Source organism: Gekko japonicus, unplaced genomic scaffold, assembly GCF_001447785.1.
Source record: "Gekko japonicus isolate JY-2015 unplaced genomic scaffold, Gekko_japonicus_V1.1 scaffold852, whole genome shotgun sequence".
Taxonomy (NCBI): domain Eukaryota; kingdom Metazoa; phylum Chordata; class Lepidosauria; order Squamata; family Gekkonidae; genus Gekko; species Gekko japonicus.
The window spans coordinates 322,503-394,591 of record NW_015159739.1 but is presented as its reverse complement, the minus strand read 5'-3'; positions in this window follow the sequence as shown (position 1 = coordinate 394,591).

Genomic DNA, 72,089 nt, shown 5'->3' with positions numbered 1-72,089 from the left:
GCTATGGGCTTAGTTTCCTAACAGTTCTGGGGAAAGCGGAATGGTGATTTCCCAGTGTTTCACCTCACTAAGAGAAATCTGCAGCCCTGTCCACCAAGTTAAGTAGAACACATGAACCATGTTTTTTCTTTATTCATGCACCCAGTAATTCTTACGTTACATTTAATGTATATATACTTGAACGCACGATTGAAACCCCACATTTATTCAAGTACTGCTCCACGTTTTCACTTGTAAAGTGAATGTGCATTAGCTCTCTTTCTTACAAACAGATATACACACATATATACAGGTTGCCTGTGCATTCCATGTAATATGTGAACAGGGCTTGCATGGAATGCAAAAGCAGCTGCCCATATGTAATTCCTGCATGACAGTGACTTAAGAGGATGAAAGTCGGGTCTTAATTCGGCTTGGGACTGGCAGGGAGAGGCGATCTAGTTAACTGTCTATGCAACCAGAAGAAAGATGTCTGCTGTTTACTTGTGAACAGAGTTTGACCTTTGTGATAATAGGTACTGAATTATGTGGGCAAATTTCCATACCGCCCCTCCCAACTCCAATGTCACTGCTGGATTTATTTTCAAGATCTGTTGAACATAAGCAGGAGATAGATTTTCAAGGTTTATAATTTGCTGTAATAAGATTGAAATTAATGAATTTGGCTAGCAGTCTGAGTGTTTCGATGTGTTAATGTCCTTGATGAGAGTCCAGCGCAGGGCTGAGCTATGCATTGCAGGAGCAGAGCTGCAGTCTGACCAACTGAAGTATATTTTTAAGTTTACGGTGAAGCCACACCCAAATTTGGGCCATGGAATACTGGTGACAAAGGTGTAAACTTTTTTCTCTGCCATTTTTTATGGCAGAAATCTGTCTTCTGAATTGCAATTGGCTGGGTTTGAGGGGAAGAGGGGGCATCCTGTCCTTATATATAAAAGCATTTTGGCATGGCAACATTCTATGCCCGCCAAAATCAGTTGGCTCTGTGATATGTCAATCACAAGGTGTCTCTATCCACTGGCTGCATTGCCTGAGTTCTCTCCCACCCACTGCAGCCTAGGCCACTCTTCTCTGATTGGGCCAGCGTTTCAGGGTCATTTGCATATAGAAGCTGATTGGACTTCATTCCGCACCTCAAACTCCCCACCCCCCACGTTTGCATATGTGACCTGGTGTATTCTGAGGTAAAATATGTCCTCACCCGCAACACATCACTCCCCCTTCAGAAGAAACAAACCCAATAACACAACCATGCTACACCACAAAAAAGACAGATCACACCACAAGCAGAATACCACAAGGCAAAAAATGATAGGAAAAGGTGCCAGCAGTCACCGCATTACTGCCACCGATATGTACCTGAGAGTGCTTCAGAGGATGGTGTGTAGGTCCCAGGTTCATGTTATAAAAGCTGCCTGGAGGATTATGGACCATTCACAGATTTTCTACCTTAACATACCTCACAGGGTTGTTGTGCAGATCATACAAGGGAGAGGAGAATGATGTCAGCTGCTTTGGTTCCCACTGTAGGGAATCCCACTGCAGGGAAAGATTGCCCTTTCCCTAGGCAGAAGCTGCGGGGTGTGTGTGTGATGTAAACCTGAAGACAGACAGGCAGATAAAGGTAGGCTGATGATTTCCTGGAAAGGACATAGGGTTGCCAGCTCCAGGTTGGAAACTTCCAAGATATTTTAGGGATGAAGCCTGCTGAGGGTGGGGTCTAAGGAGGAGGAAAAGGGGGACCTCAGACAGATACAATGCCATAGACCCCACCCTCCAAACAAGCTGTTGCCAATCTCCAGGTGACAGCAGGAGAGCTGGGGATGTGTTGCATTCTGGTAGGGGATGCTGTGAGTGTAGAAAATGAATGCAGACAGAGTAGTGTTTTGGACAATCTTTAGGAATTGTCCATTTACCCTTGGGCACCCATCCAGAGCCTCTGGCATTTTCTCACTCTGCTGGCATCAAAACCAATTTAAGGCAAAATAGAGATATGGAGACTTTCCCATCCTCCTTTGCATCAATCTGTCTTTGTTGGCAACCCTAGGTCTGCCAGCACTCTCAGGGTGAGTGGGAGGACTGGAGATCACTTAGAAATACAACTGCTATCCAGGAGGGAGGGGGGAGGAGATGGAAAGCTGAAGACAGAAGGGGAGATAAAAGTAGGTTGATGGTTTGCAGGGAGATAGGGTTGCCAACTCCAGGCTGGCAAATTCCTGGATATTTTAGGGGTGGAGCCTGAAGAAGGTGGGGTTTGAGAAGGTGGGACCTCAGACAGGTACAGTGCCATAGACTCCGTCCTCCAAACCATTCATTTCAACTTGGGGAACCATTGTTGCCAGTCTCTAGGTGAGAGCTGTAGACCACTCAGAATCACAACTGCTCTCCAGGAGGGAGGGGGGAGGAGATGGAAAACTGAAGTCAGAGGAGCAGATAAAGGTAGGTTGATGGTTGACTGGGAAGGAGATAGGCTTGCCAATTCCAGGCTGGGAAATTCCTGGATATTTGACGGGTGGAGTCTGGAGAGGGTGGTGTTTGATGAGGGGTGGGACCTCAGACAGGTACAATGCCATAGACTCCACCCTCCAAACCAGCCATTTCCTCTTGGGGAACCACTGTTGCCAATCTCCAGGGGAGGGCTGGAGATCACTCAGAATTACAACTGCTCTTCAGATGGCAGAAATCAGTTCCCTTGAAGAAAACGGTAAGCTCTGTGTCATTATACCCTGCTGAGGTCACCACAGGAAATTGATGCTGAGTGCCAAAGACCAGGGCACCCACCCAGAGCCTCTTTCTTGAGCTCGTTGTATGTATTTCCACAACAGGCCTTATTCCTAGCACGTAAAGAAACAAAAGCCTTCTGTATTGTACCTGTCCCCCCACTTTTTGCCCTCAAGTTGCAGCTGACCTCTGGTGACCCCATACCTGTCCCACCCCAAGTCAAGAGATATTCAGAGGTAGTTTGCCTGGCTCTGTGCAGCAACCCTGGACTTCCTTATTATTCCTTGCTTAGCAGCTGAGATCTGAGGAGATTAAGGTAGCCTGAACTATCCAGGTCAGGTCTTTTCTCCTATTGGACCAATACCAGCTCAGTGAACCAATTCTAAAATAAAAGCAGAGCATGGGAGAAGGTTAACCTCCCCTCCCTGTGCCATCACCCTGACACATATTACTTTACCTGTTGCTTTTAAACCAATCTTCTCTATGTAGGACTCAACTCTCTCAGCCCCACCTACCACATAAGGGGACAATTGTGGAGAGTGAAAGGGAAGGTAATTGTAAGCCGCAGTAAGACTCCTTTGGGTAGAGAAAAGCAGGATATGAAAAACAACTCTTCCTCTTCTGATGCAACCTTATGATCTGGTTGGCACATTTGTTTTCATTTTGCATGGGACTTGAGTGCCATGCAGCTTTGCTAGTCATACTGGATGATGAAGTTGGCTCTGAAGGCTTAAAGAAGAAGGTGTGGCATCTACTATTGACCTAAGTAAGAGATGTCAGTAGAGATGTTTTCAAGAGCATTAAAAAACACAACTCTGACTGGTCACAAAAAGGGGCCAAACTAAGAGAGACTTCCACATATGCAACTCCCAAGTGTGTTTAAAAACGAAACAAAACAAAAAACAGCAGGCATGTGAGATACCAATTCAGACTGGTACCATCTTGTGGGAGGTAATGGGATTAATTCTCCCCCCCAGTACCATTTATGTCCTGAGATCCACCCCCCCCCATATGCTGTTGAAGTAAATTGTTGCTTCACGGATTGTTTCAAATCAGCAAAATGGCATTGAAGAATAAGCCTTATTTCCTTTCTTTTCCTGCTGCCAAATGGCTGATAACAATGAGTGTCCTGAATGCTTGCTTTAAAACAAAAAAAAAAAAAGCACATTTGGGAGCTCTATACATAGAACTCTTAGTGGTCTAGGACCTGGGTTGGCATTTGGACAGTAAGATTTGTACAGTAATATTGCTCCGTCTTTGCAGTCCATTGGCAGAATCCTGTTTGGTTTCAGAGCTGTTGAACATAGAGCTCTATTAAGGTACCTTGGGAGGGGCACCTTGTAGGTGGTGCAGATAAGAAACTTATTAGGGTTGCCAGCTAGTGATTCCAGTACCTGAATGAGGCCAGAGACAAGCCAGGATGGATGGCCAAACCGAAAAGCAGGTGTGAGAAGAACCCTGTAACCACTACTTTGCCATTCTACTGTTGTGGGCTATGTGGGGCCAGCTATTGAAGAAACGGTGACCCTCCAGCCTCACATTCAGCAGAGTCTGAAACAATGTTCCCCCTAAGCCATGGACTCCTGTGAGCAAAAATTCTACTTTGTGAGCTACGGGCATTAAAGTTCTGAGCAAGTAATTTGGCTACTGCATAAATTAGTTTGCTCTGGAGCCATCCTTCCTGAGCTAAGACAAAAATCTGTGAGCCGGAGGCTAAAAAACTGTGAGCTTGCTCACACTAACTCAGCTTAGGGGGAACACTGGCCTGAAATAGTATGTCAAGGCTGATCTCAGCACTCTGGTAGTGGTATGTGGGCAATGCAGTTTAGTTACTCATGAGAACAAGTGAAAATGATGACTCTGACTTTGAACTAAAAAAAGTGAATTTACTCACAAAATTGTAGATACCAGAACAAGAGCTGTAATAGGGCAGGGTTTTTCTTCGCTCTTTCCTTACAGTGCTACCCATTTCTTGCTTCCTTATCCACCCTGTCATCTTGCAGTCTTTGGGGGTAATGATGGTACTGCCGATATACCTTCACGGCTACTCTTTTATCTGTCTCTGAGCTTAATGTTCTCTTCTGATTCTATCATTCTGTCGAAAGGCCTCTCACTGAAGAGAAGAGACTCACTGTGCTTTAAAAACAAATTTCTGCCGTAAATGTTCATGGGCCAGAGCCCAACTGCTGCAGATGCATGAAATGGTATAAGTGTGTAAATACAGAAAAGAGTACGGAAAATAAGAGGAGAGGGGGGATATTTTTACAGAGTGAAGCCAAACAGCCAAGCAAGGCCGGAGATTGCTATGCAAACGAAACAGGAACAGAGTTACTTCAGATTACCTGCGGTACGGAGCTCAACATGTAAAATCTGTAGTGAGTTGTTTACGTACAGTTTGGGCCTCATATCAGTCTGAAGCTTCCTGTATGGCTCACCCAGTTCTCTTTTGGAGTGACGAACAGAAGCAGAGTTGGTCTCCATGGGGTTTATACGTTGGAGGCCGCAGCCAGGGTCAGCTTGAACAGGGCTGACTCCAGTCTGTTCAAAAACGCTTGGAATAAATCAGAGGGGACCTTTTACACCCACGCCCTTCGGTTATGAGGAGACTGTTTCAGAAGGGAAGCGCTGGACGCCAGCAGGCTGAGCCTGCACTGAGAGGATGAAAGATTACAGCGATCAACTGTGTGAGGAGAGGAGATTTTTCTCCATCTGTCCACCCTCAAGGCCCTATTTCCTCATAAACTATTCCCTGAGACACGGAGAAAATTGAAGCTGTTCAGAAATGAAAAAGATATTTAGCCCCAAAATGAATGAATATCTGACACACTGGCTGACTTCCATGGAACATATGGGAAGCAGCCAGCTGAACTGATGGATTTTCTGCAGCTTGCTTTATTATTTTTTTAAAAATGATGACTAGACCTCCACTTCCCTCCACCAAAATGTTTCTTCTCACAAACTTTTTTTTTAAAAAAGAAAGTGTTGGAGCAATAAAATGCCGAATAGAAATCAGCTATACTGTTGCCCCCATGTTCCCCTCAGCGTAGTATCAATGTATCATGAAGAATTAGGAGCCATATTAAACATTTTAACCAGACAGTTCCCAAGATGTGGTGTTGCTCTGTTCACATAAACAGTTGCTGAGTAGTAGCCAAGAAAGGAGGGCATGAAGGGAGCAGATTACTCTTGTTACTGTGGTGTAAGCCACTAGAGATGCTCTGAGCAGTGGCACAAAGGAACACATCCTTCTCCTTCGAAAAATAATGAACTTGTGAATGAATTGCTGAACCTGAGATAATTCACAGGTTCAGAACAGTGGAACCCCCCTCCCCCCGCTGAATAGGGACATAGGAACATAGAATAGGGACATATGCTAATTTTCTACCCCAAAGCATTTCCCCTTCTATCTAATCAAGCTAATTACAATATGCATTGTACCTTTGACTCTTTTACAAGCATCCTTTACCACACACCCTCCTACCTTCTGACTGAGATATAAGGACACAGACATCTGCATTCCAACTTGTATCTGATGAGGGGAGCTTTGACTCTTGGAAGCTTATACCCTGAAAAACTTGTTCTCTAAGGTGCTACTGGACTTGAATCTTACTGTGTCTGGACTAACATCATATAGAAGGCTTCACGCTTAAGTAGGGATTTGAACCCTAGGTTCTAATGTGTCTCTCTAACTAGAAAGCAGGGGAGATCTCCGGGGTATCCTCCTCACATGACTTCACTGAACAGAAAGGAAAATGTGGGGAATGTACTCATTTCAGCGAAGCACGTGTGAACATTGTGGAAGATTTGTTACAGCAGTGATACTCACTCAGGAGTCACACAGGGCCCTTCTGAGCACTTTCCCCAATGTGACACCTGCCCATGTTTCAGGAGAGTGGGACGGCTGCAATGGCAACCAACGGGCGACGGGGGAAGGCAGGTACTATGGACCCCTTGCTATGCAAACCATAGAGTTTTGGGGTGAGTGCTCAAGCATTGCCCCCATTGCAAAGCTGCTTCCTGGTTGTGCCAGAAGTTGCATCATTGTGAAGGGATGACAATCACCCCACCCCAGGGCATGCCTGTCCATTTTTTAAATAAAATGGTTCTCTCCCGTTATCCATGAAACAGCGTTTCTTGCAGCCAATCATAGCCCTAGAACCAATCAGGTGAATTTCCTTGGCCAATCACACAATCTTTCTTGGAGGGGAGGGAAGTTTTAAATTACAGCCGTACATGACATTGGCCATTTGACACCGCTTGTGTGCTGTGCTCATCGCTGCTCTTTGCATCTTGGGTGAGACATCATGCTTGGCTGGATGGTTCCTGCCTGGACTGTGCTGGACACTTTTCTCGACAGGCTACTTTGATTCATTTTGATTATTAATTTATAGTAATAAATATAGTAATTTATAGTATAATAATGAATACTAGCTAACCTTTCCATAGTCCTTTCCCTTGGGGGAAGGTTACAGGGGGATGACATTTGGTCAGAGGGGGTTCGAGAGAGATATTATTATTTTTGTTGTTGTTTCGTGTTCTGTGAGGATTAATCTCTGGTTTGTTTTGATCATCTGACTTTCCCTTTTTTTGTGCTTCTGAGGAGTTTGCTCCTTGTTTTCCATTGCAGGCTTTCCCCTTTGATTTGTTGGCTTTTCTGGTTGCCTTCATTTAGGGGGTTACCTGTTTCCCACCCTTTGTAGATTGATTAGTGGTTTGGGGGTAATGTCAGCTGGTAGGATGTGTCTGGTGAATTCACAGAGCGGGAAGTGTGCTGGGAAAGCTAGGGGGAAGAGTAGGAAGGGAAGGGTTTTTGTCCCTCAAGGTCTGCAGAGGGCATGGGAAGAGCAGGGCCCTTTTAACAGTGACTGCTCCTGTTGTTGCCACCTGCATTCCTCCCTTGAGAGGTAAGTGGTGCTGGCACAGGTGCTGCTGCTGCCGCAGTATCTGCTCCTTCCGCTTCCAGATCTGTAGTGACTCAGCCAAAGGAGGAACAGAAGTAGGAGAGCCAGCATGGTGTAGTGAAGAGCCAGGTTTGATTCCTCTGTCCTCCATGTGAAGCCTGCTGGGTGACTGTGGGCCAGTTACAGTTCTCTCAGTACTCTCTCAGCCCCACCTGCCTCTCAAGGTGCCTGATGTGGGGGAGAGGAAAGGAAGGCGATTGTAAGCGCTTTGAGACTCCATAGGGTAGAGAAAGGTAAAGGTAAAGGTTCCCTTGCTCGAAAGCCAGTTGAATCCGACTCTAGGGTTGCGGTGCTCATCTCCGTTTCAAAGCCGAAGAGGAGGTAAGAGTCTCAAAGGATTCTGGAGCTTCCCCCAGGAATGCATGGGCTGTTTGAGGGGCTGGAGGAAGAACCAGGCCTTGGTGCTCATCCTCCCTTGCTTGTAGAGCCCAGCAGTCCTTCAAGAGCCCAGAGCAGTCAGTGGAAGAGAGCGGGCCACAGAGGAAGCTGCCATCTCTCTACCCTTCTCCTTTCGCCCTCTCTTTCTGCCCACCCTTTCTCCTCCCTGTAGACCTCTGGAGGAGGAAACTTAAATGCCCGCACCCACCAGTCAGTCTGGGTGTGCAACATGCTTTGTCCTCTGGAACTGTTTCCAGAGGGCAGAGAATCCACGTTTGCCATGTGCCAGATCTGTAGAGCAAGAATCGGTCATGCCAGAAACCTCACTCATCTACAGCGGGGCTCATAAGCCATCTGAGGAAGCCCTACCATGCAGTGCTTCTTAAGGGGAGAAAGCTGCTGGGGAAGTGGCTCATCCAGTACAGAGTGGACTTTGTCCGATACACTCTCAGGCTCTCTTCCTGTCCAGGAAAGGGATGCCAGGCATCCCTGATAGAGATACTTGGTGTTAGCCCAAGGTGGGCAGAAAAAGCCAGCAGAAAAAAGGTTACTTGCCTGACTGGAGAGTTGATTGCTCTAGATAGCAGGGTATTTTTCATTGCTGGGAACCTTAGGTTCCATAATGCTGCTCTGCCATGTCATACCCTGGTACATGATTCTTCTAGAGGGCTGACAGGGAGTATGTGAAGGCACAGTTTGTCCTTTGCTTGTGGGAGGGCTGTGAACTTCACATCTGACATCTGGACCAGCTCTCAGTCTTAGGACACATACCTCTCACCGACTGCGCACTGGTGGCAAACCAAGGATGTTGGGGGGGAGCAGCAGGCAGGGTGAGGGAGGCAACTGGGCTGGCTACCATCAGGCTTTGCTATGCTTCATACCCAGATTCTTAACAAGAAGGACACAGCAGTCAACCTATCTAGTGACATCCAGAACCAGTTAGGTGAGTGGTTAGGCAGGGGAGTCACTGATGACTGATGGAGGTACAAACATTAGGACAACAGCAAAGGCTTTGGGCATAAAACACATTTACAGCCAGTGGTGCAGGTACTCCAGAGAAATGACTCCCTTTGCTGAGGGAAAGATGGGTGATGCACAGGTTGTTTCAGAGGTGGATGTCTTGGTGCAAACCAGCATCAAGCTCCAGCTACAGCCTCTGACCCAGAAAAGGGTCTACAGGCTGGTGACTATATGTCACTTCCATATTAAGGGCAGCAGGATCTTGCAAAACAATGTTCTCAAGGCCTGGAGAGATGACATCTCCCAGTATAGTAAGGACCTGTGGGCCAACAGGGACATCGAAGAACAAGCACAAGTGGAACAGAACCCCCCCCCCCCCGGGCCTGGCCTTCTGCTGCCCATCGTGCCCCTTTTACCACTGGTGGGCAGGCCTTGTGGTATGTGACTCTTGGAGAGGTGGTTGGCAGCTAGGGTTGTCAACTTCCTGGTGGGGCTGCAGATCCCCCAGAATTACTCCTGATCTCCAGAATACAGAGACTAATTCCTCTGGAGAACATGGTAGCTTCAGAGAGTGGAATTTATGGCGTTATACCTTGCTGAGGATCCTCTCCCTCCCATCCCCAAAACCCACATTCAAGAATTTCCCAAACTGCAGCTGGATGCAGTGGGAACATGAGGTGCACAAGGGAAGATTGGGTGGAGGTAGGGTTGCCAGACTCCCCAGTGGAGGTGAGGGTCCCCCGCTACCAGGTCCTGCCCATACCCACTGATCAGTTGGCTGGCAGGAGGGGGACTTACCAGGAGAAAGGAGATGGTCTAGACCTCAGCCTCACACAGGAAGTGACACAATCATGTCAGTGACTTCTGGGTGACTCTCTGGTATTTGGGCAAAAACTCTATGGTAGAAGCCAGTTTTACAACAGAGTTTTTGCCCAAATACCAGAGCGCCGCCTGGACATCACTGGCATGATGACATAACTTCCTATGCAACACCAGTGACAAAGTCTAGGTGTTTCTCTTTCTCCTCATAAGTCCCCCCATCCCCCACTGGTTGGCAGGAGGGACCTGGCAATCCTAGGTGGAGATGAATGTGAGGGAATACCATGCAGGGCCCTACAAGCTCCTGGAGACTGATTCACTGATGTACTGGGCTGGGAAAGAGACTGTATGGCCTAAACTATCTCTGGTGAGTCAGTCACTCCTCTCCTATTCTCCTACCAATGTGTGGTGAGTAGGATTTCCCCCTATTTGGGCGATATTGTCAGCTCGTACCATTTGTGTCTGTTCACCTGGAGGGCTGAGCAGCTGGCCTTCCTGAAGGTGAGCTTGCTACTAGGCAGAAGAATTACTTTTACTCACAGTTACTACGTTTAGTTTTGTTTTAGTTTTGTTTGTTTTTTTAAAAAAAAACCTGCTCCAGAAAATGGGTGGCCATTTTTACAGCTTCTTCCACTATTCAGAGATTATGGTTGAGGGCACCTTATTCAATTGGGTATAAAATTAGACCCCTTTGTCCAACACACTTGAAATGTGAGGAGTCTTTAGAAGAGAGGATGGACTACATTCCTTGATATTGTTGGTGAAAAAAATGTGCTTGGGAAAATCTGCTGTTTTCTGTGCATGGAAAACAATGGGCAGACATTCGATTCAATCTAAATGAAAATAGAACCCAATGAGTCTTCATAATGTAGCAACAATGTTCCTGAGAATTTTTAGAATAGATAACACCTTACTTTTCTTAGATTACAACACAGAATTGAAATGATATTTTTTCCAGTACTCACCTCTAGTTGTCTCTCCCCCCCCCCCAATAACTCTCTTTCCATCTCCCTTGCTTCTTCTTCCAACATTCTCTGAACACCAGAATGAGGCCATCCATCCTCACTTATCCCATGCATCTTGCTAGCATACAAATTGCTGGTTGATGGAAAAGGGATTGGAATACCTGGAATCCCATTCAAGGTCAGCTCTGTAGTGGATTATTTTGTCTTCATGGGAATTTTCACAGCTGTAAGAACATTTTAGAAAGTCGTCAGTGATTGGGGCTTTTCCCTAATGTGATGTAACTGTGATCTCCTTTCCCCCAGAGGAAATTTCCTTGTGTTTCCCCCCCCCACACCCCCGCTGGTACAAGCTAGTATGCCTTCTACCCAATGTATTACATTACAGCAACTTGGGAGAAATTCAATCCATAACATTATATTTTGCTTGCCAGAGAATTAGGTACAGCTGCTGCACACAGAGGGTACCCCACCATTAGGCTTTTTGCATTCTGTCAACACACAGGGAGAATTGATCACGGAAGAACAGGGTAAAACATGGCTCTATTGTTAGCGAGGCATCATATTGTCTGCCGTTGTTTCTCTCTGCCATTTGAAATGCATAAGCTCTGGTTCTTTATTGCATAAAAGTTTCATTTTAAGCAGATGCTTCGTTTCTACTCCTTTCAAGTGTTTTCAATAGGTTTCTGTATTCTATTCAAACTGGAATAATTACCCATCTCCTGACTTTATATACAGCAGTAGGTACATGAAACATTTTCTGGTAGAATTCCATTTTAAAGTCTGTTTTCCTGATCCTCAAAATCTGTCTAACTATTCAGTGTTCAGATGGATATGTTTACATGATTATTCCTATAATATTGTCAATTGCTTACTTCAGTTGAAAACATTGGATGTTTTGTGTGACTTTGCTTGTGGTGCCACCCTGCATCATAGGTTTTGTAGTCTTGAATAAATAGAGCTGGAGAGCTGGCTCACTCCCTGCATAAGCAGTGTAATGTCAGGCCTCACTGTTCTTCCACTATTAGGAAAACCACATTTTAAGTGTGGCTCATGTGGAAGCTCAACAAATGCATGATAGGTTTCAAAATGGCTGTCAGAATTTGAAACCTATATGTGGAGTTGATTGAACTGAAATTTTTTAGCCAATTTCAAGTTTTTAAAATAATAAACTGCAACTCTATTCACAATTGCTAAAATAGATTAAAATTAATACTTCACCCAAAAGTTAGTACTGAACATCTCTGAACCACAATATCATACAAATGAGGGACTTAAAGGGGGAGATTTTCCCCACCCTTTCACAGTACTAACCTTTGGGTGAAATATGAATTTTAATCTATTTTGGATTAGGGTCTTCAAGGAGATATACTTAGTTAATTAGACACCTTAATATTAAATACTCTTTAAAATGTACCCTTTCCAGAATTTCCTGCCAACCTAGCAGTTCGAAAGCAAGAAATTGCAAGTAGATAAATAGGTACCACTTCGGTGGGAAGGTAACAGCGTTCCGTGCGCCTTGTTGTTTAGTCATGCCGGCCACATGGCCACGGAAACGTCTTCGGACAGCGCTGGCTTTTCGGCTTTGAAACGGAGATGAGCACCGCAACCCTAGAGTTGGACTCGACTGGCTTTCGAGCAAGGGAACCTTTACCTTTTCCAGAATTACAGAGACTAAAATGCTGCTGGCAAAAGTTTGCAAACTTTAAATATAACAAACATATTAGCTTTTTGTGGAACTGAGAGGAAAGCCAAATAGCTCCTCCACTTCTCCTGTGCAAACAAAATTATTCATACTCAATCTGATTTTGGACCTTCCAGTTTAAACACAGAACCACAGTTTGTAATCTTATTGTCTCAGTTTGGATTAGTTTCATTTGGCCTCATCAGCTGATGTGGAACTTGGGAGCAGACAGGCTATGGATGCATTGTGGATTCATGCCCATCTTGGCTGGAGAAAGCCATTTCAGAGGCTCTGGGTTTGTTGTTGGCTGGAGGTACCCAGCAAAATGCCAGATGGTCTTTAATCGACAGTCATTTAGCCACATTGCTCAGAAAACGAAACCTGTGTTTCTCAGCTAGCGATTACCCTGTTTTAGAAGGTACTTGAGAAACTAATCAGTCTCCTGGTTTGGGGATGTTTGAATTCTATATGATTTTTTGGTATTTTGGGGGTATTTTGTGTGTGTGCGTGTATCTGCACGTGGAAGTCACATTGACCTCTGGTGATTGACCCCTACTGAGGGACTGGAGGTTATTCAGAGAGGTGGCTGAATAAAGCCTGCCCCCACCTCTGGTATTCCAAGGAAGTCACCCATCCAAGTACTTGCAAGAGTCAACCTGCTTTGCTTCCAAGATCTGACAAGTTAGGGCTTGCCTGGGCTATCCAGGTCAGGGCAATTCTATATGATTTTTGATCACTTGCTAATCCAGTTTTATGTGTGTATGCCATCAGGACTACCTGTATGGCTTTGACTAAGAATCTCTGCTAAGATATTGATAAGGAAACAAGTCTACCCAATTGCCCCTGTTGAATCGTTCTGTGATCTTTAGTGTTGTTATTGGTGGAGTCAGTCAGGTAGGCAGAAATCCTTTATTAGGTCAGAGAAAATGGCAAGGAGTCATGGAATACTTATTCTTTCCTATCCCCCCCCCCTTTTGCAATCAAGTCACAGCTGATTTATGGTGACCTCTTGGGGTTTTCAAGGAGAGGGACTTCAGAGGTGCTTTGCTGTTGCCTGCCTCTGTGTAGCAACAGATCCACAACCCCACAACAGATCCAAGAGAGACAGAGGGATGCTCTAGTGCTTCGGCCTCTTCCAAATTAAACTATGTTTAATTTTCACACAGATGCACTCTCCTGCTCCTTCCCTTCAGCTAGGAAGACTCACCTCTTTCAAGCCCTAATCAGGACTTTGCCAGAGCCTTTTTAAAAAAACAACAACAACAACACCTAAGGCCCATTAAGGAGATATCTACAATCCTTAAGATGTGTTACCATTCCTTTTGTCATGTAAGATAGACTGATCCACAGTAACCAGCATCCAAGCCTTGAACAAGACCAAAACATGCTGATTTACTCTCCCAGCACAAGAAGAAGCAGAGCCAGGGGCCAAACGATGAGTGAGAGAGATCCACACAAGATTAGCAAGGACGGCAGCAGGAGGGGCCAGGTGATGAAACACAGAGGGCAAGCCTAGTTGCTAGTCCCATCATGTAAATCTGTACTGATATCATGTTGTTTGTGGTGGATGGGAGCTCCTTTCAGACCAGAACATTTCTTACACAAGAGTCAGGGGAGGCTTGTCTTCAGCCATGAAAAGCTCGATTGGGCCTGTCAGTAGAACCGCTTTTAGGTCCAGTGTAATTAGTTCTTATTTGTACTCTTGTAAAATCCCGAAAAGCCAGACCCTTGGCAATTATTCCATAATATGTGTGAATGCTTAGGTGCTTTCCTGACAGACATGACTTCAGGGCTGAGGCAGTTCTCCTTATAGGATTTAATTGGAATGAGGTAGCATTACTCTGGAATGAGCTTGTCTATTAACAGAAGGCAGGGAGCTTTTTTTTTTTTTTTAAATCGGGGTCACATAGCCACTTTATACCAGCTTGTGGGTTGCACCAAGCACCGATGAGTGGCTAAGTCTGTTTCTCTCTCTGAGTGGACAGGCAAGGTCTTTCTTATAGCACCATATAGCTCTACCTCATATATAGAGATGTGAGTAGAAGGGGTCGATGTGTAGATTTTAGCAGAAGGCCAGAGAGTCTTGTGAATGTCACATCAAGTGTACAGCTTGGCGCACATTTGGGTGGGGTAGATCTGAAAGCAAACTTTGGGTGGGGCTAAGGATACTGTACTCTGATTTTAGGATGACAGCCACAAACTGAACTCTAAGGCATTCTGTCACCAAAGTGAATCTTGAACTTTTGGCAACCTGGATAGCAGCTACTAACAAAATACTTTAAAAGTCAGTAGCTTAAAACAAAAACCTGCCCCCCACCCCCCACAGTTTATGTAAGTGACCATCATAATGGTGGTCAAAAGTGCCATCAAGTCGTAGCCAACGTATGGCACCCCATAGGATCATCTGTCAGAAATGAACAGAGGTGGTTTGCCATTGCCTGCCTCTGCGTAGCGACCCTGGACTTCTGTGGTGGTCTCCCATCCAAATACTAACCGGGGCCGTCTTTGCTTAGTGTTTGAGATCTGACTAGAATGGGATAGCCTGAGCCATCCAGGTTCGGGGCAGCCATCATAATACCCTGTTTGTAAATTCTACATATGAATTCTAAAGAAATATGTCTTTTTGTTTTTCTTAAGTTTTTCTCTATCAGCATCTCACCACATGAGGTTTTGATCACACATTTTGTAAAATAACCTCTGCCCTCAATTATTGAGGCCTAATTTTACAAGGAAAATGATAACCACTCCCAATCAGTGAGATCATGCTAATATCTCTGTGCGACTGAACAACAACAACAAACCTTTGCAAAAGAGAGAACTTCCATGAGCGCTGAACTCATTTTCTCCTACTGGGTTCTTAGCTTGGCAGAATGGGAGGAGCTCCAAGCGCTCTTCCTTCCCACTGTGAGAAGAGGGCACTTTCCACACATGCTGAGTAATGCACTTTCAGTCCACTTTCAATGCACTTTGCAGCTGGATTTTACTGTGGGAAATGGCAAAACCTGACTGCAAACGAACAATTGCTATGGTGCATTGAAAGTGGATTGGAAGTAGGGGGTAGCCCACGCAAGCCCAATCTCGTTGGATCTCAGAAGTTAAGCAGGGCAGACCCTGGCAAGTACTCGAATGCAGAGGCAGGCAAATATCAAGCCACCTCTCTGAAACGTCCTAGCCCCACTAAGGGTAGCCAGGAGTCACCATGACTTCCAGCACACACACACACACACACACACACACACACACACACACACACACGAACGAGAGAGAAAAGTGGATGGGAAATGCATTATTCAGCGTGTATAAGATAAGTGGACAATGTAACTCCTCCTCCCAGAGGAGGTCGTCCTCCATTTTTCTCCAAGAGGATCACTGCCTCTAGTAAGCACCTTTCTTGGGGTCAGGAAAGACTGCTGCAGGGAAAAGACAGTGGGAAAGATGAACCTCCACCAGCAGTTTCCGCTGATGGCTCAGTGGCTCTTACTCCTTGTGAAGTAGGTTCAGCTAACAGAAAGGGTCTGGCCCCAAATCACCCACTGAGCTTCATGACTGATGAAAGTGTTCCCCTTGTATACTAGAGCAGCAACACCCTCTATAATGGCAGTAACCAAATGGACACAGGCTGCACTTAAAAGATGATTCAGTGGAGATCATCAAGTTTTACAATAAAGGGTAAATACAGATTTCACTGCGTATAACTGCTAGTCATGGGAAATATGCCATTATCTGGGCCTTTCCCTAGAAAAAGTAGCCTGGAATCCTTGCAGTCCTTTAGAGTCCCCTCAGAATGGATTGTTTGTTCAAGTACTACACTGGTAAAGGTAAAGGTAAAGGTTCCCTTGCTCGAAAGCCAGTCGAATCCGACTCTAGGCTTGCGGTGCTCATCTCCATTTCAAAGCCGAAGAGCCAGCGCTGTCCGAAGACGTTTCCGTGGCCATGTGGCCGGCATGACTAAACACCAAGGCGCACGGAACCCTGTTACCTTCCCACCGAAGTGGTACCTATTTATCTACTTGCAATTTCTTGCTTTCGAACTGCTAGGTTGGCAGGAGCTGGAACTAGAGATGGGAGCTCACTCCATCATGCGGCACCCGGGTCTTGAACTGCTGAACTACTGACCTTCCACTGCATGCAGTTCAGCGTCTTAACCACTTGAGCCACCGCAGCTCCTGGTATCAAGAGTGAATTTGCCAGCTGCAGGATAGCTAGACCAGCAGTGTTTCAGCCGCTGAACGATCTCCTATTTATACAATGGTTTTCATGTCAAATTACTGAACAGCAAGCGATTCACATTTACGGCAAGCAGGCTTGCCTCCCCCCAGCCTGACTCATCACCTCGCTGGAAACCTTGGAAAGAGACCACAAGAATTACTCAGGAGAAAAGCTCTGCACCCCATTATTCACAAGACAAACCAGTAGCCTGCACCTCTGAATTGGCATGTTGACAGCGAGTTCTTTCCTGCGTGTCTGACTGGAGCAGTTGTAGTAGCCTGGGCTGAATGAACCAGACCGCAATGGCATAAGATCACTAATGGAGGAGCCCTGGGATTTATGGGTTACATAAAAAGCACTTCATCTTCTTCTTTAGCCTGAATGAGGCTATGCAAGCACCCACCCACCCATTGGGGTAGAGGAACAAAACCCAACCAAACAGAGTCAGCACACTGTTGGGCCGTTTTATGGGCTGTTTCATGTATTAAACAGATGCAAGCACAGTTTAACCTCTGATTCTGCACTAAATTGGGAGCTTCAGGCAGGCCCTCTCAGCAGGCTTGCCAACTCTGGTTTGGGAAATTCCTGGAATTTTGGGTGAGGTGAGCCTAGGAAAGGCAGATTTTGGGGTTGGAACTCAGCAGGGAAGTGCTGCAATAGAGTCAACCCTCTGAAGCTGCCATTTTCTCCAAGGGAACAAATCTCTGTTGTCTAGAGATCAGTTATAATTCTGGGAAAACTCTAGGCCCCAACTGGAGGTTGGCAACCTTACTTCTCAGAGGTCCAGAGACACCTGAAACATCTCCAGCTTTTGAGTGATCAGTGAAAGAGATGTGGGCTTGGATAGATTTCATCTGAATATAACCCCCCCCCCCCAAAAAAAAAAACCCTTGTCAGTATATTTTCCAGCATATTTGGGTATCAGGATGATATTCATGATTCGCATTAATATTTGGGTATCAAGATGATATTCATGTTTCTTTCCATAAATATTTGGGAATACCTGGGGCTGGCATTTTGAGGAACCCAGGCCTGTTTCACCTTAAGATTCAGTGTTCTTCAAACAAAAAAACCCAGGATTTTGTCAAGCTTCCAAAAATAATGGTCATTAAAAAAAAATGGAGCATAGGTTTAGTTTCATTTTAAGAAAAATTAGGCTGACCAGGGCTTCAGAACAATTGAAGCCAAGTGCAGGTTTTGTTGTTGTTGTTGATTTAAAATATGGTTTAGGCTGATCCTTTAGTCTTTCAAAAAATGAAGTCAGGTTTTTAGAAAGATTAGGAATTAGCTTAATGGGGGGGGTGTCTTTGCTTGTAGGCTTAGAAAGGTAAAATAAAACAAACCAAAGCTTTTAGAAGGAGTTCTATACTTCCATTTCAGGTTACAGTTACTAAAAAAAAAAGTCAGCTTTTAGGATAGAAAGTCAGAACCAGTTTTTCAAAAATAATTCAACTGAAGGAAGCCTAAGTGTAGTTTTTCTTTTTATTTGGTTGTGTGTGGGGCTAAATAAAAAGCAATTCCAGCTTAGTACTGAGGTGGAAAAAGACAAGGGCAGCAGATTAGTGAGTTAGGTTTATAGCAGATCAGTTGCTGCTCAGACTCAGAGTACAGTGTAGCAGCTAGCTTACTTTGGTCAAGTAGTATAGGGGGAAAGAATGAGTGATGGGAAAGTACAGCAAGGCCCTAGGGGAAAGGCTAAGCAAAACCGTACTAAGGCCAAAGGCAGGGAGATAGGAGAGTCTGAAGTTCCCCCCCCACACACACACACCTGTGTGGAGGTCTGCTCCAAAGCATCCTTTCACCACCCCATCCTCTGGCTGTGGTAGGTACGGGCTCTGGGCTGGGGTCTGCTACTCAGACTCCCCCTTTTCCAGCTGTTGTGACTCAACAGGATGAGGAGCAGCCTGAGCTGTCTCTTGGGCTGAACTTGGGGGATGAGAGTCTTCAGACTGTGGAGTTCACACCCCAAGGACCTAGAGGTTGTTAGAGTAGGTAACCCTGGGCTCCCCCTTCTACAGTTCCTCCAGAGTCTAGCTGGCCTTCTGAGGACAAGTAAAAGGAGAGGCTAGAGGTGGCAAAAGAGGAAACGATAGAGGTGCACCCTGAGGTGCTGCCGTCACAACCTCTTCTCCTTCAAGCATCTTCTTCTCCCTCTCACACATGGTGTGTCTGCCCTGAGCCTCTCACAGGAGGTGGCTCCAGTGGTGCTCACAGCTGCTAGTCAGCGGGAGTGCCACTGTACCTCCATTGTCTGGAAGAACTTGCAGAGGATGGAGGATCCCCATTTTGCTTAGTGCCATTTGTGTAGAGCTGGGATTGGGTACTGGGCTAAGACACGGGGAGAGAGGAGCTGGTGGGGTGGCTGAGAAGCTGTCAGCCAGCCAAGAGGGTAGTTATGCTACACCGCCCTCTGGTGCTCTCCCCTCCAGGTTTCCTGTATGAGGAGGACACCAAGCATCTAGGCTTGCTTGCTTCTGTGTGTCTGGGTATTGGCTGTGCCCCATAGCAAGCATCTAAATCCTCTCATAGGAAACAATGGAAACAAGTGGTTTGGCTGTGGGCACCTTGTTCAGAGGGCTGTAGAATTCGACTCCTTGGTTCAATTCTCTTGAAATTTGGAGGCTTTCTAGAGAACAGGTAGTACTAGGTCCCCTGCAATTCTGGTATCAATTTTGTTGAAAAACCACCACCCCTGGAGAAAAAGTCCCCCATAGGGAATGGTGTAACCCAAATAAGTCCAGAACCACCAACGCCCCAAATGCAAACTTGAAACCAGAAATAGTATCAGGGGACCCAAATACCCTTGAATATCAGTATTTATGCCTTTCCCAAAAATTTGAATTTAAAAAAATTCCTTTTTTTTCCAGGTGTACATCCCTAATCAGCAACAACATTCTGAAACAAACATTGCTGATCACAGAGAAGGGGTGTACATAAGCCCACTTCCTTTTTATTCATACTGTACATCACCCAAAGCCCAGTAGTAGCAGGGATTGGATTATTATCATCATTATTATTATTATTGTTGTTGTTGTTGTTATCATCATCATTATCATCATTATCATCATCAATAATAATAATAATAATAATAATAATAATAATAATAATAATAATAATAATAATAATCTGATTGCACCCTGCAGGTGACTAGGAGATTGCAAACAGGCAGAGGGCATGCCCAGTGCCCTCATGCCCACTTTCTTTCCCCAGACATTCACTGAACATGTGGGGCTGTTGTGGGCTACTATAAGGCAGTTTCATGTATCTGCTGCGATTAATATTTAACTGCTTGTTGAGTCTACTGAGTTTAATTTCTTTGCAGTACACATCACATGACTGCTGATCTCAAAAGTTCATAAATTGTACTTCAGCCATTCACATTACTGTCACCCCAGGAAATGAACTTTAAATCCTCAAAACCTTTATTTTCCAAAGTAATTGTTCCAATTAATTTTTTTCTTGATGTGAACATTTGACCCCATTAACTAGATACTAGCCTTGTTTATGCATTGTACTACTGTGACACAGAGATTCCATGATCTCCCTTATCCTGGGAGTCTGCTGGCCCTCACCTGTGATGATCTCTGAAGGTAGGGCTAAGGTCTGAAAACGAGAAATTTCACCTGTAGGATTTTTCTTGCTGGTGCACTTCATACATCAATACCCAAAATTTGAACATAAGAAGAGCCTTGCTGGATTAGACTAGTGAACCATGTAGTCAGCATCCTATCTTGCACCCTGGTCAACCAGTTCCTCTGGAGGGCCAACAGCAGGGCATAGAGCCCAAGACATGCCCCTGATGTTGCCTCTTGAGGCTACATTCAGATGTTTGCTGCCTCTAAATGTGGACGTTTCCTTCAGTCACCATGGCTAGTAGCCACTGATAGATCTATCCTCCATGAATCTGTCTTTTTGTTGTTCAGTCGCACAGTTGAGTCTGACTCTTCGCAACCCCATGGACCAGATCAGGCCCGGCCCGCCTGTCTTCCGCTGTCCTCTGAAGCTTGCTCAATTTCATATTTGTTGCATCGATGACACTAACCATCTCATCCTTGCCGTCCCCTGAATCTGTCTAATCCCCTTTTAAAGCTGTCTATGCCTGGGGTCATCACTACATCCTTTGGCAGTGAATTCCACATTTTAATCATTTGCTGTGTAAAGAAATATTTCCTTTTGTCCATTCTGAATCCACTGCCCAACAGCTTCATTAGATGCCCTTGAGTTCTAGCATTTTGGGAAATGGAGAAAGAGTTATCTTTATCAACTCTCTCCACCTTATGTATAATTTTATAAACCTATATCATGCCCGCCCCCCAGTTCTCTCTTTTCTAAACTCTTTCCTCATAGGGAAGGTGTTCCAACTCCTTAATCATCTTGGTTGCCCTCTTCTGTACCTTTTCCAGCTTTGTGATGTCCTTTTGGAGATACAATAACCAGAACTGCACACAGTGTTCCAAGTGAAGCTGCACCATAGATCTATGCATGGTCATTATAGTTGGCTGTCCTGTTTTCAATTTCTTTCCTGATAATCCCCAGCACAGTGTTTGCCTTTTTCACTGCTGCAGCTCAATGGGTCGACCCTTTCATCGAGCTATCTACCAGCTCAGAATGGCAGCAGAAAGTGGCAGCACACGCAGACCCTTCCACCTTCTGGTTTTGTTCAGAGGGAAGGGAAGGGAGATGCTTGCCATACCCTTAGCCCCCTGCCCCCTCCATGTCTCACACACATTTTGACAACCACAATCCTAGTCATTACAAAACACTCCAGTATTGCTGTAGCTCTTTAACACTATATAGGCCCTTGAGACAGGCACAATTGGAATGCTGCAAACTTTCTATGACGAGTTTCGGGTCCCCGACCCAAAAGATGTCACCTTAGCCTCGACCAGGACTAGGGCATTTTGTGCTTTGGCCCTTGGCCTGGTGGCTCCCACTTGAAATCAGGTCCCTGCAGGATTTAATGCAATTCCACAGGGCCCTGTAAAATGGGGCTGTTCCGCCAGGCCTTTGATTGAGGCAGTGGATTCCTGAAGACTTTGGCCTCCCCTGCCTACACTGCCCGGGTGAACTGCCCTTTTTTACAAACAAACAAACTCTTTTTTTTACAAATGAAGCAAACTTGCCAGATCCAGGAAGATCACTAAAATGATTTCATGCTTCCATTTCTTTGTGAATGAAAGAGTGCTTCAGATGTGCAGTGCCATTTATGTTAAACGGGTTTTTCTGCTACAGAACAAAGTTTGAGTCCAGTGGCACCTTTAAAACCAGCAAAGTTTAATTCTGGGTATAAGCTTTCATGTGCAGGCACATCTGAAGAAGTGCGGACGAACACGAAAGCTTGTACCCAGAATTAAACTTTGTTGGTCTTAAAGGTGCCACCAGACTCAAACTTTGTTCTGTTTCTTCAGACCAACATGGCTACCCACCTGAATCTATTTCTTGGTACACAATTCAGGTTGAGCATGTGAGAAGCATGTAATCCCAAAGCAATACCATTCCTCTCAAACTGTAGATTTGCTTTCTCTTTCTTGTTCTAGCTGCCTTGGCCCACTTGGTTAGGGCAATCCAGTTTTGCAGACTCCTGCCTCGGTAATGTGCAAGCTGACCATCTTAATGGGAACAGGTGACATGCAGCGTCTGCTGTCAGTGACCAAGCTGCACCGAAGTTTAGGAGCATGACTGGAAATAATATGCCACACAGGAGGAATTCCTCAGGTTAATCTCAGGAGTAATAAATAGAACACACTTATTCTAAAAGGGTTGTCCAAATATTGAGAAACTACTGTCAGAGGTGGCTTTAGCAAAGGAACGGTTTGCAGTTCTGTTTTTTCCTAAGATCACAGAGTGATATTCCCTATTGGGCAGAGGGGCCGGAACAGTGCCTGTATTCCACTTAAACTCTTGACAGCATGAACTCCCTACAGGATTTATTCAGCAGTGGTAGGATTTCATAACAGCAGTTTGCACTGCATGCTTGACTGGCTGTATTTTTGTCCATAAGACTGCTTTCACATGCACAAAGGCAAAGAGCAGCCCTTTTCTGTTGCTACATCTGACCTCATGTACAGTGAGGCTATCCTAATATTGTCTGAAAGGAGCAATGTATATACATTCCGGCTTCACAACATGTGTACAGAAACCTGATTTTCCAGGGTCCTGGTATGCATGTACTGAGGCTGAATATACATGTGTCACCCCTTTCACACAAAATGGCTATTGCATGTATAGTTGAGGTCACATGTACCAGGTTATCCCTAAACATGAGTTCAAACCAACAAGGGCTAACATTAGGGGGAAATGTGTATTTCCTTCTATATCATACACATTTTGTGTATGTCAGAGAAGTACATTTCTGTCCACTGGTGCTGGAATCCTAAGCCTATTTACTGAGAAGCAGATCCCATTAAAATCAATTAATGGGACTTACTTCTGAGTAAATACTGGGTCCATGTAGATGACCAAACTAATCCCGTATTACTGGTCGACTGCATCATCCAAAGAAGTGGCAATGAGGATATTAACACTTGTGAGGGTCAGATGTGTGGTGGAATATGAATATGTTGACAGAATGTTCAGGAAATTGGGTTTCTGTTCAGACTTATGGTTAAGACTCATGCTGAGTGGCTACTGGCTGCCCAGAGACTGCCAGGAAAGAATTTACCTCAGTATTTTCTGGTCCCCTGAATGCTCAAGCTCTGCAGCATCCCAGAGGGCCTAAGTAATGCCTTACAATTAGAGTTCCCAACAACCTGGAGAACAAATGTCCTGCCCCTTTACTAGAGGCTTTGTCCCACGGGGGGTTCTACCGCGGCAGTATCGGCCGCTGCGGCGGGACTGGCGCGACTCGCGCCGACTTCCTCGAGACCACCCACAGAGGAACGAGGTTCGGGAGTCGCACTTGGGGGCCAGGGAGGACATGGTTCGAAACCACGGAAGGGACGAGCTCGAGTGAACATACGAGACCCTTTACCAGCCGTTGGTACGGGATTCAACGAGGAAGGCACCGAGCGAGCCGCTACCTCTCACGCTCCTAAAGCCGGGATACAGAGAACAGAGATACACGTGAAACATGAAAACACAACTAGGGACCGGGGTGGATGGGAAACACATGGGGAAGATTGTTATTTGTAGCAGATGTTGATTGTGAGACTAATAAAGTGGAGAAACGGAAGGCACCAGGGAGGAAGCTGGAACGGATCGTGAGCAGCAAGAGAGAGAGAGGGCGTGCGCACGACCGAAAACCAGGAACGGAAGCTGGTGTATGAGCGGAATACCCGGCCCGTTCGCATTCTGAGGTGCCAGTTTCAAAGCGACAAGCGGTCTCACAACGGCAACGGGACACTCGGGTCTAGGGAGGAACACCAATCGTGACAGGCTTAATGTGTGGGAATGAGCAGCTAAAGGTTTCTGTGGCACGGAGGTAAATAACGTCTCATTAAGCCTCTACTAAGAGGGCAGGACATTTGTTCTCCAGGTTGCTAGCAACCCTACCTACAATGCCTCATTGCTGATATCCTTTATTATAAAGCTCATATGACCAAAGGTCCCTTGAGCATAAAACCAGTACATCACAACAGAGCAAAAAAGACAAAATCATGATAGAATGGGCAAAAAGGACACGTACCAAAACAGTGAAATGTGTGTATCTCATATGAGTCAAAAACTCTCATAAAGGTCAGCAGGATTAATACTCGTTTTAGCAGCATTTTAAGGAGATTGCTGTTGTCAAATATTTTGCAACAGATCGAGTTATTTCTGGATCAAAGTCTGCTAACAACAGAGATACCACCCAGGACTCAACAGGACGGTGATATCCAGACAGAATAGGGGTAATACAAAGGCTGATCCTGCATTGAGCAGGGGGTTGGACTAGATGGCCTGTATGACCCCTTCCATCTCTGCGATTGTATGATTCTATGGAAATAACAAAAGATGGTCTACAGTCTCAAATGCACCAGATACACAGCCACAGAAGCTTTCTGAAAATGGGATTTTAGCAAAGCATCCTCTCATTGTTCAGTTGGCAGAACATTCAATCCAGCAAGTATAAAAACACACCTATGGCTAGAGATTGTAAGAAGTTTCATGTAATGTATTGAAATGATTACATGAATCACCTCATAGGACTCCCATGTTAAGCTTCGAGCCAGACCAGGGCTCCTCTGAGCGAACTTCCTATTGGTCGCTTCGTAACAGCGACCAATCAGAACGATACCATTCCCTAGGAGGGAAAGACTCCCATTGGTCTTTATCCTAGCAATCTCATTGGTTGTTATTTGTAAATAGGCGTGGCTACATTAGCCCGGTTATGTTTAAAAGGAGCATAAGCTCCCACTGTTTTCTGTTCTGGTTTCTTACTGAGTTAGTGCTTGTTCGTTACTTCCAATAAAGCTGAATCACTTGCTGAATCACTGTACGAGTCCTTTGTTAGCGCGATCTAACAATTGGCGACGAAGGTGGGATGTTAGAGCAGGTAGGCAGCCCTGCGGACATCCACACTTCGGACTCGGAAGAAAGCGAGCAGAGCACAGCAGCCGATCCGGCGGAGGCGCCACCAGCTCCGGTGCCCAAGTCTCCCCCGATGGCTGGAAGCCAGAAGTTCGAGTGCTTCGAACCCTCTTCAGAAGACTGGGACTCCTACCTGTCCAGGTTCGAGTTCCATCTGGAGACCCACGACATCGCCGATGAGGCGAAGAAATGAGCATGCCTCCTGAGTTCCTGCGGGAAGGGGACCTTCGACATAGCCAGGTCGTTGGTGGCCCCAACTGATATAAAGACTGTCACCTACGCTGACATCACGGAGAAGCTTAAGGCTCACTATTCTCCACAACCGTCGGAGATCGCCTGCCGGCACGCTTTTTACAAGCGGAACCAGGCCGGAGGCGAGACCATCGCAGATTTCGTGGCGGCCCTTCGCAAAGCCGCACGGCCATGTAATTTCCACAACGTGGAGGAAGCCCTCAGAGACCGTCTCGTCTGCGGTCTCAAAGATGAAAGGCTGCAACAGAGGCTGTTCGCCCGCACCACCCTGACCTGGGCAGTGGCCTACGAAGAGGCCGTGGCCGCGGAAGCAGCGGAGAAGTCCACGAAGGAGGTCCGCCAGCGGGTGGCAGAGCCCAGTATACACGCTCAACGAGACAGCGAGGGCGAAGACGCGGATGATGACGTCAACGCGGTTCGAGGCAAGCGGACCCCAGCGAAGACTACCAACGTCAAGCCTTGCTCCGGTTGTGGCGGGAAGCACCAGCGCGGCTCCTGTTGGGCTCGTGATGTCGACTGCAGAGCGTGTGGGCGGCGTGGTCATCTGGCCAGAGTCTGCAGATCAGCGAAGAAGGATCCCTCAACTAACAACCGGTCAGCGCAGAGGGGCACTCCAGTCAGCACCCAAGGCAAGACCCGTTCCTCAGCATCGGAAGCAAGCTGCCAGTTGACGGCGACCTTGTCGAGCGCATCGGCCGTAAATCGCACCAGCAGCCAGGGCAAGATCACCGTGACTCCACTCCTCGACGGCCGACCCTGTACAATGGAGGTGGACTCAGGATCGTCCGTGACGGTGATTTCTGCCGCGTCCTGGCGCCAGTTGTTCCCGAACCGAAGCCGGCGGCGGCTCCAGCCTGCGGGAACCAGAGTGTCCGACTTCCAGGGCAACCGAATTCCCTTGGCCGGACGGGACTCTGTTACTGTTGAGTATAAGGGGAAATGTGTTAAACTGTCATTCCTGATTGCAGAGGGAGACCGGGTTAACCTGCTAGGGTTAGATTGGTTTGAGCCATTGGGCATCGGTATTTCTGGGATTAACAGGATGTCTGAAAATAAATGGGGCATGCTGTACGACCTGTTCCCTGATGTATTTGCCGAAGGGTTGGGAAGGTACAAGGGCCCCCCGGTTGCGTTTGACTTAGATCCGTCAGTCAAACCTATTAGGTTGAAGTATCGGAAAGTACCTGTGTCTCTCAAACATAAGGTGGAAAAAGAGATTGACAAACTAGTTGAGCAAGGGGTTTTAGAGCCAGTACCATACAGCAAATGGGAGACCCCGATCGTAACCCCTGTCAAATCAGATGGGTCCATACGACTATGCGCCGATTACAAATGTACGATTAACAAGGCGCTGCAGCAACATTCGTACCCGGTCCCGGTAATAAGCCACATTTTGGCTTCCCTGGGGGGTGGCAAGATTTTCGCCAAATTTGACCTGGCCCAGGCATACCAGCAGTTGCCTGTCACCCCGGAGGCTGCCGAGGCCCAAACAATTGTAACCCACCAAGGGGCTTTTAAAGTGAACAGGCTGCAATTCGGGGTCAACGTAGCACCTGGGATTTTTCAGGGCCTCATGGAACGTCTACTAAGGGGGGTACCTGGCACAGTGCCCTATTTTGACGACGTGCTGATTGCGGGCGGGTCTGAACAGGAACTACTGGACCGGGTTAAAGAGGTCCTCAGGCGTTTTCAAAATGCCGGCCTCAGAGTTAAGCGCTCAAAATGCACGCTCGGGGTGGAAAGTGTGGACTTCCTGGGGTTTCGCATTGACGCAGAGGGAGTCCACCCCACGGATGAGAAGGTATCTGCAATCCAAAACGCCCCCAGGCCGGTGAGTAAGAAGGAGCTCCAATCCTTTTTAGGACTCCTGAATTTTTATCATGCGTTTTTACCGCATAAGGCATCAGTGGCGGCCCCTTTGCACGCGCTTTTGCACAAGGAGGCAAAATGGAAGTGGGGGCAGGCCGAGGAAAAGGCTTTTGTGGGAGTCAAGGAGCTGCTGACATCTAATGCCGTACTCACGCATTATGATGAACACAAGCTCCTGGTGTTAGCTGCTGACGCTTCACCGTTTGGAGTAGGCGCAGTTTTAAGCCATCTGATGCCTGATGGGAGCGAAGCGCCTATCGCTTTTTATTCTAGATCACTATCTGCGGCAGAGCGGAACTATGCCCAGATAGACAAGGAGGGTCTGGCGTTGGTAGCGGCTGTCAAAAAGTTCCATGATTTTATTTTTGGCAGACGATTTTTGCTGGTCACTGACCACAAGCCGCTACTGGGGATTTTTGCGCCCGATAAGCAATTGCCAAACATCATGTCCCCACGCATGCTTAGATGGGCGATATTTTTGCAGGCTTATGATTTTGACTTAGAGCACCGGCCTGGGAAAGCGATTGGGCATGCGGATGCCCTCAGCCGGTGCCCGGTGCCGGACATTGGCGCAGACCCTGCCCCCGCCTGTGAGGTCTTGGCAATTGAGGAGCTTCCTCGACCCCCGGTATCATCCAGGGACATTGCAGCACACACGGCCAAGGATAGCGTGCTGTCCCGAGTATTAAACTGGGTTTGGAGGGGGTGGCCGGTTGGAAGCGTTGAACCGGAGTTCGGCCCTTACAAAAGCCGTCAAAATGAACTATCCATTTCTAAGGGCTGTGTATTATGGGGGAACAGGGTGGTGGTTCCTGACAAACTCAGGACGAGAGTGTTAGAGTCGCTGCACGAGGGTCACCCCGGTATGGTACACACCAAAGCGTTGGCCAGAGGGTATGTCTGGTGGCCGGGGCTGGACAAAGAGATCGAAGAATGGGTACGAGGGTGTCCCAAATGCCAGCAAGTCAGACCCGATCCCCCACAAGCTACACCCCAAGGCTGGGAGTCATCTGGTAAACCCTGGGCCAGATTGCATATAGATTTTGCTGGCCCTCTCCAAGGGCAAATGTTCCTAATTGTGGTGGACGCTATGTCCAAATGGCTGGAGGTCGTGCATATGAAATCGACCACATCACTTGCTGTGATCCATGCGCTCCGCCGACTTTTTGCCACCCACGGGTTGCCTGACGTCATCGTCAGTGACAACGGGCCTCAATTTGTGTCTGAGGAATTTAGGCTCTTCCTCACGAGTAATGGCATACGCCAAATGACTTCGGCCCCTTTCCATCCGGCATCTAATGGCCAAGCCGAACGGATGGTCAGGACGGCCAAAGAGGCCCTGGGTAAAATGGACGAAGGGGACTGGAGCCAGAGGCTGGGCTCCTTTCTTTTGCTGCAGCACACCACCCCCTGTAGTGCTACAGGCCGTAGTCCGGCCGAATTGTTAATGGGGCGGAGACTCACGACCCGTTTGAACCGAATGCACCCAGACCTCACTGAAGAGCAATCCGAGCGTACCACGGCGCAACCGAAGGTGCGCATGTTTGAAAAAGGGGACAAGGTTTTCGCACGAAATTATGCAAACGGGCACTTGTGGCTTCCTGGGGTTATATCCGACTCTGTGGGTACTCGAATGTATGTGGTGCAGTTAGCTGACGGTCGAATATGGCGGCGCCACATAGATCAGTTAAGGAGACGTTGGGCTAGGGACAGCGCTGACTCTCCGACGGCTGAATCCCCTGATGTCGAGTGGACACCCCCAGAGCAGGCGGTGAGTACCGAAAGGCCCGGTACTGTCCCCGAGTCAGGGCAGAACCCTGTGTGCGGGGCTGAAATCCCAGTCGAGTCTGTGCCTGATCCAGGCTGTAGTGAACCCCACTCTGACCCACAACCTTGTCTGCCCATGGAGTCTGCACCGCTCCGCAGGTCCCAGCGTTCGCGGCAAATGCCGACTTATCTGAAGGACTATGAGTGTAAATACTGTTGGAATAACTGATGTACAAAGGGTGATTGTATGTATGTAAATAATAAAACAATTGGGATGATGGCTTAACTTAGGGGGGAGGAATTGTAATGTATTGAAATGATTACATGAATCACCTCATAGGACTCCCATGTTAAGCTTCGAGCCAGACCAGGGCTCCTCTGAGCGAACTTCCTATTGGTCGCTTCGTAACAGCGACCAATCAGAACGATACCATTCCCTAGGAGGGAAAGACTCCCATTGGTCTTTATCCTAGCAATCTCATTGGTTGTTATTTGTAAATAGGCGTGGCTACATTAGCCCGGTTATGTTTAAAAGGAGCATAAGCTCCCACTGTTTTCTGTTCTGGTTTCTTACTGAGTTAGTGCTTGTTCGTTACTTCCAATAAAGCTGAATCACTTGCTGAATCACTGTACGAGTCCTTTGTTAGCGCGATCTAACAATTCAAATATGAGGGAAAGGTCAGATAGGGAGGGATCTATAGTGCAGAAGTGGCACATACATGCTGTGCCCAGATTAGTGTGCTGGCATGGTCTGGGTCAATCACCCTCTTCCTGATCAGCCCTGATGCTTCCTGATAATCCATGTTCCTGAGCATTATGAAGGAAAGGCCAAGAGACTCAAGCCTATTATCTATACACTTCTCCCATGCACTTCTGAAATTGTCTTCCTTCATAAGGTGCAAAAGCAACACCCCCCCGGGCACTGGGTGCTGAAAAAAGAACCTTCAACCCCAGACTAAAGGCAGCAATCCAAGTCCTGGACTCCAATGAGTGCTTTGCAAACTCTACACAGCTAGGCACTTCTGCCATCCAGTGCAGGAACTGAAGTGTATAATCCAGAGACTCAGGCTGTGATCATACACACAATTAGACCCGCCATGGGTGCAAATGCCAGGAGGATTTAAAGGGCGCAACCAGACAACAGCATCTGGAAAGCGCCCTGCAGTCGTCGGCAACCTGTTCTCCGCCGCAGAAGTGGAGTTAAAATGCCGGAGCCGGAGAACAACAGCCCTGCCACCTGGGTGCCGGTAGGCAGCCCCACCCCTGTATACTATGTGGCCTTAGTTAGGGGAAAACGTATTTGAAACTACCTGTAAACCGCTCAGAGACCCTTTGGGTCAGAGTGGTAAATAAATAGAATGTATAAATAAATAAATAAAAGACACCTGGGAAAATCCGGTAGAAAATGGGTTGCGACTTCCCCCTGTTTGATCGCTCCAGTGCACTCTCATGGCATTGGGATGGTCTGATCAGGCCATTCCGACTCCATGCTGTTGTTCCCCCCCCCCCCTTGTCAGTATGCACATTATCGCAAATTCCATAGGGAGCCCTCAGTGTGGAGATGCGATTCATCCATTCCTCATTTAAGCGCATCGGAAACAAATGGCAAAAAAAACCCAACTCACTTGTGGTTGCGTCTGACCATGCAGTTGTGGGCTGTGCCCGCAGCTTCCAAGGACTGTGTGATTGCGCAACTGTAGGTCAAATCCCTCCAGAGGAAATAGCCTCGGTCCCCCCCCCCCATTTTTTCTGGCACATGTGACCAAAACCTAAGAAAATTATCCAAATGCCTTCCCCAAACAAGACCTGAGAAAGTATTTTAGCATTAAAAGCCTTGATAGCGACAGGTACATACTGACTTCCTTTAAAATTTTAAAAAAAACCTTAAAAGAGTGTTTGCATTGGTCCTTGCAATTTCAGTAGCTGAGTGAACATGGGCTTTCCAGGTGAGATTATGGCTGAGCATAACCCCAAGAGATTTAAAACGAGCCACCTGCTCTATCCCCTCCCCTTGACAGTCCATCATCATCATCATCATCAACCACCACCACCAGAGATCTGGTGGCAGAGAAGGAAAAGACCAAATAAAGAGGTCTTTAAAGAAGAGGAGCTGGGCAGTTCCTGAATGTTTCCAGTGACAGTCCCTCTGGGAACCTCAGTGATGCTGGTAGTCTTGTCAATGAGTCAAATGTGCAGTGGCTGAATGTCAGGTATGTCCAAGGTTAAACGTCTATAAGCCACAGTTCTGTCCTAAATGAGAAGGCCAACAAGGCTTGTGTCGCTGGGATCAATCTCTGAGAGGCTGCGTGTGTGTGTGTGTGCATGAGAGAGAGAGAATATTTTTCCAAGCTATTCAGCAGTCTAACTTACTGGTTAGGAAGGTGCTGTGGTATATCTTCCCCTCCAGGTGCCTGGCCAGGCAGGTACCTGAGATTAGAGTGGTGATTCTTTTGGAGTCCCACTCACTCTGTTATCTCATAGAAGAAAGAGAGTTCCAGCTGGGGCTGAGGAAAACCAGTTGCCCCCTCCTCTGTGCCTGAGACACTATTTATATTTTATTTATTTATTTTATTTATTTTGGGATTTATATCCCGCCCCACCCAGACAGCCCAGGGCGGCAAACAAGCGGCAACGCCAGAAATAAAACATAAATTACATTAAAACATCAATAAATACAAACTAAAATGGTGCTCTACAGTTCATTTTAAAATTTCAAGATGGTCGATGTCCCTCACTAGAAGGATAGTTGCCTCCAGGAGTCTGCAGCTGACAGAAGAGTTCCATTCACCACCACCCTCCTCTTGCTGAGGCACTGTAAGAATCACTGCCGGGTGAAAAGGACCGTGATGACCTATCCCACCTGTGGTGTTACATGAGAGATTTGTAGTGCCTTTTATTGCTCTGCCATATTTATTTAGCATGTCTTTTATTTTAAGCAGCCTTGGGTCCACCTTTGCAGGAAAAAGACAGGATAAGAGCATTTTAAAATCAAATCAAAATAAGTTGTAAAGATTTGTTATTCTCCTGATTGCAATATCCATACCTAGGCCTCCTTGACTGGAGCAGCTAAGGACAAGCATAGGGGGTTCTAGAGCACGTGTAGCATGGCGTTTCTTGGATTTTGTTTTCTGCACTGATCAAGTTCCTGATAGTCTGGGAATGGGAAAATGTGTCATGGTAACAAATGATTACCCAGCAAAAGTTGAGGCACACGAGGACTCATTATTTCCACGAGAACGGGGAACAGATTAAAACAGTCTAGCACAAGAGACTGACGTAGGGTGGCTGGAGACCTGGGATTACAACTGATCTCCAGGTGACAGAGGCCAATTCACCTGGAGAAAATGGCCACTTTGGAAGGAGGACTCTACGCCATTTTACCCTATTGAAGTCCTTCCCTTCCCCAAACCCCACCCTCCTCAGGCTCCACCCCGAAATCTCTAGCTATTTTCCAACCCAGTGGTGGCAACCCTAGACTGAGGGATCCATTTGGATATCTGTGGGGCCTTTTCTGTATTTGTTTCCTGTTGACGTGGCTACAGCTCCTGCCAAAGTAGCTGACATCATCACTCCTAGTCAGGCTCCCTCCTGTGTAGAACCTGTTTGGCAACTTGGTTTATTGAGGAGCTGGAGGAAAAGAATTAATGAAAACCCCATTTTAATTGTCTGACCTAGTTTGGGGATTGAACCTGCCTCAGTCATGCTGATGGATGTCCATTATTGGAAGATTCCACTGGAACGCTCAGCTGCTTTTGATACTATCAACCATGGTTTCCTTCTGGATTGGCTAGCAGAGATACCTGCTGGGGCACTGTGCTCTGCTGGCTCCATTCTTATACAGCTGACTGTGAATAGAAAATGGTACTGAAGGATGTTACTCAACCATGGTGCACTTGTGCTATGGGTAGGATTTCCAACCTCCAGATGATAGCTGTAGATCTCCCATTATTACAAGTCCTCTCCAGGCAACAGAGATTGGTTCACCTGGAGAAAATGGCATTTTTGGAAGGCGGATTCTATGGCATTATATGCCATTGAAGTCCTTCCCCTCCCCAAACCCCACCCTCCTCAGGCCCCACCCCAAAAATCTCCAAGTATTTCCCATCTCAGAGCTGGCAACCCTAGCTGTGGGAGTCCCACAGAGTTTTGTCTTGCTACCTCATAACTTTTTAATACCATCCTAAAAACACTGGGGGAGATCATACGGAAATGCCATCAGTATGCTGATGGTGCACAGCATTATTTCTCTGTTTCAGCAGAGTCAAGTGAGTCAGTGAACATTCTAAACAAGGGTCTGTAATTGGTATTGGGCAGGTGAAGGCCAATAAGCTGGAATTCAGTGAAGTGCTGTTGATCAATAATAGAGCTGGCCGGGGAGTAAGAAGTCACCTCTGTCTTGAGTGGAGTGGCACTCAGACTGAATGGATGGATTTTCAGCTTGGGTATTCTAAGAGATTTGTTCCTTCCCCTGGATATTCAGATCTTATCAGTAGCAGGTAGCAGCTTTAACCAGCTGTGGCTGGTTCTCCAGTTGTGCCTCTTTTAGGAAAAGCTGTGGGTTGAATACACTGGACAAGTTCATGGAAGGTGCTGGGGGAAGTGGCTTGCATGAACCACAGGGAGGGAAGGAAGTGATTTTACCTGATTCCTCATCACTTCAGCATCACATACTGTGGTGCATTTTCTTCTTGAATCTCTCCTGATCCTCCAGTAGGATTTTCAGAGGAAACAGCAGACTGCTTGAGGAAGGCATTTCCATAATGGTATTTCAATAATGAAAGTTCTTCCCTGCAGCTGTTCTCCCAGTTACCTACAGTTTTAAGTTTTAAGGGCCAGGCATTTGACGATAACTAGTGTTTTATGTTAATTACTGTTGACTGGTATTTTTCTGGCTTTAAAATCTCATTTTGGTTGCTGCTTTAAATATTTTAAGTATTTGTTATTGCGTAGTTATTACTGTCATTGAGTTTTTGGTATTCATTTGGCTCCTTTCCATATGAGGGCGGGAAAAGGGATCCCCACCGCAAGCAGTGCGAAAGCATGCAGGAAATGCATCCTCATGCATTTCTCACTGCTGCCATCACATGTCACCAGCTGTACCTCACCTAAGGTTGCCATCCCCAGGTTGGAAAATTCCTGGAGATTTGTGGGTGGAGCCTGGAGAGGGTGGGGGTTGGGGAGAGGAGAGAACTCAGCAGGGACGTGATGCCACAGAGTCCACCCTCTCCAGGGGACCTGATCTCTGTAGTCTGGAGATCAGTTGTAATTCCAGGAGAACTCCAGGCCCCACCTGGAGGTTGGCAACCATAACTTCACTCCTCGCCCTGTCCCTACATCACAACAGTCGCCCTGGCCCACTGTCAGACCTGCCATCCCCTTCTCCCCCTTCCACTTTCCCAGATAAGCAAAATACAAAACTATTAAAGGACTGAAAAGAGGGAAGAAAATTTGGAGCCCAGCTCCACCCCCTCCCACTACTGGCTCTGGACAGAGTGTCCAACTGGATGCTCTGCTCACAGCCAACTCACAATTTCCCCCATGAGCCAGAAAAAATAGGTTTTAATTTTCTCTTGTTCTTTGAGGAAACATTCAGGAGCCACAAAAGTCCTGCCTGGACTGGGCCCCATGTCATGTGAATATTCCCCCAAACAGCAGGACCTTCCCACTGTTTGACAAGGGGAAAGTCTCTTTGTGGGAGGAACCATTATCTGTCAATCATGTTGTGAACTGCTTTCAGTTGAGACGTGGTGTAGTCATATTTTAAATACATTATTTATATTTCCGAAGGTCTCTGGGTGACTTTGGTCCAGCCACTCTCTCTCAGCATAACCTACCTCCCATGGTTGTTGTAAGGACAACATGGAGAGGGGAGGACCACAGGATTCTGTCCCACTGGTGCAGGTACCTTCCTTTAGTGCATGAAGCTCTTCTGCCAATCCAGAGGCCAGTGGAGGAGCTCTTGCACAAGTGGGATGTTCCTTGTGCTTGGAGGAAAAGACATTGGCACCAGTGGTAGGAGCCATCCCCAAGCATGCCGCCCAGAGTTCCTTGAAGGAAGGTAGAATGAATTAAATTTCAGGGCAAGAAACCAGAGGGTTCACTGCCATTTATCTGCATTGACTTTTTGACTTCTCTTATATCAAGGAATGGGACTAATCTGACGTACTCTTCACCTATCCATATTAGTCTTCATTATTTACCGTTCCTCCTCATTTAGCACTGGCCATGCTAGAAAAATATCACTTTCACTACTGTCACTTGGGCTAGGATCCGCTGTCCATTCCAGAGTTTAAACCAACTCCTTTTCTCAGCTTGTTCTTCTATTCTTATCATCTTCCTCTGCATTCATGTATTATTTTAAATTAAACTATTGATGCCTCATCCTTTTTGACAATCTTAGTCCTGATGGTCGTTTACAGTAATACAAATATATAATAAAATGAAGACAAACTACCAAAAGTGACACCACAACAGACTGATAAATGCCATAGCCCATAGTAGTAAAACATAATGACATATTCTGTTCAGACTTGACTTACTTCATAAATGCTGATAATAAGGGAGGCACGTGAGTATACCTCAGAAAGGCACTCCATAATCTAGGTGCAGATGCTGAATATGCCCTATAAGAACATAAGAGAAGCCATTTTGGATTAGGCCAATGGCCCGTCCAGTCCAACACTCTGTGTCACACAATAGTCAAAACCTTGTTGCCATCAGGAAGAAGTCCACCAGCAGGGCCAGAACTCCAGAAGCCCTCCCACTATTGCCCCTCAAGCACCAAGAATACAGAACACCACTGCCCCAGACATAGTGTTCCATCTATACCTTGCAGTTAATAGCCACTGATGAACCTCTGCTCCATATGTTTATCTAATCCCCTCTTGAAGCTGTCTATGCTTATAGCTGCCACCACTTCCTGTGGCAGTAACTTCCACATGTAAATTACTCTTTGGATGAAGAAGTACTTCCTTTTATCTGTTCTAAGCCTACTGCTTATTAATTTCACTGACTGCCCATGAGTTTTAGTTGCCCTTTTCTGCACCTTTTCCAATGCTATAATATCTTTTTTTGAGGTGAGGTAACCAGAACTGTACACAGTTTTCTGAATGAGGCTGCACCACAGATTTATTCAGGGGCATTATGGTACTGGCTGATTAGTTTTCAGTTCCTTTCCTAATAATCCCCAGCATAGCATTTACCTTTTTTATTGCAGTCGCACACTGAGTCGACATCTTCAGTGAGTTATCTAGCGCAACTCCAAGATCTCTCTGTTGGTCAGTTACTGCCAGTTTGAACTCCATCAACATATATTTATAGTTAGGATTTTTGGCTCCAATGTGCATTACTTCACACTTGCCCATGTTGAACCTATGTTGCCACTAGGGTTGCCTGGAGATCTTCCAGAATTACAACTGATCTCCTGAAGACAATGACTGCTTTGGAGGGTGAACTCCATGACATTACACCTTGCTGAAGTCTCTCCTCTCCCCAAACCCCATTCTCCCTGTGCCTCAAACCCCCCCCCCCCAAAACAAAAAAAAATAACCGTAGGAGTTTCCCAGTTTGGAGTCAGCAACCTGAGTTGTCCTCCACCTCAGATCTGGGGTTACTGCAGCCATGAAATTAAAAGACGCCTGCTCCTTGGGAGGAAAGCCATGGCAAACCTAGACAGCATAATAAAGAGTAGAGACATCACCCTGTCAACAAAAGTCCCCATGGTCAAAGCAGTGGTATTCCCAGTAGTACTGTATGGCTGCGAGAGTTGGACTATAAGGAAGGCTGAGCACCGAAGAATAGATTCTTTTGAATTATGGTGCTGGAGAAGATTCTTGAGAGTCCCCTGGACTGCAAGGAGATCAAATCAGTCAATCTCCAGCCTCTGCCCCTGATACATCTCAGCTCCCATACACCACCCCCTGAATGTCAGAGTCTGTGCCTCAGAAGAGCTGGCAACCCCATTTTCCTATGACTGTTTATACAGATAGTAAATTTCTGAGGATTTTCCAGTGATTGTGATATGTGGGTCACAGGAAAAATGTGCAGCATTGTTAAAAGGGTGAAGATGTCTGTATTCAGCCGACTCATTTGTTCAGAAACTGATGGAAAAGACAAAGGTTGACCAAATACAGTTTCTCCACCAGTCTGCAGCCTGGCCCAACAGCCCAACAACCTTTCAAGGAGTAGAAGGGAACAGAAATACAATTCACACTGCTGAGTGAGAGCGGGGGCACTGGTGGTACGGGGAGCAGAGAAACCCAAGCACGAGAACCAGACGCAAATAAGATTGATCCCCCTTGTCATATTTACAATCACACATTTTTAAAACCTCCTTTCCCCTTCACTGTTGCTTTACAGCCTGCAATAACCTTGATTGTTCTTCTGACTGGTCCCCGGCTCTTCCTTTCCTCCCAGTCAGTGCTTAATCATTTCATTTCTAGGCTCAAGGCTCACGGTGTGTCATTTATCTGCATTGACTTTTTGGCATCTCTTAGCCCAAGGTGTGGGACTAATCTGACTCACTCTTCACCTGTCCGTATTAGTCTTCATTATTTACCGTTCCTCCCCATTTGGCAGTGGCCATGCTAGAAAAATCTCGCTTTCTATATGGTCACCCTGCATAGTAGAGTTATTTCCACCTTTTTTCTGAGATTCCTCTGGATGCTGCTCACAGTATTATACTTCCCAAAGCACTCCCCTTTTCATAATCTCCTATAGCTCCTTAATAAACTACTTAGCTGTATAAAGTATTTAACTGGTCTGTAATTTCCTGGTAAGCCAGCAGGTGCCCTAATAAATATACTAGTGTTGTGTTGGCAGTAGGCCAGACTTCAGGGATCTCTGGTGAACTCCACTCAAAGGGAGCTTGTAAAAACATTTGCTCAAGCTTCTCCAGTTTCCAGCCTTACTTCCTTTGCCTTTCTCAGCTGCACATTAATGGAGTCTTCTCTTGATTATCTTTTCTAAGTAAACTCATTTGAGAATTAAAAAAAAAATCTTCTAGCAACGCAGGCCTTGCACATGTGCTTTTGAAACAGTACGTGGTATACACCTTGTGTTGTATCAAAACCTTGATTCAGATTTTCAGAAGTTTCAGTGTTTGAGTATCAATTCTTCTGCATTTTGTACACCAGCAGTTTGCCTGAATCCATCTGCCGTTGTGGCTTGAGGCTGAACAGGGGAGCTGGATCTATGACAGATACCTGGATTACAATCCTAAGAATATTGCTGGGAGTACGCCTCACTGAATAAAATGGGACTTGCTTCCAACTAAACCTGTTTAGGATTGCTCCCTTGGTTTCACAGGCCTTTTGCATACCAGTACAACTCTAGATATTCTCTTTTCAAGTTGTTTTCAACAATACATGGATGATACATCGTTTTCTGACGACGTGTAAAACTTGTTCATGCATGTGGTGGTGTGCTTACGTGACTAGTGTAATGTCTGAGCCATGAACTCATACAAGATTACAGGTCCTTCTCTGTGAACAGAAGCGGCAGCATTCCAGTTTACAGAATACAACTGTCAAGTGTGTATGAGGTAGCTCTGACATTTTACTGTTCACGAGACTGGACCCCTTCCTGTGAGAAGTTTTTATGATTCCAGATGGTGTCAACTTCAGGCATTTGGGGGCCTCAGCAAAAGCCATTTTATTTTGCATAGAGTAAAAAAATTGAGAGGCCATGTGAAAGATTTTCAGTCTACACAACAGTTTCTTCTGAGGGTCGATTGAAGGTTCCTTGCTGAAGAGTCCCTCAAGTCTGGGAGCCCACACTAGTTGGAACTGACTTGATTCCTTCCTTGCTATTTGTACAATGTTTCAAATCAACTTCCATTGTCTGGGTTGGCCACAGACGGGCGCATAGCCAGGAATTGTTTTGCTTGTGGGGCAGCCATTATGTGACTGGAAAACCTGGTCCTAACATTCACATGGAAAATCAGTTTTTTTTAGATCTTGAACAAATAATGCAATTTATTCCCACTGAATCATTTATACACCACCACCCACACGAGCCACTGACATGAACAGGACTTTTGGCACTTTTTAAGGAACTATGAATTTCATTTGTAGCTCTTCATCCTCCCCAACACCCCTGTCCCCCAATGAGTCACTGCTGCAAACAGGACTTTTTTTTTTAAGTATGAATTTTATTTGTAGCTCTTCATCCACCCTAACCCCAACCCTCGATGAGTCTGACAAAAATCAGAGGTGCCTACTGGGGTCCAGGTCAGGATCAGGTGCCTGGTGCCGCTGCCAAGCTGAGTGATTTTAAGAGTCATAGACTAACATGAGAGTCAAATACCAGTCACCACAGGAATGGGAAACAAACAGGTATGGAGGGAGGGCGAGACTGGCAAGGTCACAGGTGCCAGGACCAGCTACTCAGGAAAAGGTGCAGAAGATCAGGCCGTGGGCAGGGTGCAGCATGCGGTGCAGCACGACTTACCTGAATTAATACCAAAATAAATATTTTAAAAACTGGGTTTCTGGCAGCAAGACTTGTGGGGCGTAGCTTTTGAGTGAGGGGGCATGGCCCCAAGATGCCCCACCATATCTATGGGCCCAGCCATAGATCTGTTTTGTGTTCCTATTCTTTCTCTGAGTATGCCTTGCAAAATAGGTATTACCTTTAGCATTCAAATTATAATGAAGATATCTTGGACTTGATACCCAGTATACCATTTCATAGTATACCTGGCCTGATCCTAATGAGTCTGTTGGCACAAATGGTTCCTTTCATGTATTTCCCCTGATAACCACTAGAAGCATGATACTAAATACTAGGGATGTAGGGTTACCAACTCACTTTTTGCCGGGAGCGGGGGGCTCCTGGCCGGCGTCCTCTTCGTGTGCGCGCGCGCCCCACGTGCGTCACCCGGAAGTGACGTCACACGCTGGGGGCGGGGTGACACCATTTGAGGGGAAAACAAAGAGTTTTCCCCTCAAATGGCAGCCATTTGAGGTGAAACTCTTTGTTTTCCCCTCAAATGGCGTCGCCCCGCCCCAGCGTGTGATGTCACTTCCGGGTGATGCACGCGCGGGGGTGGGGTTTCCCCCGGGCCCCGATTCCGCGGGAGTGGGAATCGGGGCTCGAAACCGGGGGAAATTCCACCCCCCGGGGGGATTTGGGACCCCTATAGGGATGTGTGCTGAAGAAAAAAATTGTTAAAAGTTTTGGATTCGGGCTCTGGGATGCAAAAAATTACTGTGGTCGTTTTGTTTGGGTAGGGCATTGTTGATTTGGGTTTAAAATCTGTGCTGTGTTTTCAAGTTCTAGATTTTCAGGACCATTTTCTGTGTATGCACACTGCAGAAACCATTTGGGTCAATACAAAGCCATGGCACATAATGCCACCAAAATAGAATGGAATTATCCTCCCTCTCCTCTGCAGACCCACTGAATCTCTGCCACATGCAGCAAAGGGGCACTGTTTTACTAGCCCCCTCCCCAAAGGAGTCCTTACACAGGAACATATGTACCTCTCTATAGACTGATATGGTGGAAATGAGCATGCCCATTGAATTCCCTCTCTGCAGCCTGTCTGCAAAGGGGATTGACTGGTAGGAGTAGACCCTTGCCAAAATCCAATTGTTGGAAGAGTACTGTTGTCCAGGAAAACACACAATTAAACAACAATGCAGAGAGTGCATACGCATGGTCCTGCTCGCTTGGTAAGCAGTAGCACCCAAATTTGAAATAACAAAATGGATTTTCAGGGAGGGTATTTTCATTTGAGTAAGAATCCTGAATTCCTAATATGGTTCTGGGAACTCAAAGTAATGACCCCAAACAGTGATTTTCATGTATATTTTTGGATCCTGGGCTCTGAGTGGAGGTTGGTTCCCAGTTAAGGTTGCCAACCCTCAGGTGGTGGCTGAAGATCTCCTGGGATTACGACTGATCTCCAGGTGACAGAGATCAGTTCACCTGGTCAAAAATGGCCACTTTGGAAGGTGGACTCTATGGCATCATACCCCACCGATGGCCCCACACTCCCCAAACATCACCCTCTTCAGGCTCCATCCCACAGATCTTCAGTTATTTCCCAACCTGGAGCTGGCAACCCTATTCATAGCACATGTCCTTGCACCAAAAATAACAAACTAAAGTTCCACACAACTTGGTCATGTAAAGGAGCCTATTAAACAAATTAGATGTCCATCTGTTGTAATGCCATCTTAACATCCACGGACACACTTGGATTAAAATCTCCTCTGAGAAAAGCTGTAACAAACTGTGTGCTGCCATCTGACTGATTAGATTCAAACTGTTTATAAATTGCAGTTGTAAATTGGGTTTTAATGATTAATTTATTTATTGTTTTAATGTTTGTTGGTACCTGTTGGTACCCGCCCCGAGCCCTCCTATGCAGGGGAGGACAGTCTATAAACTGAAGATAATAAACAAATAATAGATAATGAGAGCTGTCAGTTCTCATTGCTAGTTCAACGATGCATGGCTTCTTCATCTGAAAAACTGTTGCAAGCTGATGCATTCACAGCTTGCAGCCAATGGGTTTGTTGGAATAAACAAGGTCTATTTTGCATAGATAGAGAAGATGACAAGAACATCCTGCAGGGGGCAGCAGAGGGGACAACTAATTAACATAGTGAGATTAGGGAGGTCCTACTATTTTCAAATAGTCTCCTTCCTGTCTCCTGATTGGCTCAGGTCTCCTGCCTGCTCCTGCTGAGAACTGTAGGTTTACTGACTCTCTCCTAGCTAGTTAGACATAGACTTCTCTCTCTCTTTCTTTCTCCTTTCCTCGTTCTTACAAAGTTTGTTCTCTTCTTAATTAACCAACTTAATTCTTTAGACAGCTTGTCCTCTGCTTTTTTGCATATCTGTACTCTGCCAACAGGGTTTACTATCTATGGAGATTTTCGAGGCCCCATTATATTTTAACTGGAAGGAAGCAGAACTATGTGCAGGCTACAAAAAGGCTCTGGTTTGTTGCAACCCCCCCCCCCCAATGTTCAGCCAGAGGTTGAAATGATCTGGGTTTGAGATCTCCTAAGTCTGATGAAAATAATCCCTATTTTTTTAATACATTCTTACAGCTTTGTTGCATCTGTGAATTTTTTTGTGCCCTGTGTCAGACCTTAGGTTTATCTTCTGCTAATATAGCTTCATTATGTCATTCCAAACCCACCCCCCAAAGTATGTAGCCTGTGCTTCATCTCTTGGGTATGTGTGTGCTGGGTGTTTCCCTGCTGCAAAGCATTTGTTCTACACTCCAATTTCCCTCTCCCATGATACTCTGGTTGAAAGCCTGCCCTTTCTCCCCAGAGTGTGTTGTAAATCCTGCCTCAGAAACAAAAGAAGCAAGGAGGGACCGGATGCCATTTTGTGAGAAGTAAAACCACATGGCAAAGACAATATATGCCTGGTTTGAACAGCAGACTCCCTTAAATACCAAACATTAAAGCTTGCTCCCCATAGGACAGGGTTCTTTTTTTCTTCCATAGAATGGAATTGAGCCTTGAAACAACAAAATCCTCTTAGACTTGCATATCCATCTGTGCTGCAGCCACTTCCCTTAAAGGGATTGTGTTTTAACATAAGTAGAGTCAGGGCTTCAGCTATGATTGGAAGTGTTCAGTATTCACCCCTGTTCGCATTTTTGTAAACGTTTTTAAAATAAGAAATCATGCTCTTTTTTTGTGCGTGTGGAGTAATGTTCATTTCCGAGAAGCCATCTGCTGTTTGATTTTAATGCCAACTAGGGCTGCTAATTCTTTTTATTGGTAGGACCCTCTCACCTTTAGAACCCTTAGGGGCCTATCAGAATCTCTGTGAGTGTAGCAATTTTTCTATCCAGGATCTCTAGGCATGTAGAGATTCAGAGACAAGTAGAAATTCAGCAGGTGACTCTTTTTCCATGTAGAAAACTTCCCCTCTTGTATTTCCTCATATAATTGATGAAGTTGAAGGGAAAGGAAGGGGCAGGGTCCTCATGTGACACGTACAAATATTAGACAAGGAGAGCAACCCAAAGGATATATTAAATCACAGCTAGTTTGTCAGACTTGTATGTACCAAAGTAATTACTTAAAATAGGTGTGAAAATAAATCAGCATGGTACTATGAGTAGGGATGCCATGCTGCCAGCGTTTGTGAGGAATGGCTAGAGCATTGCCTGACACGCTTATGTTGAATCCAGGTTTTTGGGTGGGTGCAATGTCATGCATGACCAGGCATCATTTCCAGCCAGGGCCCCACTCAGAGAGCTCCCGGGGATGCCGACTGGTAGTAGAGTAGGGTTTTTGAATCTAGATCTCCATGCTCCTAGTCCACCACTTTAAGCAGACTGGCTCTCTTAATATCACTTTCCAGTCCACACATGGTAACACAATTTCATTCAGTCAGAAAAATCTCCATAAAAAAGGTCTTTTAAAAGGTAGGAGGCTAACATGGATAACACCATAATACAACGGTTAAGCAATGACACCATCTGGATTTGCCTTAATAACTGATCGAAGTAACTATGTCAGTTTCAGGGGGGGAAATGCTATGGGAGTGTGAGGCAAAGCACCCCTGTTTCGTCCCAAGGGTTAATGTGAACGCTAACGAGCCTATTCCAGCTTGCAGGTGTCAGTACTCAGGCCTTCCTGCCTACATAGCTCTTATCATCTTCAAGGCTGGAGTCAAGAATTTGATAATAAGCTCTTCTTGGGAGCCGGCAGCCCATGGGATGCGAGGGGGGGGGGGGGAATGATGGCATTAGGGCTGCCAGCCTCCAGGTGGGGCCTGGGGATCTCCCACTTTTATAACTGATCCCCAGGTGACAGAGATCAGCTCCCCTCGAGAAAAAGGCTGCTTTGAAGGACAGACTCTATGGCATTGCATCATGCTAAAGCCCCTCCCCAAACCCCGCCCTCTTCTGGATCCACCCCCAAAGTCTCCAGGTATTTTCCAACCCAGACCTGGCAACCCGATATGGCACAGCCTTCTAGAGGGTTCCAGCAAGAATGTGTTCTGATTGGATTTGAACCATCACCTGGCACCAGATGGCTCAAGACTATAATTGGGCTAGGAGCCAGAGAGATACCATGCCAACTTCATGATTCTAGTGGACTGGGGCCTGGATTATTATATGCTTGGCTACATAGAGAATGCTTAAATCTCTGTCTTTGATTCTGAGGCTTTAAGACTGTGCCATCGAATACAAGGTATTGATGTGTTAGAAAATTAGTTTCCTTATTTTTCTCTGCTGCATGGCCTAGAAACAAATTTATTCTTCAAGTATTTAATAAACCTCGCATATTTTTACCAGAGTCTGATTTCTTATGCACACTAGCCCTGGGATCCCATGGGGGTCAGTTTTGGGCTCCTTGACAGGGAGCAACAACGACAACAAAAAAACTAGCTTTAAATATCGTATTTGGATCTGGATCTTTTCCTAGTCAGGGCAACAAGAACCAACTCAGCAGGCATTCACTACGTTAGTCACTCCTAGAGTGGTCAGCAGAGATCACTGTAAGGCTGGATCAATTGCCAATCAGAAAACTTAGAATTTTGGGAAACTTAGATTTTGTACACAGATGAGGACCTACAGGGGTTTATGAGTGGTCTATGCCCTTTATCCTTGGAGAAAACTATCTGGAATTACAGTTTTCTGCGGTGGCTCAAGTGGTTAAGACGCTGAACTGCAGGCTGTGGAAGGTCAGTAGTTCAGCGGTTCAAGACCCGGGTGCCGCAAGACAGGGTGAGCTCCTGTCTCTAGTTCCAGCTCCTGCCAACCTAGCAGTTCGAAATCAAGAAATTGCAAGTAGATAAATAGGTACCACTTCGGTGGGAAGGTAACAGTGTTCCGTGCGCCTTGGTGTTTATTCATGCCGGCCACATGACCACGGAAACGTCTTCGGACAGCGCTGGCTCTTCGGCTTTGAAACGGAGATGAGCACCGCAACCCTAGAGTCGGATTCGACTGGCTTTCGAGCAAGGGAACCTTTACCTTTACCTTTCTATTATAGAGACATGAACTCCAGCAGAATGCTTCCTGTGTCTCAAGACTTAGAAGTGGAGAAGTACCCTCCTGAGTTGCAGATGGCTCCGTGGAAGAGTTGTCAGGAGGAGGAGACAGGGCTGTGTCCCTAGAAGCAGAAGATGGAGGTATCTCTGTCCCATAGGGCTCCTCCTACCCTTCTCTAAGAGTCTCTGGCAGAATCACGGCTTTGGGTGGCTGCTTCCAGAGGCAGTACCTAAAACCAGTCACCCCTGTCACCCATAACTTTGGACCCTCCCACTCTTTGGAAATGACAGGATTCTGGGCAGTGACCGTTCAAACCATGGATGTTTAGAATGGTATACTTCTTATTTATTTTCTTCATTTTTACCCCAATGGGGGTTCAAAGCAGCTTACATCATTCTCCTCTCCTGCATTTTAGCCTCATAACTAATATCCCTAAATAAAATAAAATGAAATTATTGTATGGCATTGTGTGTAGAATCGCCAGGAGATCCTAAGAACTCTTAGCTTTATGCTAGTGGCGAGCTAGACTTGCTTTTAGGGGCTGAGAGAGCTCTGAGAGAACTGTTACTAGCCCAAGGTCACCCAGCTGGCTTCATGTGGAAGAGTGGGGAATTGAACCCAGTTCTCCGGATTAGAGTCCCGCTGCTCTTAACCACTACACCAGCCTGACTCTCTTACCAACAGCGCTGTTAAGTAGGTTAGGCTAAGAGCGCATGACTGGCCCATGGCCATTCAGCAAGTTTCCATAGCAGGGTGAGGATTTGAACCTGGGTGTCCCAGATCCTAATCTGACAGTTTAAGCACTACACCACAGTGGCTCTATACATGAAACAAACAAGTGTTTAACAACCAAAAGCACATTGTTCCGTGTACTAAATGGGGTGTGTGTGTGTGTGTTCCTTTGATATTATTTCTTTTAAAAATCCTGAACTAATGCTGTTAAAGGAGACCATCCCAAGATGCTAAATTTCTGTAGAAATGCAAATACTCTTCTGAGTCTAACAAAGGACGCACAGCCTGCCAAAGCTCTCAGAGGCAGTCACGAAAGCTAATTATCTGTAGCCGTCTAAGACTAGCAATTCCATCTTGGCAGGCTGAGTTGCGGATCCAAATTGACCCATTTATCCGCCAGGCTCTCACAGGCTAATGACCCCCTTGTACCTATGCTGACCAAATAACCCCCCTCCCCCTTCTGCCACTCTCCGTATCAGGAGAAGACCGTTGAACTGTAATCATTCAGAGGTGTGGGAACATAATTCTTGGTCCTGTCTCTCCAGTAGTACTTTTAAAGATTTACTGTCTTGGCAATTTGAAGCAGCAAAGTGGAAATACTGCGAAGGACAGTTTTCGGGCTTGCTAGTTAGTCAGAAGAGAGTAACTGGGCTGGGGGTGGGAGAAGACACATAACTGAAAGTTGTGAATTAAAAAAAAAGCCTATGGTATTGTGCTGAGATTAAGCAATAATTACATATATATCGGGGCATAAGGAGAGTTGCGAGCTCTGGGCTGGGAAATACCTAGAGATTTTAGGGTTGGGGGAGGGGAGGGACTTCAGTGGGGTATAATGCTATAGAGTCCACCTTCCAAAGCAGCCATTTTCTCCAGGAGAACTGATCTCTGTCACCTAGAGGTCAATTGTAATCCAAATCACAGGATATCTCCCAACTCCACCTGGAGGTTGGCGACCTTTGGCATAAGGGCAGCCCGGTTGTGCTTAGGGTTAAGAAAACAAGCAATTGGCCTGCAATTCTGTACCTCTATCAGTGATCTGACATTCAGAAATAAGCCGATCAAGCTTTTCACACCATGGAGATCAACATGTCTGCATATCAAGCTGCTGTTAAAGATGTCGCTTTCCTGGCAGAATGAAAACGTTTGCAGTCTTAGGACTCATGACTGGTGTACAGGTATTACCCACCCAAGCCAGTCCAGGAATGGGAGGGAACCCTGTACTTTTACAGTACATTAAACAACAAACCAGAGGTAGGCTATACCCTCTCAGGTTTTCAGAACAATATGCCACCAGAACCTCTTTTCACTAGTCCCTGCCTTTCCAAAGGGAGAGATTCCAAACCCTTAGTTAGCATCTGGGATTTAACACAATAGCAACTCACTCAGAGATGCACACTCTTACCAAGGTAGCAAATGTGGTCAGGGTTAGCCAACAGATTTAGACTTAGAACTCAGGTACAATATCAGAGACCATTTAGAAACAAGAATAATTTTTTATTCAGTACAGAGCTTAACACAGACTACCAGAGTCTACAAAATAACAAAGGCTAGGGCTGTTTGCCTTAACTAAACATTAATGATTCATAGTTACCAAGTCAGGATATCATCCAAGAGTTCAAGATTGTCCATTGTGATAATCCAGTTAGCACCAAGCGATTTTGAGTAGGAATCCCATCTTGTGCAAGCATGCATCCAGTTCACAAAGCCACCCTTTGTGCCTCAAGGGCTGCATTTCAGGTGCAATAAAACAAGCAGAGAGAGCAGGAACAGAAAGCAAGAGAGTCTCTCTCATTGGGATCAAACAATTATAGCCCAATTCCAGTCACAAATTAGATGTGGCTATTAGCCAATTGCGAGTGGGCGTGGTGTGCCCAATTGTTGGTTGTCATAGTTGCATGTGGGGATAGGCTAGAAGTTTGGAGACCACACCTGCAGTCACATGTCCCCAAACTCCAGCTTCTCCATTGCCTACGTGACTTTTTGCATGTGAGGCAGAGCCAGGAGCCATCAGGTCTGCCTCTTCCCTTAGAGGTGTGAAAGAATGTGTGGTTATATGGCATGGTTATAAAGTTTCTCTGGCCAAATGGTTGGCCATTTGGCCTGTGAGAGGAAATAAGACACAGCATGTTATCAGAATGTAATCACAGGAGAAGGCATGGATTACAGAAAGCAAAATTTCTATACAACTGGCCAAGTGAATGTGTGCATAGAATCACCGAGCTGGAGGAAACCAGGTGGATTCGTGGTCTAAGCCAATTTGGCCCAAAACCTGGGATTTGGAATACCAGCCCCCTAGAGCAGGGGGCTGCAGTTTGTGGCTCCAGGCCCAAATGTATCTCAGTATAGAACCACGTGGAGCTCTTTTTTAAAAAAAAGAAAATAAAATCTTTCAGTTAAGATATATTGGAGTACTGGGCGGGATGCTAAAATAACCAGTATGTGAACAGAATCACAGGCAAAGTTTTTTTTGAGGGGCTAAAGAGCTTGCTACAGAGGCTATACAGAAAAGGAAATGAGAGGTGAACCATGATCAGTAATCCAGTGTAATCCATGCACAGATTTATACCCATGCACTAAACCAATGGTGCTCTTGTGTATATTTATTACTTACTCTGAGAATTTATGAGTGTCCCTTCCTAAAAAGGACTCTCAACAATTGGTGTTTGGGCTGAGAGAACTTTGTGGATTTTTCACTTCATATGTCAATTACCAATAACCTTTAAATTGCATAGCTTCAGTTATGCAAATGGACTCACCTTTACTGGCTCTTTGTTGATCTCTTGCTCAGGATCTTGATATAGTCTGGTTGTAGTAGACCCTTACTCTAGAGTAGTGTTCCCCAAAGTTTTGTCTGAGTACCCATGTGGGTCTATGAGGGTACTCTGGGTGAGGTGCACAAATCCTTTGTGACATCAACCCCTTCTTGTGCCCATCTGAGTAATGTTTAAAAAGGTCCCTCTCAGTTTTCTCTGAATGGGGTGAGGATTCTCTACCTGATGAGCTTCTTTCTCTTTTCCTCATACAGCAGCTGCTTGCAATCACCTAGTGTAATATTTCTGGGTCCACAGCTAAAGACTACCAGAATGAGGAATGGCTTTAAAAATTTTAATATGAAGAGCAACTAAAAGATCTCACACAGTAATCTCTAAACTTTGTTCTAGTTTTAATTAAGGTCACATAAACTTAGAACAATTCCTCAAACAACCGTTAAAAATTAGAGCATGTATCTAAATCATAAATTATCTCACTACATCTAGCTCCCAGATAACCTCTAGCCAGAAAACACACTGTTTGGTCACCAGGAACCAATAGGTCATCTCTATGAATTCTTGAAGGTTGAGAGGTCCCAAGAAGGGGCTTTTCCACATTTTCATTTTTCTCGCTTGTGTGTTCCTGTTGCTTTTGGGGAGGGTCTGTTCCACATGTGTTTTCTCCCTCTAGTGGTCGGTTCAATATTACATAGCTTTATATCTGACATGCTGGACATGAAGTGATGTAATATTGAATCCACCACTAGAGGGAGAAAAACATGTGTGGAACAGAACCCCCTTCCCCCCAGAATGCACAAGTGAGGAAAACGAGAATATGGAAGAGCTCGAGGTGTCTCCTAATCCACTCATTATAGTCAGTTTTGATATAAAACTGAGCTGGTTTTCATTCTATTTTCCTGTGCAAAGGGTTTCAGCAAATAGGAGACACACTATTATGTGTCCATAGTAAATAATAGCCATAGATTTCAGTCAAATACTTGAAGTTCAGGTTTTGTATGAATGATGTTGACCTCTCGCATTTCTACAAGTAACTCTGTACTTTTTTCCCAGGCCTCTTCTCACTCCTGCTCAGCAGGCAATGAGTTAGAAGTTAATAACCATGATGGAATTTCTTGTTGTCACCAGTGTAAAGTCCTTCTAATCATGAGAGCTGGATGAGAACATGGGTCAGGGCCATTTGAGCTGTGGCCTGATAGAAGCAACTACACTCTGAGATTTTACCTTACAGGCCACATACTAACATTACAAACATTTCACTGACCCTTCCATTTAAAGTATAGCTGATATGGGTCTCCCTGTGTTGTTTGGATGAGATGAGGGACAGAGGCCTTCATGGCCTACATGCAAATGGATGTCCACATTTTGAAAAGAAGCTATCCAGCATGTGGTGATGGGCACCAGCAACGAGGGAGGAGAGTTCAGGAGTCCACAAAATAAAATCAAAATAGGGGGTCTGGGTTTGTTAAACTTTGAAAACAACTCTCCCACAGATCAATATTCAATATGATCTAAACTGTGCAAAAATAGAGAGTGGGTCCACAACAGAAAAGTGCTTGCAGAGCAAATAGTAGCCTCCACACATCATTCCCATCATCCTGGTCCAATGGATGAGTGGTGTCTAGAGCGGGGCAGGAATTGACCAGCTTCAGATACAAGACATCTCCTGACTACTTCTGGTTCTATCAACATATTTGCATCCCTCCCTTCCTCCAAGAAATTCAAGGTGGCATACCTTAGTGGGAACTTCTTCATCTTCACAACAGTCCTGTGAAGTAGGTTAGGCTGAGAACATAGGCCAGGGTCACCAAATTACCTTCATGTCTGAGCTCCAACATATACTAAGATAACCTTGCTCTGAGCCTTACCCTCTGCCCAGTACTCCGTCTTAGAGGTCAGGGTGCCTCTCTTTATAGGGGCTATTATGTGTTTGCCTCAAGATCTATTTTCCTCTTCTTTTTTTGGTTTTTAAATTTCGTTTATTGAAGGCAATTCAGGCAATACAACAATATTCACCAGAAATATGAAAGTTACCATAATAAAACAATAGACATTGTAACAATGATGCAGAACAGTGATCAACTTAAAAACTATAATGTCATCCAGGTATTAGGAGTGTCAAGGTGTGAAGTCAACTTTAATACCGAGAGAGAGAGAGAGAGAGAGAGAGAGAGAGAGAGAGAGAGAGAGAGAGAGAGAGAGAGCACTCACAACAAACCTAATGAGAGTGTTCAGACTAAGTATACTATTGTTCAGAAGTAAAGCCAAGCATTATAATTAGAATTCGAAGGAAGAATCTCGTTATCTGCCATGTATTGCCGAAGAGGAAATCAGGCTCTGATGAATCTATCGTAAGATTTGTTGGAGTTGGATGAGGAATGATTGGAAGTTTCAGCAATTTTCTCCATGATGAAATGGTCCCATCTTTTTTCCCTCCAGGCTGAGACCGTCCGAGAGTTTTGAGATTTCCATGTGGCTGCTATGGTAAGTCAAGCTATTTTCCTCTTCTTAAAAACAAAGTCTCTGTATTTATTTGTACAAACAGCCCCTTTATTCTTTACATTTTCATTTGAAGCATCTGTTTCTCTTGCCGTCTTTTTGCTGAAGGCTACTAATTCCTCATTTTCATTTAACTGGCCGGGCAAACCCTAATTACAGGCTCTCTCTTTTAAAAAAAAGCCCTGCATCCAGCTATTCACAATTTACAGCCTAATGGCCCTTACCTTGTTTGTTCAGTGAAGCTTATATAATGATTCCTGTGATCTTTGCAAAACACAACTCTGGGATTTTACCTTTCCACTTTATAAAACCAGGATTTTTTTTTACATTAATGTTTTATAACCTTGGGGTTCTAATCATAAAGTCATAAGGACTTTAATTGATTTAAAAGTAGCCAAGCCCTGAAGTGTATACATGTCATATTGATTCAAATCGATCCAATGTGTTTAAATTCAGCCTATGCTAAGAAACTCATAGAACCTTATTCTACCAGATGCTGGCCTAAAGCGCTATGGTAACATAATTATGTTGCCACCTAGGCACACTAAATTATTGACTAGAACACATCGCTCAGTGCTTGTTCTGAAAAGGTGGGAAAATTTACTCAAACTCTTACAAAATTTTAAATATGATACTGGGTGAATATAGACAACCATTTACCAGGTGGTAACTTTCCACAATATTATTTTTTAAATGTTATTAGATTATTTATATCTTGCATAGGTTGTGGATGCAGCACCAGACTGAGATAAAATAAATGATTTTATGAGAATCATTTTAGGCTGCTGAATATTTCACGATGTTTTAATGCTCTGGCCAGGCTTTGGATGATGTGTCTGTTTTAATGACTTTTTGCTGTTTCTATGATTTTTGTTGTGTTTTACCTTGGGATCAGCCTCACGTAGAGGCGTAGCTGGAGATAATGTTTTTCAAATGAATTAATAAAAATTAACATAACAATCCCATCAATGCACACAACAAATCTGAAGCAGCCTAAAGGTGCTCAGCAGACTGTTAGGGACTTTCATTACAAAATTCAACAGCCTCTGAAAATGGCTGTCTGAAGTAGGATACCTTTGTTGGAGTGAGTGACTCAGTATACCTGGACTTGGGGGGGGGGCAGCACTACATCACATTAAGTGTATAAGTGTTATCTCCTCTCTTTGTTTTAACCTAGGCTGGGAGCTGCCCTCTGGCCCACCCCTCTCTGTGTGCCCTTTCTTCTCTCCCATAACTTCACATGGCTCTTCATGGAGTCTCATGTCTCTACTGGTTTCTCCTGTAGAAACAATGCCCTCATACTTCTGCATATGTGACACCATATTATCTGGTCATACTTCTGCATATGTGACACCATATTATCTGGTCACTTGTGACAGGGACAGTATTCTGGAAATTAGGCTTCTCTCTCTCCTCTCTCCAACCTGAATGTGAACTGAATCTACTTGAACAAATGCAATGTGCTTCTTGGAAGATTTATTTTACTGCACATAATATCATGCTTCTATGACTAGGCAAACTGCTATATTAACCAAATACCCCAATAACCTTTTCGTGCCCTACGGAAAACAGGACGTTATTGTGTCCTTTGCTCTTCCTTGGGCAGGGGATGCCATAACACTGGTTCCACAAGTGAAAAACCCTTTCTTAAGCTAAGGAGGTGTGGACCAATAAGAACATAAGAACATAAGAGATGCCAATGTTGGATCAGGCCAAAGGCCCATCCAGTCCAACACTCTGTATCACACAGTGGCCAGAAATACCAGTGCCATCAGGAGGTCCACCAGTGGGGCCAGGACATTAGAAGCCCTCCCACTGTTGACCCCCCCAAGCACCAAGATGACAGAGCATCACTTGCCCCAGAGTCCCTATCTATACCTTGTGGCTAATAGCCACTGATGGACCTCTGCTCCATATGCTTATCTAATTCCCTTTTGAAGCCGTCCATGCTTGTAGCTGCCACCACTTCCTGTGGCAGTGAATTCCAAGTGTTAATCACTCTTTGGGTGAAGAAGTACTTCCTTTTATCCGTTCTAACCCGACCGCTCAGCAATTTCATGGAGTGCCCACGGGTTCTTGTATTGTGAGAAAGGGAGAAAAGTACCTCTTTCTCTACCTGCTCTTTCCCATGCATAATCTTATAAACCTCAATCATGTCACCCCTCAGTCGTCGTTTCTCCAAGCTAAAGAGCCCTAAGCGCCTTAACCTTTCCTCATAGGGAAAGTGTTCCAACCCTTTTATCATTCGAGTTGCTCTTTTCTGCACTTTTTCCAAAGCTATAATATCCTTTTTAAGGTGTGGTGACCAGAATTGCACACAGTATTCCAGATGAGGTCGCACCATTGATTTATATAGCGGCATTATGATATTGGCTGATCTGTTTACAATACCCTTCCTAATAATCCCCAGCATAGCATTGGCCTTCTTTATTGCAGTCACACACTGTCTCGACATTTTCAGTGAGTTATCCACTACAACTCCAAGATCTCTCTCTTGCTCAGTCTCTGCCAGTTCAGACCCCATCAATGTGTATTTATATTTAGGATTTTTGGCTCCAATGTGCATCACCTTGCACTTGGCCACATTGAACCCCATTTGCCATGTTGATGCCCACTTGCCCATCCTTGACAGATCCCTTTGGAGTGCCTCACAATCCTCACTGATTTTCACCACCCTGAACAACTTCGTATCATCCGCAAATTTAGCCACTTCATTGCTTTCTCCCAACTCCAAATCATTAATGAACAAGTTAAAAAGCAGTGGACCAAGAACTGATCCCTGCGGTACCCCACTGCTTACCCCCCTCCACTGAGAGAACTGCCCATTTATACTCACTCTCTGTTTTCTATTAATTAGCCAGTTTTTGATCCATAAAAGGACTTGTCCTTTTATCCCATGATTTTTGAGCTAGCTTAGGAGCCTTTGATGAGGAACTTTATCAAAAGCTTTCTGGAAGTCAAGGTAAACAATATCTATTGGATTCCCCTTGTCCACATGTTTGTTTACCCCCTCAAAGAACATTAACAGGTTAGTGAGACAAGATCTTCCCTTACAGAACCCATGTTGAGTCTGCCTCAATAGGTTTTGTTCATCTATGTGCCTACTAATTCTTTCCTTAATAATGGTTTCCACCAATTTACCCGGTATCGACGTCAGACTGACTGGCCTGTAATTTCCCGGATCTCCTCTGGAACCCTTTTTAAAGATGGGAGTGACATTTGCTACCTTCCAGTCCTCAGAGAGTCCTCTAAGAGAGTGGACTGTAAGAAACAGCAAGAAGATCATCTGAGGAATGCAACTGGTGCATTGGAGTATATTGGGAGGTGTGGTGTGTTAGGTATGAGGATCCGTGATTGTAAAGGGCTTTAAAGGTAAGGGCCAGGTGCTTTATGAGCAAGATGTAACTGAAAGGAGGTGCTCCTAGCAGCAGCAACAACCAACCTCTTTCTTCATCAACAAGATTGGGTCCAAGAGCACCCACAGGCTCTTTACTTGATCAGTCAGGGATAATCTTACCTCTTCTAAAGTTGGCAAAAATCAATCACTGGTAGTATCTTTGCCCTTCCAATCAGAGCCACTTGTGGTTTAAGCCTCCCTCCCATTTCTCTCAGACACTTAACCACAGCTTCAAGAAAGCTTATGTCAGTCAAGGCAACTTTTGGAAATTAAGACAAAGAAATATAGAACTGGGTGACAACTAACTACAAAGCTATTGCATTCAAGGTTTAAAATTAAAAAAAAACCCATGGGGGCAAGATTGCTCACGCATGTGAGTTCTTGCACAGACTCACAGGAATTGTAGTTCTTCTTGAACTGCAAAATGCCTTGTTTTTAAAACTCTGAAGTTACTAAAGAGATGTGTCCTGGAGCATGTTGCAATGCAGTGTTCTTGGCACAAGGTGCCCAGACTGACAGCTAAAATTGTTTTCTTTTGAATTGATTGGTTGGTTGCTCAGGTGACTCCTTTAAATAGGAGTGCATGGCGCACGTATGAAACTAGGTAATGAATCTTGCGAACAGTTATTGCAATCATGATAGAAACTGCCAGTGGCACAAAAAACAGACAAATTATGTGCTCATCAGGAAGGTCACTTTAATAGCCTGATAACTCTGGAATATATGTCCTTTCTCTGGTGACCGAGAAGGTTTTCTTGTGAACCACACAAGTTCAGAAGCATCCACAACTGCAACATAAATATTACTTTAACAAGACTAGGGATGGCCATGAACCAGCTCATGGAGTAAAGTTCGTGAGGAATTTTAGCTGGCTCGTGGTTCGTGAAGTGATGTTCGTGGAAGGGCACTTGGCACGAACCTTTCACAAACTTTGGTGCAGTTCGTGGTGGTTCATCGTAGTTTGTGAATGGATACATTTCCAGACAGACTGTCTCCACTCAATTAAATTGTTTACAAAACCCTGAAGTGGGGCAGAATTCTCCAGCCTTGGAAATACCAATAGGAGCCCTCCAAAGTTTAACAGGCACTGTTGGCTGCAAATAACAGGGTTCCCATTCTGCTCTATGGGATCAGAATGTTCGATTTACCCTCCACTCAGCTCCATACCCCTCCTCTTTTGGCTGTTGGCAGTCACACAGAGAGGCAGGGAACTTGTTAAAAGCAGACTAGCAGAGCACATTCTATCCTGATTGTGAATTCCTCTCCCCTGCTGGGGTTTGGGAGTGTTAGGCAGGGCTCTGAACCACCCTGTCTCTCTGCTCACACTGAGCAGAGCAGCTTAGCTACTTGGCTGAGTGCCAGTCCTTCCAACCCTCCTGACTGTGAACACCTTTGTGCCGTGAGGGTAAAAGTGGGTGCAAAGACGTCCTTCACACTCCATGTACAATCACCCGGGGTCTCAGAGCCTCCTTTCCCTGATCTCATTCTAGGATTCTCCATAGAGGCAAAAGAGTTGTTAGCACTGCCCAGAGACCAGCAGCTGCTAACACTCTTTGGAGAGAAGGACTGTGACAGCGGTGATTCAGAGAAAGGGGGAAGCATCCTCCCCTTCCACACAACTCCCTGTTGCTGCTCCTGCCTTGTGTACACCCCCGTGTCCCCTCCCAGCCCAGTGCCAGTAAGCACCTGTCCCTTCTCCCGTCTTGTCCAATCTTGGGCCCCCGTTACCCTCCCCAATGACCCCTGTGTGGCAGAGTGCTAGGTGTGCCACACCCATACCTGGAGGGGTGCAAACCCCCAACACTTGTCCTGCTCCGTCCTCCGCAGGCACCTGTAAAGGGTGCACCCCTCTATGTTGCTGCCAGAGAAAAGAGTGGTGGCCAGGGGGAGGAAGAAGAGGCCCACTCCCTCTCAGCAGGGAGAAGTGGAGGGGGACAAGGAGGCCCCTCCAAGAAAGGCTCTTTACAACCATAGCCCATTGAAGAACCTAACTGTAAGCAAACCTCAACCAACTCTGCTTGTCCAAGCAAGCCCCCATTTGACTACCCCTTTCCATTGCACTTGTATCATTCACGACAGGTGATCTCTTATCTGTAAAATGTGTTCTGCTAATGGTGAATAACCTGAAATTTCACCTAGGGGTGGGCTATGACCAGAGGATCTATGTGTTTGGGCCTGAGGGGGCCTGGGAGCACTGTTGGCATGCCTTGCTGACTTCTAGTGCTTGCCAGAGGTGCCTGCCAAGCTGTTGTGGTGTTTTTGGAGATTTGGGGGTTGCCTGGCTGGCTTTACATGTGTTTCCATTCCTCTGCACAGTAGAAAAATTCACTGCGGTTGATGGGTGTGCTCAGGAATTGTATGTTTCAGCCCTTGAGGGGGGCTGTGAGAGTTGTGGGCATGCTTCCCTTGTTGGGGGGGGGGGCTGGGGTGCCAACCAAGCTGTTGTGGATTTACTTTGGGGAGCTCCTGTAGGAAGTCTTGTCATGTCTGCCTTTCTGTCATTCCAAATCTGACTTTGGAGAATTGTGAGTGACCCAGCTGGTTGGACAGGTGTTTCCTCTGCAGAGTAGAAGAATACACTAAATTGCTTCAGCATGGGGGGGGGGGGCTGTGAGAGTGTGAGAGTGTGTGAGTTGTGGGCATGCTTCCCTTGCTTGTCTAATGGGGCTGGGGTACCCACCAAGCTGTCATGGGGTTACTTTGGGGAACCCCTGTCAGAAGTCTTATCATGTTTGCCTTTTTGTCATTCCAAATCTGTCTTTGGAGACTGGGAGGGAGGCCTGCAAGCATAAGGGGGGTGCTTGCCTTGCTTCTAGTGTCTGGTGGGGGTGGGGAGCTGCCCAGGTGAAGTTTCCCTTTGAGTTTGGTGTCACTGTCTTGTTTCTGAGCCATTCCGTAGACTGCTGTAACTGCAGCTGTCTTTTCCAGAGAGAGCACTGGGGAGACCTTTTGGGGGGGACTGTAACTGGGACCCCAGAAATACAATCTACCCTCAACTCAGATAGACTGTAGAGGAGTGGGCAGCAGGGTGAGGTTCACTGTGCATTTGTTGTATGTAGTTTGCAGGGGGTCCATTCTATAGACTTTTGAACCTGTGTCTGACATTTCCCCCCAAAACACTTTTCTGTTGGGTTTGCAGTGCCACACTGGCATTGGTTCTGCTGGGCACATTGCACTGGTTCTGCTGGGCTTGCAAAAATGCCCCCTACCTTCAGTTTCTACTGCAGAGATTCTCGGGGACGTTGTGTTCTGCTGGCCTTCTATCACCCTTGCTCTTTTTTTTACTGATATTTTTCTTCCATTGGAAATGATGGAGGATGGATGCACCTTCTTTGGGGGGTCGTAACTCGGACCCTGTAAATCCAAACCTCACCAAACTTGGTGGGCAGGTAGAGAAAAGTCAGCTGGAGATCTTCTACAAGTGCACTGCTTCTAGGTTGCACAGGATCTGCTCTATACACTCCTGAACCTGAACCTGAACCTGTCATTTATCTGGAAAGCACTTTCCTGGGGGCACCTTCTTTGAGGGCCCATAACTTGGAACCCGTAAATCCAATCATCTCCAAACTTTGAGGGCAGGTAAAGGAGAGACATCCAGAGATTGTCTGTGAGTTTTATGTCTCTAGCACACGGGGGGGGCATTCTGTCTTGTCATAAACTTCACAAACTGAACCAGTTCATTTAGCGCTGAAAAGTTCGTGATCCTCCATGGTTTGCCACAAATTGAATATGTAGTACAAGGACCTACTGTGCGAGCACAAAGATGCTCATCACAGTGTTCAAACCTGGCACCAAACAATAAGATGTGTATGATCAGGCAAGGGAGTTCAGTGAGATCAATCAGGGTATGCTTGGCTGGCAACTGTGTTTGCATTAACGTTTTCAACAACTTTGATGCTAGGATCTAAGAGGGATCTCATACTATAGTGACTAGATACAGAATAGAATAGCAAACAAGGATACTACATGAATTTGTGCATCTGTTCAACTCCTTCCACCAACTCTAGTTCTCTGTGCCTTCCCATTGGAAAGTCTATGGTGGCCTTTTATGGGCGTACACATGCATGTTCAATGGAAAAGACAACAATGCTAGGAAAAATTGAAGGCAGCAGGAAAAGATGAAAACCCAGCATAAGATGGATTGGCTCAATCAAGGAAGCCATGGGCCTCAGTTTGTAAGACCTGAGCAAGGCTGCTAACAACATGATGTTTGGGAGGTTGTCGTGTCCAGCACAAGCTACGCTAAGCCAACGCTTTCTAGGTATGAGTCAACACACAACCACTGAGGAGAGCTTAAATCATCTTTATTTAACATCACACACATTCAGAAGATCATTTACTCACAATCAAGCTGATAGCTAGGTGGAAAGTTACATCTTGTGATCTAGGTCAGTTCTATAGCCGTGGTGAGAAAAGAGATGGGCTTCCCCTCTCCTTGCAGTAAGGGTTGATGGACAAAGAAACGGAAAAGAACAATAAAACTCCTATCTTTGTGCCTCTGAGCTCAGGAAATTACTCTTAATGAGCCAGTCAGAGGGAAGCTTCTGGGACTCCTAACTGTGAACTACAATTCCCAGGTGCAACTACCCTTAAAGATACACAGCAGTTTTACTAAGCTACAGTTAACGCTGGCTGGGGCAGCACAGAGGTCATTGACGCATGCTGGTAGAAAGTGCCGTCAAGTCACAGCTGACTTATGGTGACTCTGTAGGGTTTTCAAGGCAAGAGGCATTAAGAGGTGGCTTGCCATTGCCTGCCTCTGCATCATGACCCTGGTATTCCTCGGAGGTCTCCCATCCAAATACTAGCCAGTGCTGACCCTGCTTATCTTCCAAGATCTGACCAGATCTGGCTAGCCTGGGTTATCCAGGTCAGGGCCATTAATTCATAGGGTCACCAGTAGCAGCATTTAGGAACATTTTAGGGAAATGTCTATTATGAATATGATTCGAAGCTAGAATAACTTTGCTTTGGGACCTGAAAGATTTGAACTCTCTCAAACTCTCCCCTTCTAGGCTATTTTCATGTGACCTTCCCAGTTCTCTGTCTGTGGTGTGCTCATGTAGGTACGGAATGGCCTGGCATCTGGAAGCTGCACAGAAGAGCCCCGTTTATAATGGGAGCCACCCCAGTCCTGCAAAGCTCAGCAGCTGCCCTTTCTTCTTTGCTTGTGGAAACTTGAGAGAAAGGCCGCAGATGCTTTGCTCGTTTGTTTTGGCTCTTCGAGGGAAATTGTCTAACAATTGGCAAGGGCCAAGCAGAGGTGAGGAGTAATAGCACAGAGGGGACAGGATGATTTATCTGCCAAGTCAGCACCGGGCAGAGGGACAGCTTTATCTCCGCAAGGCCCCACAGCTGGCTGATGGAGAGTGGCTCTTGTTCTCCTGATAAGCATGCACACCGCCTGCATAATTCTTTCGGAGGGTTCCTTTGTGGCCAAGCAGCCCGATTTCTGCAAACTTTCTGCACTGGCAAGATAAAAGATAATGAGACTCCATAGCTTCCTGGCAGGGTTTCTTTCCCCAGTGGCCCCCTGTAACCTCCACATTGGAAATAGATTAGAGGTCTTAATTTTGCCCTTATCACAAGCAATGCCCTCTGGGAAAGAGCCGTGTTCTTCTCCTCCCACCACCCTGCTTAGGGATTTGTTTGGAAGTATGCAGAGCTGGCTTTAGCAATGCAAACTTTTATGGCCTGTATTGATGTGGGGGTAATGGTGTGAATGTAGAAAGGTAAACATTTTGGCATTCAGTTGGCAGGGTCAACTGTAACTGAATGTAAAGACCTGAGCAACATGGGAACTTAACTCTCAACTTGATTTCACACAAGAGCTGTGGCTTCCCCCAATTTTTCCTGTGGTTTCGTGATCCTCAAAAAACAGGATCACGAAACGGTGCGGGAAATCGGGCAAAGCCGCGGGTCAAAATGCAGTCGCACGGCTTCAAGTGGAAAATTGACCAATAGAAGTGGGGCAAAGGGAGACGCGACCATGGCGCAGCTCTTGTGTGAAATCGTTCTCAGTGATTAACATCAGAAGAGCGTGACTGGATCAGACCACTGGTTAGGGTTGCCAAGGTCCAGGCCGTGGCTAGAGATATCCTGCTATTACAACTGATTTCCAGGCACCAGAGATGGCCACTTGGGAAGTTGGATTCTATGGCATCACGCTCCACCGTAGTCCCTCCCTTCCCTAAACCCCAACCTCTTCGGGCTCCACCCCCAAATCTCCCAGCCGGGAGCTGGTATCCCTACAAGTGGTCCATCTGATCCAGCATTCTGTCTCACACAGTGGCCAACCAGTTCCTCTGGAGATCGAATATCAGGGCATAGATAGGGTTGTCAACTCTGGGTTGGGCAATACCTGGAGATTTGGGGGAGTGGAGCCTGTGAAGGAAGGAATTTGAGGGAGGGGAGGGACCTCAGCAAGATATAATACCATAGAGTCCAACCTCCAAAGTGGCCATTTTCCTCATGGGAACTGATCTCTATGGTCTAGAGACCAGTAGTAATTCTGGAAGATCTCCAGTCCCCACCTAGAGACTGGCAACCCTAGGCACAGAGGCTGAGGCGTTCCTCTGATGTTGTCTCTGGGCATAACATCAGTGAAAACCCTGGCTTCCAGCTTTCTTTCCTGGCCACCCTCGCCCTCCCCCCCGGAGGAAGTGCCTCTTGCACCAAGGAAGGTTCCTCCTGTCAGAGGAAAATGCTTCTGCTAACGGAGTGGGGGTCTGGCAGGGTCTAGGAACCCTGGACTTTCCCCCTCTCAAGGACATCACTGTGTATGGCATGAAATCGATCCACATTAATTTCTCAGCCTGCCCCAAATGCTGTCTATGTGGCAGCAGGTAGCTTTCAAGGGCCTCAGGCAGTCTTGTGTGAATCAAAGGGGGAAAGGGAAGTGGCTAGAACTGGGCCGTCGGCTGAGGGATCCCCGCATCTGGAACCCAAGCGGAAGGATTTGTTTCGGTTTTTCAAACCGTTCTTGTTTGATCTTCAGACGCGAAACTAAAAGCTGCCCCTCTGGAGATGCCGCAACGTGGCTGGTTTGCTGCCAGGATGCTGCCAAATGACTATTGATTTTCTAGCAGGGGCTCTGAGTTGTAGGCAGGGAGAATGGCTCTTTAGCCGAACTGCCTGCAGTGACTCAGAGAAAGCCAGGGCCGTGTAATTTAAGGACACCAACGTTGCCTCGTGGAAAGAGGCTGTGTTAGAGGCTGGCGGGATGCTTTCAGTCAGCGGCAGACAGGTAGGAGGGAGGCATTGTTTCCCCAGAGTAAGTGTGGAGAGGGCATGAATGAGTTGGGGGCCCGTGAAAGTTTGCCTCGGGAGAGAAATAGGCGAGAAGGTTGTAATGCCAAAGAAAGAAAAGGAAGCAGGGAAGTTATTGCAGAGCCCAATCAAAGCAGGGGGAGGCAGTCCAAAATAGGATTTCTCTGTGGCCGCCAGCCAGGGTTCCCTCACACATTGTCAGTGTTTTCCTTGCCTGCTCTCCTCGCAGCCTTTCCCCAACTCTTTGTGTGACGCCGGCTGTTGTGTAACTGTCTCAAGAAGCTGCCTGGTGGAAACGGCAGAGCCTGTTGCTATAACTACGATGCTTGCAAGGTGGCTCTCTCACTGGGAAGATACAGCCAAGCTTTAGTTTGCACAGTGTTAATAAGGAGGAGATGGAATCTGGATAGAGAATTCTAAATGTATCTGTGCACTTCAGAAGGGTGCAGTAAGGTACTTAACGCTGCCTTTTCGTCCCTCTCCCTTCTTAATTGCAAAATAATTACACTTGTTGCTGCCGTTGTGCCAATGCAGACAGCTCTCACTGGAGTGACTTCAGCAGTTATTAAGCAAGGAGCCCGAGAGAGAAGAGAGGAGGGATCGGAGAGGAGGACCCAGTGAGCGATGCCTTGCAGAGTCAACAAATATCCAGCAAGCTAGCATGTTTAATTATGCATGCGGTGTGGAGACAGCCGAGAGAGGGAACGTTTCTTTCCTTTCCCATAAGAGGACTCAGGATCATCCAAGGAGGCTGGCGGGCAGTAGACTTTGAAGGAAGGAAGGAAGGAAGGAAGGAAGGAAGGAAGGGAGGGAGGGAGGGAGGGAGGGAGGGAGAGAGAGAGAGAAAGAAAGAAAGAGAAAGAAAGAAAGAAAGAAAGAGAAAGAAAGAAAGAAAGAAAGAAAGAAAGAGAAAGAAAGAAAGAGAAAGAGAAACTTCCTCATACGGTGAGCAATTGATTAAGGTATGGAACTCACTGCTGCTTGATGTCGTGGTGGACACTGGCCTACATACTTTAAAAGGGAATTAGACAAATTCACAGAGAGTAGGTAGTAGGCTTAATTGCCTAGACTAGCCAGATCTTAGCAGAGCTCAGAAGCTAAGCAAGGTCAGTACTTGGATAGGAGACTGCCGAGAAAGGCAATAGCCAACCACCTCTGTTCATCTCGTGCCTTGAAAACAGTGAGGTGGAACTTCACAGGGTCACCATAAGTCTGTTGTGACTCAACGGCACACTTTACCTTTAGGTGTGCCCCAATGGCTATTAGCCATGATAGCTAAATGGAATCTTCATGTTAAGAAGAAATATCAGCTGCTGGTAGGCAATGTGGGGGGGGGGGGCACTGCTTTCCTACTGTGTTTGTGGGCTTCATGGAGTAATCCTGCAGGCCAGGTGGAACTTTGGTCGGTCCAGCAGGGCTCTTTGTTCCTATAAAGCCAGGGCAGTTTTGGAAATGTCTGATACCTGCTGGCAGTGGTTAGAGTATCCTGCTTGGAAGTGGGGAAACACAGGTTCATATCTTAGACCAGTGGCTGACTTTCAGCCTAATCTACCGCAGAGTGTTGTTGTTGTGAGGATAAAATGTGGTACTCCCTGTATATTGGCTGGGATGCAAATCTAACAGATCAGTAAGTGCTAGAACTTTCTAATGGCCTTATTCAAACCACCACACTCACTTGTCATGGCTGGCCCCTGGAGTCCATTCCTGTGAGTAAATGTAATGTGTTCCCTGGGTGGTCTTCCAGAAGAAGGGCCACTTTTTCCATTTTGCAGAACCTGGAAGATGCTCCTGATCCCATAATTTTGATCTCATGGCTTTCACCTTGTTTGTGCTCCAGTTGGAGACAACTGAGATGTCTCTTCTCTGAGGAAAATCTATAAGGTTTGAACTGGTCATAACATGATAAAACAGGAGCAAGCAACCTTTTTGGCCCGAGTGCTGAGGAAAAACAGCACAGTCATGCCTACCTGTTGGCATGCTGGCAAACAAAAGAGGGGTAGCAGTATTTCTCTCAGTTTCCACCCCGAATGGCCCTTCCTGGCTGGCAGCCCCAGCTTTTCAGCCCGCATATGGGGGTTGCTTACCCCTCTTTTGAAATATCCATCGAACTCTCCAGTTCCCTCCATGCAAATGAGGAGTGGGGCAAGAGAGAAGACAAGAGCTGTGCATGTTCTGCTCTGGGTTGGATCTAGGGCTGCCACTGGGCACCACCTGGAAGTGACAGTGGCCATTTCTGGTGCTTCAGGGAATCTCACCTGATCTACTTGGCAACTGTGCTCATCTGGAAGATGATGCCCATCGCCCTCTGCCATGCTGCTGACCCCAGCGGTGGTGCCACTGCTTCGAGGACTTGCCTCAGGTGCTTGAGCAGAGAAATGACCCCGTGTGCTAAGGAAATGGCTTTTCATAGGCCTACCAGTTTGTCCACCACAGCAACCTCCTGCCACTTCTGCCCCAGCTCCCGTCCTTTCTCAATGGAGCGACAGGAACAAAATGATGCTCTAGAATTTACCCCCAAATCTATGGTTTTTACCATGGCGTTTGGGGAAATTTCTAGAGTGTGGTACAACACCCTTCCTGGCTGGCATCCCTAGCTTTTCAGCATGCATGTGGGGGCTGCTTACTCCTCTTTTAAAAGATCCATCAAGCTCTCCAGCTCCCTCCATGCATATTGTAATACCTTGCCCGAAACTGCTTCATGATAGTCAAATGTGTGAAAACCTGTATGAGAGTCCACTGTTTGGTAGGGGAAAGGGCTGTGCAGGAGTGCTAGGTCTGGGTGTAGACAGTGTGGAGCTTCTGCAAAGAGATATGGATGCTCCCACCATTGGCCTGATCCTTTGACCAGCTGCTTCCTGATGCTATTTTGAGCTTTCTAGCAAATGCCTGTCGTGTAGTGTTGCCAACCTCCAGGTGGGGCCTGAAGAGCTACTGGAATTACAACTGCTCTCCAGACTATAGAGATCTTTTCCCCTGGAGAAAACAGCTGCTTTGGAGGGTGGACTCTATGGCATTATACTCCACTAATGTCCCCCCCCCAACCCAGATTTCCCTAGGCTCCACCCCCAAATCACCAGGAATTCAACAGCTTAAAGTTAGTAGCCCTGACTGGAGATGCTCCTTTTTTGTCACGCTTTGAAACACAAAAGGTCACTTAGAGGTCTGATACTCCACTAATGTCCCCCCCCCAACCCAGATTTCCCTAGGCTCCACCCCCAAATCACCAGGAATTCAACAGCTTACAGTTAGTAGCCCTGACTGGAGATGCTCCTTTTTTGTCACGCTTTGAAACACAAAAGGTCACTTAGAGGTCTGATGGCAGCAGACTAATTCTGTGGTAAATTCCAGACAAAGAGTTTTCAGTCAGAATCTGCAAGGCCCATTCTGAAGATTCCCTCAAAGAGCATGACACTTAGGGATGGGAAATACTTGGAGATTTGGGGGCATGGAACATGTGGAGGGCATGTTTGGGGGAGGGGAGGGACTCCAGTGGGGTACAGTGCCCTACAGACCGCCTTCCAAAGGGGCCGTTTTCTCCAGGTGAACTGACCTCTGTCTCCAGGAGATCAGTTGTAATCCTAATGTTAACGGTGGGATGTTCTGAAGACTGTATCTTGCAGAATCTAGTTGGTCTGAGCAGAACTGATGCAAGAGGTGCCAGAGGGAACAGCAAATAAATGCAGAAAAAATAAATGGTTGCTGTTGGATGGTGGAACGTTTTGGGTGGATGAAAGAGGGATGCATTTTGCAGTGTAAAGGTACCCAAATATTGTTTGTGAGGCGGTTTTTGTAGACCAAGATGCTTACATTTTGGAAGTCAGTGCAAAGAGAATGGTCCCCAGCGCCTTAAAGATGTATGCTTCAGAACTTTACAGGGGAAAAAGTTATCCAGGAAGGAACTCGAGAACAAGCAAAGAGAGAAGGATATAGGTCTTAGCTCTTCTGTTTGGAGCACAGCTGAATCGCTTGAAGCCCTGGTACTGGCTCAAGAGCATGAGGACAGGGTGAAGAACAGGAAGAGTGGTATGTTCCAGGCAACAGCAAGACAGAAATGCTCCTTTGCCAGGTGGCAGACAGCCAGAGCTGTGGGCACATCAGAATGCACAAGAAGGCAACGCTCAGCAGCCATCACATATTTCAGGTTGCTAACAAGATTCTCGTGCCTACTGTTGCTCAGGGGGGGAAAAAACCATGAGGAGAATGTGTGAGAGAGACAGCAGCAAGTAAGACATGCGTTGGAGCTGCAGTGACTGAAAGTGGAACAGTTGGCAGCAGTTGAACATCCAGAATCACGTTCCGCACTAGCCGAAAACACCCGAGAACACTCCAGCAGGGGGACGCTATCTTGCTACCTGACATCTCTAAAGACAACATGGAGGTGAGTGACAGTATTTCTGGTCTAAATCCTGCTCATTTGCTTTCTAATTATTGTAAAATTGAAGTAGATCTCAACTCTAATGGCTCATTGATTCATTCAGCATGCTGAGGTGGGCAAGAGTCCAGAGTCTGCCGTGTTCTGTTTCGCAAGTGCTCCTGTGTTGGAAAACATCTCTGCTTAAATATATATGTATTCTGACTATTTGGGGGAGTGGCCATGGCTTAGTGGTGGAGCAACTGCTTGGCAAGCAGAAGGTCCAAGGTTCAACCCCCAGCATCTCCAGTTAGAAAGGACCAGGCAGTGGGTGAAGTGAAATACCTCTGTCTGAGACCCTGGAGAGCCACTGCCTGTCAGAGTAGACAATACTGATCTTGATGGACCAAGGGTCTGATTCAGTAAAAGGCAGCTTCACATGTTCATTCATTCATTAGTATACTGAAGGCAGTTTCAAGCATAATAATTTATTAAACACACACACAAAGAAAAACATTACAATCACATCAGATAATGCAGAAAGATGTCTATAGTCTGATAAAAACAGTTTTGCCCATGATCCAGAAACAAAGAACAAAGCTGCCAGAACAGCTAGAGAAAGCTCACTGAAGCAAAGTAGTTTTGCAGAGTTTATGGAATCTTATTAGATGAAAGCAGTCAGCAGCACACCTCCGGCAGTGCGTTCCATAGGGTGGGTGCCACCAAGGCTAATGATAAAGGAACCTCTTGAAAGGAGAATACTCCCAAGGCAGCTCTCTGGTCACCAGGTCTACCACCTGGAATATGGAATGGCAGTCCTTCAGATAGGCATATCCCAGGTCATGAAGTGCTATACAGGTTGAAACCAACACCTTGACTTGTGCTTGGAAACAAATCGGTGATCAGTGCAACTGTTGCAAAAATGGTCGTTAACGGGTGCAAGCTGAGTGTCTGCGTGCTGGTTTAGAAGCAAGTTCCAAAAACTTGAGAACCACTACGTATGGAGTTAAACTGAGCAAAGGCCAGCAAAGGAAGAGAGAAAAAAAATCTGTGCCAGGAGTTGACCTTTATGTGAAAGAATTACAATGTGATCCTATGCAGAGTCTCTCAGTCTAAGCCCATTCACTTCAATAGTTCCTCTTCTTCTGCAACTTGGTGTAATGTGAATTGGGATGAGTAGCGTTAATCATTCCCTTTGAAACATAACAGTGTGCTTGAATTAGGAGTTGTGCATGTGTGCATCTACCTCGTACCAGCAACTCCAGAAGACAGCTAATCTGGTGGCTCTGGATCCTTTAAGATTTTGATGTTATTCATTCACCAGGAAGGAAAAAGTACTCACAGACAACCTATCTAGGGAGTACCTGTAAAGATGAACATTACTTTTCCAATTCCTGAATCTCTAGAAAAGGACACGATAGCCTGGAAATAGGGTTGCCAGGTCCCCTGGCCACCGGTGTGGGATGGGGGGGGGGTAGGGTTGCTAGATGCAAGTTAGGAGACTCCTGGAGATTTGGGAGTGGAGCCTGAGGAGGACAGGGACCTCAGTGGGGTACAATGCCCATAGAGTCCACCCTCCAAACCATCCATTTTCTCCAAGGGAACTGATCACTGTAGTCTGGACATGAGGTGTAATTCTGGGAGATCTGCAGGTCCCACCTGGAGGCTGGCATCCCTACCTAGAAACATTTTGTCAGCTTTCTCTTGTACTCTTTATGCCCATGAAATCAATAGATGTGCATTAGAATTCATGTTTGGAATTCATGACAGTGTTTTGTATCGCTCATTTGCAGATGTTAAATTTTGCAACACATGTACCCAGTTTCATCATGGGGGAAGGGTTTTTTTTAAATTATATTTATTTATTTAAATGACATCAGTTAACAATGTTAAAAATACAACCCAAAATTATAAAAACAGCATTAAACAACCACTGAGCTGCTGAAAAATATCCATAAAACAGTCCTCCATCTAGAAGCAAGAACTAAAGAGAGCTAAAAAGATAAAAACCCTTTGGTTAAAAACCTAGTTAAAAGGACAGGCTTTGGCCTGGCCCCTAAAAGAGAGTAATGTTAACTTCTAAAACATTTAGAAAGCATTTAATTAAAAAAAACAAGTATAAACAAGCTGTTATAGAGCCGGAAATCACAATGACCTCCATTTTAACTGAGTTGCATTGAAGGAATTCCATCCTTAGCACATAGAAATTCTAAGACTGGTTTCCATATTTTGTCATATTCAAATAAAGGGACTACCGTATGTAAATTTTCCCAAAACAAATTATGCATAATCCTACTCATCGAAAATGGTTCCCAGATTTTCTGGTACCATTTTTTGAGCAAGGGTCCTGTGAGGGATTTCCATCATGGAACAAGATGATGAAAGTCCCCTTTTTGTTACCATTTAAGACCCCAGATACCCTTACATTAAAAACTGACCCTTGCAATGTCATCCTAAGCAGAGTTACACTCTTCTAAATCCACTGAAGACAGTGGGTTTAGAAGAGTGCATGTTTGCTTAGGACTGCACCGTTAGTTTGGTAAAGAAATCGCCGTCTAGAGGTCTGATGGCGGCAACCTCACACTGTGGCAAATCCCAGAGGAGTTCTTAGTGAAAATCTGCAAGAACCTAAATAAAAGGGATAGTTGAGCAGGTTCATGACAGCGCGTACATAGAAATGGCAGCAACAACAGGAATCACAGGAAGGGGCAATGTACTGACACGCTTACCTGCTCTTTTGTCTGCTTTGGGAATACTGGAATATAGCTGCTGAAGAAAGGGACATTTCAATAGGACAAACAAGGATCTGGGAAACTTCACTAGGTCTATGACCACAATTTGACATATTGGCTCTTTGCTAACAAAATTATTCTCCAGTACTGTTAAATTCATTTACTTAATTTATAGGCCATCTGTCTCTACAATGGGGACCCAAAGCGGGTTACGTTGTTCTCCTCTGTTTTATCCTCATAACACCCCTGTGAGGTAAGTTAGACTCTGTGTGCATCACTGGCCCAAAGTCACCCAGCAACTTCCATGGAAGAGTGGGGTTTCAAAAGTAGGTCTCCTATATCCTGCTCCTACACTCTTAACACTCCTACACCATGCTGGCTCTTATGGACTGCTATGTTTTCCCTTTGTTTTTAGCCTTTTAAGAGACTTGTATGCAATGGTCCCTCTAAGCTGTGGGGTCTTGTGAGCAAAAATTCTACTTTGTGAGCTACTGGCATTAAAGTTGTGAGCGAGTGATCTGGCTACTGCATAAATTAGTTGGCTCCGGGGCCATCCTTCCTGAGCTAAGACAAAAATGTGTGAACCAGAGGCTAAAAAACTGTGAGCTAGCTCACACTAACTCAGCTTAGAGGGAACACTGCTTGTATGTTCCATTTGACATCTCAGAAGCATTTGATCAAGTCTCATATTTTTAGCTGGATGACTTCCAATTTTTACTTCTTCCCAGCATCCCATTGGTGCAAGCGGGGACAACCTAGCCACAACCTGTACCTGTTGATGTCATCTAACCATTTTACACATATTTTTAATGTAAAGAAGCGGTAAAAGCTAAAAGATGCCCCCCCCCAATTACCTGAACTGAAGTTCTGGAGAAGCATGCATTATTTGTTGTGTTGTTTTTGTTGGTCTTAATGACAATTATCACATTGATTTTGTATTAAGACAGGGCAATGGGCAGCAAACAGATCCAGGTCTCTGAACCTTCTTTATATGCACAGCCAGACAGCTCTAACTTTACTGATAAGACTGCTGTGTCAGTGATTCTAGTCCCACTGCTTGGGTAGGGAGTGTGCTTTAGCCCTGGTAGTCTTTGAGAATCCTTTGGGCTGGGGACCAACAGTCAAGTGGACAGTCCTTATTGCTGACTTCCTGTGGTGATCATGGGGATGCTTCAGGTAGAAAGGCCCTGGCCTTCTCCTGGATGTTTTTCTCACTTCTAGTTATGTTAGCATCAGACATATCCCAGATACAACTTGGAAACCACTAGAAGTCATGTATTCCTTCTTCACCAGTGTCCTACTATCAACAGATTTCAGGATTTCAAATTACAGGAGGTGAGAGGGTGTGAACAATATGGCAGTTAGAATATTTATTGGAGGTGAGAGGGTGTGAACAATATGGCAGTTAGAATATTTACTTACCTAGAGTGTTTCTTACCCCACTTTTTTTTCACTAATCAGGACCCAAAGTGATTTACCATAATACCAATACAGCTTAAATAAACAATGTACATAAATAAAATACGACGTATATGAAAATGGCTGCTTTGGAGAGTGGGCTGTATGGCATTATATATATCCCACCGAGGTCCCTCCCCTTCCCCAACCCCCCCCCCCTTTCCCAGGCACTACCTGCAAACCTCCAAAAATTTCCTAACCCAGTGTCGTCAACCCTAGTCTCATCTGGGATCCACCAGGGTGGTCCATCAAGGAAAAGGACCCTGTGTTTTTATCCAAGAGGCTTGCACCTCTGACCACATCCAGGGTTTCAGTGCTTATACAAAGACGGAAACAATAGCTCACTCTGGATCTTAAACAGCTGGCACTCATCTTCCCACAATTCCCCAAATGCCAAATGAACCGGGCCCACTTTGTGGTGTGTGCCATTTAAAGTGTAATATAAGAGGTTTCCAGATGTGGCATTGGGGTTTTCACTTTGGCATCTCGCCCCAAGTAAATCATTGTAATATGTGTCCCCTGATCAAGGGCATCTCTGCTTTAAAACAGCAAATACAGTACAACAAAAGACATATGTGAAAATAAGTACAGTCTTATTGCCGACCATTTCCTCAGCAATGATGAACTGGCATAACATTGTTTGAAATCACTGGTATCAATTTATATAAGTAAAAGGATCCCCTCTTTTCTTTACAGTGGGATAGAGAGCTTGATTCTCAAAGTGTCCCGTTGAGCCAAAATCCATTTACTTCAAATGGGGTCTTGCGCTAGGGAATTTTGTGGAATTGATGGAGAAATATTTTGAGAATGGAGCTAAAAGCCTGCACTCCCTTAATTTGGCTATAAATAAGCATGCCTTCTAGGTCTTTATGCCTGCTTAATCTTTTAAGTGATTCCTTTGGAGAAGGCCTTGCTCATTTCAAATGCTAAATCAGTAAACTTCTAAGAGACTTTTCAAAGATTGTGTCCAGTATGAGCTGCCAATAAATAACGCCGCAACAAATTTGAAGGTCTTTACAGTTCCCCTTGTCTGTTTCTGGACAGCAAATGTTCTGGGTACTGAATCATGCACTTTGGAGATGGTTTGTTTTTTTATGGTTGGCATTTGTTCATGAGATGGGAGATGGGAGAGGAGGGAGGTGAACAACCTCACAGTTGAGATTAGACCCACACATATGACCAAGTAATAAAACAGAAAGGGGAAGACTGGACTATTTTACATTAGAAAGGTAGCAATTACGGGGCAGCTGTTAATTAAAATTATGACTTCTACTATTATCGCCAATTATTTCTGAATTGCTAGGTGCAGGGCTTTTTTTGTAGAAAAAGCCCAGCAGGAGCTCATCAGCATAATAGGCCACACCCAACAACAGAAACTCGTTAGCATATTAGGCCACACCCTGACAGTGTCGCTCATTAGCATATTAGGCCACACCCCCATAACTTCCATTGGCTTGCCTGGGTAAGCCCTCCCGAAGGGATGGGAAGGCAGTTTAAACTGCCTTCCCTTGGCTTGCCCGGGCGCTCTGCGGCTGCTGGGAGCCCAGGCAAGCCAGCCCTTGGACAGGCTGGGGAAGGCACGGGGAGACATTTTTAAATGCCTCCCTGATCCTTCCAGGGCCCTCCTGGCCTACCCGCCTCGGAGTCGCAGGGGGGGGGTCACTCTCCAGGCCTTCCCTCTGTCACCACGCACGCAAGGGTTTTGGCTGTAGTGGGCGTGGCCAACTCTGAAGCCAGTTGGAACTCCATTCCTGTGCGTTCCTGCCCCAAAATAGCCCTGGCTAGGTGTATGACCACACTAGGGAGAGAGAACA